The sequence below is a fragment of the Cryptomeria japonica genome, chromosome 5, assembly GCF_030272615.1.
Source record: "Cryptomeria japonica chromosome 5, Sugi_1.0, whole genome shotgun sequence".
NCBI classification, from domain to species: Eukaryota; Viridiplantae; Streptophyta; class Pinopsida; order Cupressales; family Cupressaceae; genus Cryptomeria; species Cryptomeria japonica.
The window spans coordinates 721207287-721279375 of NC_081409.1; the positions used below are offsets into that span (position 1 = coordinate 721207287).

Consider the following 72089-nt stretch of genomic DNA (forward strand, 5'->3'; position numbering starts at 1 on the left):
ACTAAAGAGGCTCAGAAGATGGCACCTAATCAAAAGATGTTCTTGGATGCTTTGAAGTTAGTAAATAGAGAAAATGTAGAGATTTTACCTACCTATGGTGGTAGCATGGATGGAGAAGAGGTTCTTGAATGGATAAAAGCACTCAAGAACCACTTTGAGTACAAATAAATTCCTAAGAAGAAGAGAGTGAATTTGACAAAATCTAGACTCAAGGGGTTTGCCTTGTTGTGGTGGATGGTATTACAAGAAGAAAGGGTGAATGAAGGGAAGAAGAAGATATCCTCTTGGGAGAGGATGAACAAAGATCAAGAGCCAATTCCTACCAATAGGCTGTGAGGTGTAAATGTACAAGAAGCTCCAAAATCTAAGATAGAGAGAGTTAGATGTGAGTGCATATACTGAAGAATTCCACAAGCTAAGCCTTAGATCAAGGAAGCATGAAGAGGAGGTAGAGAAGGTGGCTAGATACCTGAATGGGATTAGGAAAAACACTCAAGATGAGAGAAGAATCTTGGGTTTGGACACTATACACAAGTGTTTTCAATTGGCATTGAGAGTGGAAGATGAGATAAGGAGGAGAGGAGAGCAAAACAATAGAGGAAGATGAGGCTGAAATTTCAGAGGTAGAAGTGGCTATGGTGGAAGGAACACTCCTAACAAAAATGGTGTGTCTAGTCAACAAGATCCTAATGGACAATCCAATAAGAGAAATGGAGGTTTTAGAGGAGGAAGTAGAAGTTTTAGCAGGGGTAGACAACGAAGTCAAGGAAGAGGTCTAAGTTTTTTCACTCAAAAGTGCTACAATTGCAACCAAGTGGGCCATACGACGAATAGATACCCTGAGAAAGCTTCTACTTCACATGGACCTGAAAGAAGGAACCAACTTGTGAAAGAGGATGATAGTCAAAGTGTCAATTCTCCCATGGAAAATGCAAGTCCTAGCTTGAGTGGAGATGGTCTCATGCTAAGAAGGATATTATATAATGTACCCTAGCACAAGGACCCTCCACAAAGGAAGTCACTCTTCATGACCACTTGTAAGTCTCACAATAAGGTTTGTAAGGTAATTGTTGATTCTAGATCCACATATAATATTGTTACTTCTGAAATTGTAGAGAAATTATAATTGAAAAGGTTACCACATGTGAGTCCTTATAGGGTGTCTTGGCTTAGCAAGGGGCATGATGTAGTGGTAGATGAACAAACAAGTAGATTTTGAAATGGGATATTATAAGGATAGGATCTTGTGCGATATCCTACCTATGGATTCTTGTCACCTATTGTTAGGCCACCCTTGGAAATATGATTTCAAAGAACATCATGATGGGGAGAAGAATGTGTACATCATTACTAAGAATGGTAGACAATTTAGGATGGATCCTTTTCTTGAGCAAGGGGAAGAGAAGATAGTTAGTCCAAATGTTATGTTTCTTACTAGTAAGGAGTTTTCAGAGATCCTCAAGCAAGAGGGGAACCAAGGTTATGCTTTAGTTTTGCACCTAAGGGATGAACCTAAACCAGGAAATGGTGAAAAGAAGGAGATTCCTAGTGAAGTACAAGTCATGATGGATAGATACAAGGCACTTATGTCCAAATACATGCCTGATAAATTGCCGCCAATCAGAAAAATCAGTCTTCAAATTGATATATCTTTGGTGTAACCTTGACTAACAAAGCTGCCTACAAGATGACTCCTAGTCAGAATGAAGAGATAGCAAGACAAGTGCAAGAACTTCTAGATAAGGGGTTGATTAGGAAGATTTTGAGCCCATGTGTTGTACCTACTATGTTGGCACCCAAAACAGATGGAACATGGAGGATGTGCACCAATTTTAGAGCCATCAACAAGATCACAATTAGTTACCGGTTTCTTGTGCCTAGGATTGAAGACCTAATGGACTATCTTGGAGGATCATGTTGTTTTTTCAGAGATTGATCTGAAATCAAGCTATCATCATATCAAAATCAGACCTAGTGATGAGTGGAAAACAACCTTTAAAACAAATGAGGGCTTATATAAGTGGATGGTGATGCCATTTGGGCTCACAAATGCACCAAGTGCCTTTCTGCACCTCATGAATGAGGTATTGGTAAAATTTATTAACAAATTTATTATTGTTTATCTTGATGACATCTTGGTGCTTAGCAAGTCCAAGGAAGAACATTTGAATCATTTGGATCATTTTTTGAGGAATCTTCATGAGGAGAAATTGGTAATCAATCTAGAGAAGTATGAATTCATGAAAACTGAATTGGTGTATCTAGGATTTGTGGTTTCTAGTGGATGTTTAAAAATGGATCCTTCAAAGTTTGATGCTATTATCAATTGGTCTACACCTAGGACAGTAGGTGATGTTAGGAGCTTTCAAGGATTGACTTCTTTTTATAAAAAAATCATCAAAGGTTTTAGTCATGTTTGTGCTCCTTTTCTTCATACTATAAAAGGAGGAATCAAATGTAGGTTTGAATTGACAGAGAAGGAATCCCAAAGATTTGAGATTTTGAAGAAGAAGGTTGCAGAACTTCCCACATTGAGACTCCCTAACTTTGATCAACTTTTTACAGTTGAATGTAATGCAAGCAAGCAAGCAATAAGTGCAGTCCTTAGCCAAGAAGGACATCTGGTGGCATTCCTTTCAGAGAAGTTGAATGAGGCTAAGAAAAGGTATTCAACCTATGATTTGGAGCTCTATGAAATGGTGCAAGCACTCAAAAACTGGTGCTATTACCTTCTTCCAAAGGAGTTCATTGTTTATATTGATAACCATGCATTGAGTTTTATTAATGGACGGGATAAGTTGAATCAAAGGCACATCAAGTGGGTTGAACAACTCCAACCTTACACCTTCACCATCAAACATAAGAAGGGTGTGTCTAACAAGGTTGCAGATGCTTTTAGCAAAAGAACCCTCACTCTCCAAGAAATTAAGTTGCAAACCATTGGTGTTGATTCTCTTAAAGCCATGTACAAGGAGGATAAATATTTTAACAATGCATATGATATATGTACTAAGTTTGCTGACTCTTTTCATGTTGAATCTCCTAATTTCATGTTGCTAGATGGATTTCTCTTCAAGAGGCATCGACAATGCATTTCTCAATTTTCTATGAGGGAGAATATCATTGGGGAGAAGCACAATGGCAGCCTTGGAGGTCATTTTGGTTTGGATAAGACCTTGAAGCAGGTATGAAGGTTTTACTTTTGGCCTAAGATGCAAGTATAAGTAAGAAGATTTGTTGAGCATTGTCCTATTTGTCAAAGGGAAGAAGATTTATTGAGCATTGACCTATTTGTCAAAGGGAAAAAGGTGTTTCAACTAATTCTAGATTATATAAGCCTTTACCGATTCCTACTAGGCCTTGGGAAAACCTTAGTATGGATTTGGTACTTGGTTTGTCCAAAACTCCTAGGGGGTTTGATAGTGTCTTTGTAATTGTTGATAGGTTTAGTAAGATGGCACATTTTATGTCATGTCAATGCACAAATGATGCATCCCATATTGCAAGTCTATTTTTTAAAGAGGTTGTAAGGATACATGGTTTGCCTCTCAATATTGTCACTGATAAAGACTCCAAGTTTGTAGGTCATTTTTGGATGACTCTCTTGAATAAATTGGGTACAAATCTATCATTTTATTCTGCATACCACCCTTAGATTGATGGACAAACTGAGGTGGTTAATATATCTCTTAGAAATATCCTTAGATTCCTTACCAAGAAGCATGGACAAGGTTGGGACTTGGTGATTGGACAAGCTAAATATGCATACAATGATTCAGTCAATAGAAGTACATGGAGGAGTCCATTTGAGGTTGCGTATGACTTACATCCTAGAGGGATACTTGAAATTAGAGATCTTGGAGGCATGGACAAAAAGAGTGCTAAAGGAGATGACTTTGTCATCACTATGAAAGAGATTCATGATCAAGTAAAATCTTCAGTTAAACAAAGTGTTGAAAAGTACAAACTTAGAGTAGATGTTAAGACAAGAGATGTTTACTCCAAAGTAGGGGATTTGGTGATGGCCTACCTAAGGAAAGAGAGACTACCCAAGGGCCAACCCTCCAAACTACTCATGAAGAAAATAGGTCCTCTCCAGGAGGTTTACAAATTTGGAAACAATGCATATGAAGTTGAACTTCCATCAGATTTGGGAATATCTCCCATCTTCAATGTGAGTGATCTAACATATTTCAAGGGGTCTTTAACTGATACAGCACTTGATTCATCTCTTGTTGAAGAGGATGTAGATTGGGTGAAGGATCTTCCCCCTAGCAAGCCATTGGAATTGGAGTGCATTCTTGACTCCAAGGTGATCAAACAAACCATAAAAAGGAGTGTACAAGGACTACTTGGTCAAATGGAAGGGGCTTCTTGAATCTGAAGGTACATGGATGTCTAAAGGTGATATAATCAATAATGGAACCACAATCACCCGGTTAGCAACTCAAGGGACTTGAGTTTTCCTATTTCGAGGAGTATGGTGCAGGGGCACTATGATACATGTTTGCATCATTAGGATGTGTGTTATTCCATGGTGACATTTTGTGGTAGGATGTGTGTTGATCCATGTTGATCCATGGTGATTTCCATGATGGTCCTAACATAATGTAAAAATCCATAAGGCTCCCAAATATGTAAATTTGGTCCAAAGCCTTATATGGGTATTTTATTTTCATTTTTATTTTTGTTTTCAAGAGTCTTAGATATGTTTTTTGTTCATTCTTGTCATTTTAGTGTGAATGCAAGAGCCAAATTGTCATAATGGTCAAAAGATGCAATGTTGTTATGAGCAACTTTGTCAAGTTTTGCATTTTTGGTTAGCCAACAGTTAATTAGTTGAATGTACATGTTGGGGATGGTTGGAGGAGTTCCTTGGCATCATATAAGCTTGAAAAATTATGCCAATAGGTTATGAAAAGTTTGTGATGAAATTCTTGCTCCCAAATCAAATTAAAACTACAATTTACTCTATTTTCCTTGTATTTTTGGCACTTTGTATGGATTTGTACAGATGATTTGCAAGAAAAAATGGGGATATGAACAATATTTCTTTTCAAGTTTGTGTGAGGTCTTGAAACTCTTTGGTTTGAAATTTAGAGCATTTTCTTTATCGCTAACCTGATAAACCCTTAAAACCAGGGTTTTGATGCAAAAAGGGTCACAATTCAACATTCCACTATGGGAATGGCCTGGAACCTTTGAGAATGTTGAATTGGCTTGTTTATTAAGTGTTACAAGTGGTTTGGGAGGAAGGAAGTGTCATTTTCTATTTTTAATATGATTCCCTAGGCTTGACATCTCCTATGTGGCAAGCCTTTGCAACAAAAGAAGTGGATGAAACCCTTCGACAACAAATTGAGAGGTGAGTGAACTTGCCATGAGAGGGACCCTTAAACATGTACAAACCTCTGACAAGTTCCAATCTTCCTTCTAATAGGACTGGTGAATACTTTTAGTGCCAAACCTCCAATACCAGTTAGAGAGGCCTAAATAGGGGAAAAGTGGACAAACCTCTTAAACACAAAACCCAGATGCCAAAGCATGAAGTTTCTAAGGGAATACAAAAGGGTATCCAAATATATGATTTATTCTAGGGTTTGTTAAGAGACATTGGAAGAGATTGAGAAAAAACCCAAATAGGAGGTCTAATTCCTTATAGCCCTTACTAGGTCTCTAAGGGTAAATGATATTGGGGATCTTGCAAAACCTGATCAAGAGGTCCAAGTAAATGCAAATTCATTTTCTCACATGATGTTTCATCCACAAATGTCATACTTCACTATTTGAGCAAAAGATCCTATTTTCTAAGGGTTTGGGGTTGTTAGGTGTTCTTGGTTGGAGGGGTTGAGTTAGTAGGAGTAGAAGACTCCTTGTCACTTGTGAGTTGTTTTTTTTGAGAGAGATCCTTGGGAGAAATACCAAGCCTTGGGAAGGCTAAAGATATTACACCATTGGATGGTGTCTATCATGCCCAAACTTTTGGGCTAAAAATGGAACAAATTTTTTATTTTTAAAACACCTAAACTCTCAAAACAAACTACATTTAAAATTGAATCAAATAAGCTTAACTAGAATGTAAATAGAATTGTTTTCTAAGGTTGGTTTAGTTTTTGATTAAGGAAAAAGAAGGTTTTGAAGGGGCCCCGAAACCCTTTACAATCATAATTTAAACAGCAAAGCTACGAGAAATAGAAAAGAACAAAACCACAAGAAAATTAGCAGAAAACCGAAGAAAACCCAAAAAAGCCCCAAAAAGCCAGTAGACCTTCCTGTAATTAGATTTTTTCCAGGGCTTTAGCCAAGGTGTTGCTGATTTCATACAGCTCTTTGATGTTGTCTTTGAGGTTGGGAAGATCCTTTGCTAAAGCAGCCACAACTTTCTTGATACTGGCCTTGGTTCTCTTCGTTGTGCCGCCCACCAGAGTAGCATCCCCGCTTCCAACCTAGGTAGTCTCTTCTTCTAGGTCAAGATCCACAACTGGTTTATGGTCAAAACCTTGGTGATGTCCTCCGGGTTTTTAGTGACAGTAGAGAGGATACTTGGGATAACTCCCATCAGATTTTTCATCGCTTCTTTTCCCTCTTCCAGCAATTTTACCTTATTCTCCATTTCCTGCTTCCAATTAATCTACTCTCTATTTTCATCCTCCTTATTTTCATCCATTTTAATCCCTTTCTTATCTAGGTTTTTCAGGGTCTCATAGGTCCATCTATCGAATTCCATTCTAGCCTCAGAGAACTTCTTGAGGTTATCCAGGATAAGCCCTTTACCAGCACTTTCCTTGTCCTCGCTATCCCTATCCTCAGTCAGGTCCTTCTCAGAGTCTTTGCTCATTTCCTTCTCAAAATTCACTCTAGTTTCCTCATTATCCTTGGGTTTCACTTCTTCCATCAGATGGTTGTTGTCCTTATCAGGGCCTTCACTGAGGGTAGGGCTTTCTTAACCAGGCTCATTATCACCACTTTCTTCCTCATTACCTAGCTCCTCTTCTTTCCAACTATCTTCACCATTGGAGTCATCCATATACATTCCATTGCTTTCCTTAACAACATCCTCTGTTTCCAACCTAGGGACACTTTTCCTTTTTTTGCTGGAGGACGCCTTCTCCTTGCTGGTTTCTCCCTCTACCATCTTTCTCTTGCCCGGCGAGGTAGACAACCACTTATTTTCCAGTAGGGTGAGGGTTTTGCAATGCTCATAGATGAGCAGCAGAAACTCACAGTGGAGAATCGGGCTAGAAGGGTTAGTCTTATGTTTGTTGAGGGACCTGGAAAGGGACCGAAAAAGGTAGTAGGGCAGAGATACCTTTTTGTCATGTCTGAAATGGTTTAAGAGCATGAAGTGGTAGGTGTGGGCCCTAGAGAGATGCCCTTCAACCATGATGTACTCCATGATTGCGTTCAGAACCCAGCCCCACAACTTCTTAATGTTTACAACTTCGTAGTAGTGCCAAATAGCCTTGCCAATTTTGGCCCTCTCTTTCTCTTTTCGCAGGAATAGGTTAACCACATTATTGGAGACTTTTAGGTCTTAAAAGAAATTAAACCCAGTATGGGGCATTCTAGTCACATTGGAAATGAGCCCAGCGTTGAGCTTAAACTTAATGCTGTAAAGTTTAAAAGAGCCATTAGACCAATTTTCAAAAATCTTGGAAATGGCTAAATTAACCCTACCTTTGTCATAGTCCTCAAGTTTCTCCATGAAGCTGGTGAGAGAACCCTTCTCCAGTTTCACCCAAACTTTTGGCATCGCTTTCTAGGTAGTCATGTTGTCTAGTTCTTCCCACCTAAGGTCTCCTCCCATCTTCGGATGCAAGCTATCAACTTCGTTTCTCTACAAATTATTCTCTTCTTTCCCAAAGCTGCTCAAGTTTTCAAACCAAGAAACCCATAAAATGTGTGGTGATATATTAGAGATAATAGGAGATCTGTTGCGGCACCAAGTAATGATGGCCTTTCCAGCAAGGCATAAATGATGCTTTTTACTTGTCATGATTAAATTGTCCTTCTCTCCCCATGTAATGGTCCTTTATAATGAACTCTTTGATATTTAAATTGAGATCCTCCTCATGCCAAATCATTTGGGAGTCAAAGTTAACTCCTGTATTCGCTAAACAATCAGCTACGGTATTTTGCTCTCTGAAGGCATGTTGAATAATAATTTCTTTGAAACTGGCAACGATCTCCCTAGCTTTCATGATGATATTTTCAATAGACTAGGAAGGCTCTGATTCCCCCTTTAAGAACTTTATAATATTAAGTGAATCTCCCTCGAGCCATATTTTATCATAGTTTAGATTTTTGGCTATGATTAAAGTATTCAAGGTGACAGAGGCTTCAACAAAATGTCTAGTTTGATTCCCCAGAGGACCAGCCACTGCCTTAAGACAACTTCCAGCAAAATTCCTGACAATGCCCCCATATCCAACTTTCCCAGGTTCCCTTTAGAGGCCCCATCAAAGTTAGCCTTAATCCATCCTTGTAGGGGAAAACACTAGACAAGACCTTCTCTTCTAGTCTCCTTGCTGGTAGTAGTAGTAGAGAGGTTCCACCTGTCTTTAAAGTCATCTTTAGCAGTAGGTCCCTGATCAGTGTAATAAAGGCATTCAAAAATACTCCTGAAGATTTTATCTGCAACCACTTCAGGAATAGCCCTTTTATCCCTAAAAATTCTGTTGTTGCGCTCTTTTTAGATATTCTAGATAACAATTGGCAAAGTAAGTTTCCAAGTCTCCACAATTTTAGGATTAGAATTAGGGAAATTCCATTGAAGCCAGGTGTCACCAAGAGAGTTTGGGAAGACCCAGCTCAGGTTCCACCTGGAAAGGATGATTTTCCAGATATCCTAGCTAAAAGTACATTGATTGAGGATATGGCATGTTGTCTCATCTTCCCTATAGCAAAGAGAACATATGTTAGGAAAAATAATACCTCTTTTATGAAGATTGTCCAGGGTTAATATCTTGTTTTGGATGAAAAACTAGAAGAAGATATTGACCTTAGGAACTAACTTCTTGTTCCAGACTTTGGCCCAAATAGGAGTTTCCTCCACTGGGACATTGTGAATAGCCACAGCAAATGAAACAAAGAATTTCCCATCCAGAGTTTCCCTCCATATCCATCTGTCATCTTTGTTATCTCTAGGGATTTTAGCAGAGAGAGCAATTTGAAGGAACTTGAGGCCCAGACACAACTTGCTTAAATCAATCCATTTCCCATTTCTTGAGTAATCTCTTACCATTTCACCATACCTACTTTTGAATCTGTCTTTCCAATCTTTAAGGATTGGAATTTCCTCTAGAGGTTTATCCTAGATCCATCTATCTTCCCAAAATCTTATTCTTCTCCCATCTCAAAGATTCCAGGTTCTGCCAGCTGCAACCCAACTTTTAGTTGATTGCACAACATTCCATATGGTTGATCCTTCAACATTAAAAGAGTTGTCAAAGAATTCTTCCTTAGAAGGTTGCATGTAGAGGCATTTATTTTTCCATATAGAGTTCCATTCTCTTTCCTCCCCTTTGAGTCTCCATATTTGTTTGGCTAATAAAGCTTTATTCATAGAACCAATATTCCTTAAGCCCAACCCACCTGAGGCCTTAGGGGAACAAATTTTATCCCAAGCAATGAGGGAAATTCTATTTTTAACTTCCACTCCCGACCAAAGGAACTTTTTTTGGATTTTTTCAATGGCTTCTACAAACTTAGAAGGGATTTTGAACAAGCTAAGAGCATACATAGGAAGATTTTGGAGAGTGGCTTTGAGCAGAGTGATTTTACCTACTTGACTTAGGACAGCCCCTTTCCAGCCAACAAGTTTCAAGTTAATTCTATCAATTAGCTTGTTCCAGAAGGAATCCTAAGGCTTGAGACACAGAGGAAGCCCTAGATAGGTGGAGGGAATCTCAGAGATGTTACAACCAAGAATCCTAGCAATCCTTAGTTGCCTTTGGACTAGGGTATTGATGAAATACAAAGAGCTTTTATCCCAGTTGATTTTTTGGCCAAAAGCAGATTCATAGGTATTTAGAATAATCTTCATATTTTTGGCTTTCGAGATGGTGGCTTCCCCCATAGTAATGGAGTCATCAATGAATTTTTCATGAGAGAAAACAACATTGGAAGAAGAGGGTTTTAGACCCTTAAGATTGCCAATTTCCACATTTTTAATGATGAATCTACCTAGACATTCAGCAAGAATGGTGAACAGGATAGGGGATATGGGGTCCCCCTGTTTGAGACCTCTAGAGATTTTGAAGAAACTGGATGGGGAGCCATTGACAATAATAGTAGAGGTGGAGGTTTCCATGAGTTGAGAGAAGAGCTGGATAACTTTATCACCAAAACCAAATGCTTTCATGATTCTAAGGAGAAACTGTTAGTTCACTCTATCAAAAGCTTTAGCCATGTCTAGATTTAGGAAGAAACCTTGGTTATTCGCCACTTTTAGGGAGTGGATATTTTCATGAACGAAAATAATGGAGTCCAAAATCTGTCTTTCGGGGACAAAGCCATTCTGCTGGACAAATATAATCCTAGGAAGAATTTTCAATAACCTGGAAGTCGGAACCTTGGATAAGATCTTGTAGACAGAGTTACACAAGCTGATGGGTCTAAACTTGTTAAGAGAATCAGCTCTAGGGATCTTTGGGATAACAATAATGAAGGTGGCATTCAATTCCTTAAGAAGTCTTCTAGAAACAAAGAATTCCTAAACACCATTGCATATGTCAGCCTCCACAATGTGCCAAAAATTTTGGAAGAAAAACATAGGGAAGTCATTTTGACCAGGGGATTTATCACCCTGAAAGGAGAACACTGCCTTTCTAATTTCCAGATTAGAGGGAATACAGGATAAAAGGTGGTTGTTAGCAACTAAAAGGATAGGAGTGATAGCTTGTAAAAGGGAGTTTTTCTTGTTGAAATCCAGGATATCCACCTCACCCAACAGGGTGCTAAAATGCTCAAAAGCTTCCTTCCTAATATCATAGTCCTCAGTTAAGATGCCTTTATTGCAACTTAGTCTAGATATTCTATTGGCTGCCCTATGCTTAAGAGCAGTTAAGTGAAAGAAGCGGGTATTTTTATCACCTTCCTTCAGAAACAAGGCTCTGGATCTTTGTCTCTAGAAAGTCTCTTCATTGGAAATGATGGAGTGGTATTTGGATAAGAGATCATTTTCAGCGAACCTAAGATCTTCTGTCAACCCCACCTCTTGTATTCTATCTTGAACATACTTTATATCTACTTTGACTTGAATTTTGTTCTTAAATATGTCCCCAAAAAACTCTTTATTCTAGGTTTTGATTTTGTCTTTTATGATAATGAGCTTTTTGGAAATTCTAAAAAGAGCCTTACCCTCCGCTTCTGAGTTGCAGCATTCAGCAATGCAAGCTTCCAGAGAAGGATGGTAGAGCCAAGCTTTTTCAAATCTGAAAGGGAAGTTTCTCTTTGCCGAAAAGGAGTTGGCAGTAAAGGAGATTGGGTAATGGTCTAAACCAATTCTGATAATAGAAGCAAAGGAACAACTAAACTTAGAAAGCCAATTAGGAGAAATTATAGATCTATCAAGCTTAACTTGGATCAGATCAGCTTTGGTTCTTCTATTGGTCCAGGTGAAATTGATGCCCTAGAGATCCACATCAATAAGAGCTTGGTCATTGATGAAGTCCATGAGGTCTTGTTTTCCATCAAGTTGTAAAGGGATACCTCCCATCTTCTCTTCATCTTTGAGCGGGGTATTGAAGTCTCCCATAATAATCCAGCTTTGATCAGCAAACTATAGTTTGTCAGCTACGAGGATTTTCCAATATTTAGCTCTCCTGGATTTAGTATTAGGCATATAGACATTAGATAACACCCAGACAAAGCTATCCTTAAGATGCTCAAGCTAAACAAAGATCCTATTAGAAGTAGAGATGATTTCCTTTCCAGAAATGGTTTTTTGGTTCCAAAGAATCATAGTTCCTCCAGAAGCTCCCTCTGAGTTTGACCCTATGATGCCATTTTCTTTGAAAATTCTTATCTTTTCAACTTTTTCTTTAGACATCTTGGTTTCTTGAACAAGGACCACATCCGGTTTATGATCTCTAATGATGTTCCACAACACATCCTGCTTATGAGGGGTGTTCAACCCTCTAATATTCCAGTTAATTATCTTCATACTTTAACTAGGGATAGGGCTGACTCAATGGAACACTGTGTTCCATCAGCGCGGTTCTTCTAGCTTTCCTATTCCCTTTGATTTTTTAGGAATGGCCTTCCCTACTTTTTGTTCTGACCTCCGACATCTGCCTTTTTCTTGATCTTGCTTCTAGTTGAGATTCCTCCATTGAATTCCTCTTTGTTCGATTTTCCTTCTTTCGATCTGATTATCCGGATATTCCCATCCAGCAAATCCACACATTGAGAAGGTGTTTTATAGAGGAGAGGCATTGGTCTTCTATTGGTTAAAAGTAGTAGAGGCTCAGTATCAGAGGGGTCTTGAGCTTCATTAAAGTTACCTCAACCAGATTTGAGAGATAGAGGGCTAGAATGGTCTCTTCCATCTTTTGGCTCGCTGATCCAGCCTCCTGGTCTAGGATGGAATCTTCCTTCTCCTAACTAACAGATCCAGTCTCTTGGTCCTCTAGGTTTGTTTTATTGTTCAACTCAGTTCCTTGCTTTGCTTCTTTAGATCTCTCTAGTTGGTCATTGGAGCAAACACAATCTTGATGGTCATTACTACTATCCCCATTCCTCTTGGCTTCATACTTGAGAACCGTTATATCCTTATTTTGGTTACTCTTAGTGGATGATGAGTCTCCTTCTTTATTTATCATTTTCTAGGTCTTTTTGTTCTTGTTGTTGCTATCGGTCTTGTTTTCCTTGTTTTTCTTAAGTGGACATGATTTAGCCAAATGCCCCAATTTTTTGTAGAGGAAACAAGAAAATGGTAGAGATTCATATTCAATAGCTTGGGTCCATTTTCCAAGTTTAGAAATAATGTCTATGGATTGGGGCATATCTGTCATTTGATTAACATTTACGCAAATGCGAGCAAAGACTAACCTTGATTTAGCTGCCGTCATTAGGTTGATCGACAAGAGTTCTCCAAAGGATTTCGCAATACCCTTGAAAACTTCCTCATTCCAATGTTCCAACAGAAGACCTGGGAGGCGTGTCTAGACAAGCACAGAAACAAAGAAGGATTCATCGAGGATGAGATTCGGGGCCCATTTCTGAAGAGCAAGGGATGACTTGCCAAACATCCAAGGGCCTTCACAAAGAGCTTTGTTCATATCTTCTTCAGAATTGAAAGTGAAGGTAAAAAACCCTCTAGGCAATGCTACCACTTCCACTTATCCTTTGACAAGCCATTTTCTCCTTATGAAATTCCTAACATCATCAATGTTAGGCCTAAAACTAGAGAATCATCCAACTAATATCATAGAAAGGCTAGCAACAGCCATATCAACCACTTTGTCTAGAACAGATATAGCAAACTGTCCTGATGCAGGGTTTGAAATGTTTGTTACTTCTAGGAACCCAGATTTAACCAGCAGTTTCACTCCAAAGAGTGAACACCATTTTTTACCTTTACCTCTGTCGTGTGGGTCCCTGGGGTTTGAATCTTTATCCTCTCCCAGTTTTGCTTTTTCCTTTCCCTCTTCTAACTCGTGAGGTGCCTAACCCCTTGCTTGTTTGCCAGTACCGATCCCAAAAGAACTGCAATCTCTAGGAAATCCATTGTTCCTAGGGATTCTGCCATTTCCCAATTTGAAATTTGGGATTCTCACTCCTTTTCGCTTTGCTCCCATTCCCGCAAGGTTGGTTTAGTTAACCAACTCATATAAGTGATATTAATTAATGGAAATTAATTAATCCCAAGAGGGTTGTCACAATTTAGTTAGCTAATTTAATTATCTTAAGTAAATTGCTGCTAATTAAAATTGAGGGATAATTAGATATCTCAAATGCATTTAAATCATTCCCAACCAAACAATGATAATGTTATCTTAAATTTAAAATTAACTAATTGAACGCATGCAAATTGATTATTTAAATCTAACTGATAAGGGTTCAAATTCCACAATGTCATTTGCCAAATAAATCCAATTTTATGCTATAGTCAATTTTAATTTTCCCCTAAACCTTTAAATTTGATGATATAATTAATTTGGCCAACATTGGTCTCAAAGGCTAAAAATTCATAAAAATAATTAATAATTTTCAATTATAATAATTTTTTTTCCTAATTTAAAATATAATTTAATGTCCATATTTAATCGAATATATCAAATAACTATATAGTTTCCTTAGTTGAATAATTTAAATTAGCTATGCGATTAATGTATCCATATAACATTAATTCTCCATTTTAAATTATATAAAATAACTATTTTAAAATTAATCTTCCCCCAATTCGGATAAGGAGTTTTAAACTACTAACACACGTGGCTAGAATTATATGAGGGGAATCATTTTCAAAATTTGGAAAGTATTTCCCCCTCTTCTTATTTTAATTTATTATTATTATTTTTTTAAAATCTCAAACCTTAACTAGGGTTGAGTAATTTGCTTATATTTTATTTAAATCCACTTAATAATCCCTTTCTTTTATTTTTTATATTATTAGATAACCCTAATATTCTTTTGTCTTTTATTTGTATGCAAACCCTAATTCGGATCTGGATTAGGGTTGCATATTTTACTCAAAAACAAATCCTAAACTTAATGTATTTCCTTTACCCTAACTCGAATTGGGTTAGCGTTTATCTTTTTTTTGTGTATGTTGTTTGTGTGTGTGTGCTATGCAAGGCCGAACTAGGGCAAGGCAACAACTGAGATAGGGCAAGGAAAGGCGGCTGAGTTTGGGTGGAGGCCGAAGGGAGGTTTGGTTGCATAGCATGGGGCTCCCTCGGATGCCACTATGCGTACACATAGTGGCGGCCGCACCATTCACTATGTGTACCCACAGTGGTGGCTAGTGTTGTCCACTGTGCGTACACACAGTGGCAGTCAGTGCCATCCATTATGTGTAAGCAAAGTGGCAGCTGGGTCATCCACTATGTCTACACACAATGGCAGCACATCTCGCGCCGCCCACTATGTGTAAACACAGTGGCTCAGCTCATGAGCCGTCCACTATGTTTACGCACAGTGGTTCGGCCCTAAGTAAATGCCCTTTTTTTTGTTTATTATTATTTTTTATTTATTTAAAATATATATATATATATATATTAAATATATATACATATAATCAGGTTTAAACATATTAGAATGTTTTCATTTATGTGCATTTTAAAATGTATATATATATATATATATATATATATATAAATGCATATTAGGTTCTTAGGGTTAGGATTTTTTTTGAATAAATTTATACATTAGCATGCAGTTCTTTTTTTTTTACAGCAATATATATTTTTTGACAGTTATACTAACAGCAAGCTAAAGATTATAAATAGGTTTTATTTTTATTTCTTTTATTTATAGGTTAATTTTCTGCTATGTATAAACAGAAGTAAAAATGACAAAAATAAAATAGGAGTGTAAGGGCATTTTTAACTTTAGTTAGATATCTTATAGGACAAGTAGATTTACATGGTTCTAAAAGCTTTCTACTTTCATTTTTTTGTTCTAAGTAAAATAAAATGACAGTAAGCAATTCAACATGTAATATTGCAGGAAAATACATAAATACATACTACATGTCTTTTCTGCATCCTTCATTTCTTTACAAAAATTGCAGAGATAAATAACAACAAATTCATAAATACACACTGCATTTATTTTTTGCATATTTCATTTCTTTACAAAAATTGCAGAGATAAATAAAAACAAATTCCATTTTAAGATAGAATTAAATAAGATTAACAACAACATTATATATTACAGAATTTAAATAAAATGCTTTTCTAATAAAAAAATGTGTGACTCAAGTTGTCAACTTTTACAAATGGGGAAAGATACCCAATTAGTCTCTCATCCCTAATCGATGAGGACTTAAATAAAATAATAAGTTTCCTTATACAGAAATAAAAACAACATAGAGCTCCTTATTTACATTTCTGCTACTAAAACATAATATTACATTTACTATTCCTTTTCTGCAACTAAAGTAAAATTTGCATCTCCTAGCTTTCCTTTCCAAGTTACCTGCATTTAAAAAATTGAAGGTTGTGACCATGGGGTGCTCACCTCCCAACCTAGGCTTACTAGAAGCCACCTCCGAGCTTGGAGAACCAAGTCCTAGATGGGTTACACTCAAGAAAACACAAACAAACAATGGGGAAAACATAACAAATAGATTCCCATTCCCACACTGAAACTTCATCACATAATGTAATGTTTTACTAGGGTGGAAGTGGACCAAGTACCCTAGAGGAGATCTGCTAGATAGTAACTCACAGCCAACTCAGGGCATCCAAGAAACACAACAAAACTCATCTTAACCGCCATATCCTTATGACCCCCAAAGACATACCTTCCATATTTGTTCCCCTTATGACCCCCGAATGCATAAACAGAACTATGCAGCAAGGGTCACATGGACAAACCCTTGAGATCGCTCTCATGATGAGAGCCTCTCACTCTAAGGCTATCAAACTCCTTCGACCCCCAAGACCATTTTTCCCTCCCAAGGGTAAGATAGTCTTGGATACTCCCAAACACAACAAAATGCATAAACAGAAATAGGAAAAGATTCACATAAAGCTTTCACCAATACAATGCAAGGAAGGATACCACATATACATTCGAGTATCCTATATAGATTTTCAAATAAACAAGTAAGAAAACACCAACCTTAATTTTTCCAAGGGTATTGTAGGGAAAGCTTGGAGAAGAGCAGCCCAATCCACAAAACGTTTCTGCAACACTTAGCCAAAACCCCATTCCAAACTAGTTTTTCCTTCAAATTTTGCAAGATCTCCAAAAATGGAGAGTGGGTGATTAGCTCACTAAGCTTCAATCTCTAGCCTAAGAAGGCTTCTCTCACTCCTTCCAACCTCTTGGATAGAGTGAGGGACTCTCATTGGTTGGTCTTCCCTAGGTCTTACACACTCCCTAACCAATGCACGTCAAGAAGAGGAATGAAATGGGGAAAAAGAATAACACCTATCAAGAAGGTTATCTAACCAAGGATGGCACTCCTATAGATGGAATTCGTCCATCTTGGGAAAACCACTTTTTTGGGTGGTTAAACAAGCCCTAGGGAAAGGACACATGGCCAAATTTGGCCTTCACCCATAGGTACCCCATGAGTCCTAATAAAAATGCTCTAAAACTGACTCTAGGAGTTGATTTAACCCTTAGAAAGTCCACCTAAAGTTAACCTATGGGTCAACTCTGAGTTGACTCTCCTTGTGGCTCACTATCCTAGATTTATTGGTTCCTTCAAGGATAATAAGTTAATATAACAAATAAACAAAAATAAATCTATCCAAAAAGGTGACATGACAATTTCCAACACCACATACAACATAGGTGTCAAGTGACACTACAAAATAATTCCACATCACAAATACACACATGACAATTGTCCCTTGAACAATTTAAACAATTTAATAAATACAATTTACACTCATGCAAACATTTTACATTTACGAATAAAATACAATACATACAGGGTGTTGTCTCTCCAAATAGACAACCCCTGGTTTTACGAACACACATAGGCCTAGGCTTGATCCTCCATAATATTTCCATGGTCACATGGAGAATTTCCTGCCCATCTCAATTTAAACATTAATACTTTCCAATATCCTCATATAATATTAAACATGAAATCAAGAATACAATTTAATCACTCTGCATAGAATTGACATTATACAATACAATTTACCACATATCAAAGCAATTCACATAAGCAATTCATCATAACCCTCATAATTTAATCCATTCATAAGATATGCAAACATATTTCTAGCATCATAATAAAGTCCTGCAAATCAAATAATGACATACATCATCTCAATGTTACCCTATTCTAGGATTATATAAAATTCTATATCCACAAAGCATAGAAATGAAGATCAATATATCAATGTTATCAAATTCGTGGGATCATATAAAGTTCTATATCGAGAATGCATAAAAATAAAGCATCCATAATAGTTTCAACATGAAAATCATTGAAAAGCTAGGATGGGTTGGGGTAGGGCCTCACAGTGTCTAATGAAGACCCTTTGAAGGGATAAAATCAATCAAGTTGTGCACAACACTAGAACCCTATGCATCATAAATGTATGATGGATAGTGGTGAGATGGGCATGAGGCCTATGTCACATGAGATAGCTAGATGGATACTAATATTTCAGGTGATATGTGAGTATGCATGGAAGAGATAGTTACACACCTATACATATCACATTCAAAATGATACGTATGAATAATTGATTCATTATTCTTTATATATGATCCAATTCTAATCTAACTTTTTTGAGTTCTCATTTGAATTATTATAGTCTTTATATGAACATTTCTACATTGAAGTATCGAACATTGAAATGGTTTTATTATAAGGTAGTGATCCTTGTGAATGAGCTAAATATAGTTCAAGTGTTTATAGATATAAGGACATGGAAGGAGCATTGTTAAAGAGTACCTTTCCACTTTGACATAGACATTGAGATACAAATGTATGGTAAGTGCAGGTATCTGTAATTAAAGAATTAAAATATTATTGGATAAGTACAAACTTATTGAAAAATCTATATTTTGATTTGAAAATTCTAGATACTAATGAGGAGTGATGTGCGAATGTTGTTTTCAATAGTATCACACTTATGTTGATACACCAAAAAAACTAAGAAAGAGAACACTATTGGAGAGAGGTGTCCTAGTTTCATGAAACTAAATCGTAGTGATGGAATTCACACTCACTTAGAAATTGTCATTGAAAATGATTAATTGATAGATTTGGGTGCTTGAATATCTTGATTTTTTGCCAAATGAAAGTTAGAATGCTTATAGTTAATGAAAATACTAATCATATATAGTATGAATCTTGTTGGCATTATTTTGGTATGATGATAGAATTCGATTGATGCATCATGACAATGTATGTCTCTAGGGGGCAAGGATGTCAAAACCCAAAATATACTCTCTATTATCTTAGCATTTTTATTTATTTTAAATTAAAAGATTCACCTAGGGGTAAAATCACATTAATTATTCTCACTTTTACCCATGAAAGAAATTTGCGGGTGTCAGAATTTTTTTTTTAGTCTAGTTAGAATGAACTACACATGTTCACTTGAACTATACCTATAGGTTTGAGAAAAATTTCTGATGGAGGATGGTTTCACAGAACCCTAATTCAAACATGGGTTCACTTGAACCAAATAAAATATTAATTTTTAGGGGGTTCACTCAAACCCCACTTTTGAGTAAACCCCTAATAGCCATTTTTTTTAACTATGTATATAAACCAAAAATGATAGTTAAATTGTCATTTTCAATATGTCATCTAGGCTCCACTAAGGTGGTCAGAGTGAACCCTACATGGAGATTTTTTTAGCGAGTCCCGTCAGCACCAGTTAGTGCTCCTCAACACTTGTCATTTGAACTACGTTGTTCCAAGTGCACAAAATTACCCTTTTTCTTGTTTAATAATATTTTTTTGTATTTTTGTATTTTTTATTAATTTTATTTTTAAAAAATATTAAAAAAATAGTTTTCATTTATTAATTTGTTTTCTTAATTAAATAACCGTATATTTATTATTTTTCTCAGCATTTTAGAAAACCATTAGGAAAAAACATAGATAATAAATTAAAACTCAAAAAAATGTTTGAAAACTTTGATAATAAAATAAAATGTTAGAAAACTTAAATAATAAATTAAAACTTAGAAAAACATTAAAAAAAATAGATAATAAATTAAAACAATAGAAAAATTAGAACCTATATGACCACTTTTAACATCCTAGTACACAACATGACCCTTTTGGACAACATATGAACCTTTAGGACAATATGATGTCTATAAGGGGTCATACGGTATTCTAACACCATGTATGAACCTTTAGGACCCCATATGACCCCTAACGACACCATATGACCCCTTAGGACACTATATGAACCATTAGGACCATATGATGTCTCAATAGTTTACATGGTGTCCTAAAGGGTCGTACGGTGTTCTAATACCATGTGTGACCCCTTAAGACTTCATATGACCCCTAACGACACCATATGACCCCTTAGGACACTACATGAAACTTCACAACCATACAGTGACCAAATGGTTGATATGGTGTTCTAAGGGGTCATGCGGTGTTCTAACACCATGTCTGACCCCTTATAACATCATATGACCCCTAACGACCCAATATTACCTCTTATGACACCGTACGAGCCATTAGCACCAGATGATGTCCTAATGGTTCATATGGTGTCCTAAGGGGTCATATAGTGTTCTAACACCACGTGTAACCCCTCAAGAACCCATAGGACCTATACTGACACCATATGACCCCTTAGGACACTATATGAACCATTAGAACAATATGATGTCCTTATTGTTCATATCATGTCCTATGGGGTCATACGGTGTTTTAACACCTTGTGTGACCCCTTAGGACCCGATATGACCCCTAAAGATATAATATGATCTCTTAAAACACTATGTGAACAACTAGGAACATATGATGTCCTAGTCATTCATCTAGTGTCCTAAGGGGTCATACATGGTGTTCTAACACCATGTGTGACCCCTTAGGACCCCATATGACCTCTAACGACAGTGTATGATCCCTTAGGAAACTATATGAATCATTAGAACCATATGATGTCCTAATGGTTTATATGGTGTCCTAAGGGGTCAATGGTGCTTTAACACCATGTGTGACCCATTAGAACCCCATATGACCCTTAACAAGACCATATGATCCCTTAGGACACTATATGAACCATTAGAACCATATGATTTTGTAATAGTTCATATGGTGTCATAAGGGGTCATACGTTGTTCTAACACCATTTGTGACCCCTAAGGACCCCATATTGCCCCTAACGATGCCATATGACCCTTTAGGACACTATTTGAATGATTAGGACCATATGATATCATAATGGTTCATATGATCTCATAAGGGGTCATACAATGTTCTAACACCATGTGTTACCCCTTAAGACCCCATATGACCCCTAAAAACACCATATGACCCCTTATTACACCATATGAACCATTAGGACCATATGATGTCCTATTGGCTCATATGGTGTCCTAAGTGGTCATACAGTGTTCTATCACCATGTGTTACCCCTTAGGACCCCATATGACCCCTAACGACACTATATGACCCCTTAGGACACTATTTGAACCATTACGACCATATGATGTCCTAACGGGCCATACGGTATTCTAACACCATATGTAACCCCTTTGTACCCCATATGACTCCTAATGACACCATATGACCCATTAGGACACTATATGAACCATTGGGACCATATGATATCCAACCCTAATGGTTCATATGGTGTCTTAAGAGATAATACGATGTTTCAAAACCATGTGTGACCCCTTAAGAGCCCATATGTCCCCTAGCGACACCATATGACCCCTTAGGACACTATATGGACCATTATGACCATATGATGTCCTAATGGTTCATATAGTTTCCTAAGGGATCATAAGGTGTTCTAACAACATCGTATAACCCCTTAGTACCCCAAACAATACCATATGACCTCATTGGACACTATATGAACCATTAGGACCATATGATGTCCTAATGATTCATATGGTTTCCTAAAGGGTCATACAGTGTTCTAACACCATGTGTGACCCCTTAAGATCACATATGGCCCCTAACAACATCATATGACCCTTGGGGACACTATATTAAATATTAGGATGATATGATGTCCTAATGGTTCATATGGTGTCCTAAGGTGTCATACAGTATTCTAACACCATTTGTGACCCCTTAGGACCCCATATGACCCCTTAGGGAACTATATGAACCATATGATGTCCTCATGGTTCATATGGTGTCCTAAGGGGTCATACATTGTTCTAACACCATGTGTGACCCCTTAGGACCCCATATGGCCCATAACGATACCATATGACCCCTTAGGACACTATATAAACCATTAGGACCATATGATGTTTTAATGGTTCATATGCTGTCAAAAGTGGTCATACAGTGTTCTAATACTATGTGTAGCTCTTAAGGATCCCATATGACCCCTAACGACATCATATGTCCCCTTAGGACACTATATGAACCATTAGGACCATATGATGCCATAATGGTTCATATGGTGCCATACGTTGTTTTAACACCATGTGTGACCCCTTAGGACCTCATATGACCCCTAACAACACCATATGACCCCTTAGGATAGTATATGCACCATTAGGACAATATGATGTCCTTATAGTTCATATGGTGTCCTAAGGGGTCATATGGTGTTCTAACACCATGTGCAATCCCATATGACCCCTTAATACATGTTTGTACTATAAATATATTGTTTGAATTAGTATATGATCTAGTCCTTCTCTCTCTTCCCTTGATTTGAATGCTCTTCATGTGTTTTAATTTAATGTTATAATTTAGTGATCTTTAATGGTCTCTCCCTCTCTTGAATAACATTTTAATTTGAATTATGTGAGTTGCATGTTTTAATTTAATGCTTAAGATTAATGATCTCTCTCTCTTTTTCTCTCTCTCTAGATCTCTCTCTCTCTTGAATGTTACATAATTAAGATATAATAGAAATTCAATAATTTTATTTTAATGTTTTAATTTATATGCTCTTCATGTGTGTGTGTGTGTGCTCATGTACACTTACATAAATTTACTAACTTTATGGTCCACCTAGATAGATGGAGGATCAGGGTCCTCATGCACAACCTGCACCACAGGAACATGTGCCAGATATGGGTACCCTATTCCGTCATAGTGATGATGAGTTGCAAAAATTGAGATCTATTTTAGATGATCCATAGATGGATGGTGTGTACAAGTGTACATGCCAATCCATTTACAAAAATTTGCAAACATTGAGGGATAGCCTAGGGAGCCACCCAAGATGCAATGGAAGGAGAGGGGAGAGGATACTTTTGTTATCACTTTGGGTTCTAAAATAAATAGAATGTACCAAAGGCACAAGACACAACAAGAAAGTTAATTACCCTCAAGAAAATAAAGAAAATGTCAATGAAATCATGTGAGCTGAAATGGAAACACACACATTATTTCAAATTAAAACAAGATTATTTTTAATCCAGCCATTTCCAATTTATGAACTTGTTACTCTAGATATGGAGCTCATCATTTAAAGACATCCTAGAAAAAGAGAGGGTGTAAAGAGAAAGAGAGGAGTTATAAAAGGATTTAAGTAGAGCATCATAAACTAGTTTCATTTTTTATTATTTTTAATTCATTTATTCAAAATGTCACATAATTTAAAAAAGCACAAACACACTTAACAACGTTTAATAAAAAAAACTTAATTTAGAAATAATTAAGATAGAATTATTTTAAAAATCATTAATTAAATTAAATTAAATTTATTTAAAATAATTTTCATAAAATTATTCCATAAAAAACATTTAACTTTAGAATCAAACAAACACAATTTTTAGTATGTAATACATGTAAAATTAATTAGAAATTAAGAAAAGATACATACTTGCATAATATATTTTCATTATCACATTGTGAGTTTATTATGATCTTGGTTTTTTAAATTTTATGAAATATTGTTTTTTCAACGAACAAGAATAGAATTGAAGTTTATACATTTCTGCAGTCTTAAAAAATATTGTTTGTTGTAAAAAACTACTTTTCAAAGATGGAAAAATAAAAAACAATTTTCTTCAAAAACAAATTGAAAAAAATATATTTACAATAGACAAATGTTACAATTCACTAATTTACATCACCCGTAGACATGACATCAAATTTTTATATTACCTATCATTATATATAGTTTAAATCCATTAATAGAGTAGAATAGTTATTATTTTGATATCTATTTGTATGTAGTAGATTTTTGTTTGAATTTAGATATTCATTATTATTTAGTTAGATATAAATTTTCATTACTATTGATTATCATCTTTGTGGTTATCAATCTATAATTATCTAGACTTATCTTGGTTACATCTTTATTAGTTTGTTATCATCTACATGTTAGAGCTAAAAATTGTAGGTTACCAAACCCTAAAGGTATGCCAAGCCTTATGCTCAGGTTCAACAATCAATTCTAGCCTATGAATGGAATGGACCAATATGGTTACTATTCCTTGCACTTCTGGCTCTGCTAGACCAAGGCAGGTGTGCTTTATCTATGAAAACCCTACTCCTATTCCTACAACATGAAAATGAAAATTGAAGGTATTTTAATTGTTTTGAAATGATATATGATCAATTCCTTCCATCCATCGGGCATCTAGTCAAACCTCTACTCCTTACTGATTTTGTACCCCTCTATTAGACAATTTTACATCCACACCATGCATGAATAAAATTATCATCCAAAGATACTAAAAGCTCTTTAATCAATTTGAAATACTCTTGATAATAAAATTGATATAATAGAAAAAATATGACATATATGATTTCTCAGACAACCTTGGCTAGTTTAGCTGATATAACAGATGAAACCAAATTAGAGAACATTGAATTGTACTCTTTGCATAATATCAGGAAGTTCTACACTTGGGTCTTTATTGAAAAATGTTATGTTACAATTAATTCCCTCTTATTGATCTTCTAGTTCTAAATCTTGTTTTTTCCTTTATTTTGTCTTATTTTCCTTTTATAAGTTTAAGGAGCGCTTAGACCATTACACCTTTTGAATATAAAACTATTCATTTATTTCTCAAAAACCAAAGGATAAGATAATTAATCGTCCATTAATAAATCTTTAGGTCTTCAACTTGTAAATATTTTCCCATTTTATTCCCCCTCTTACTATCTTGTAAATGATAATTTTACATATGATAAAGTAATTATCATAATTTAATTGCCCTCATGAAAAAGTACTTATTGTTTAGATAAAACATTTTGTGTTGTATTATTTTACCCCTTTGAAAATTTTCAATTTTCATGATTTGCATTTTCCAAAACTTTGTGAAAAATAAATTCAATAAATTGCATACTTCTTTGTGGGTGAAAATAATCAGCTATTATATTGTCTTGTCACTTATACTTATAATTCTCATTGTCTTGTAAAAGTCCTTTCATTGTCTTTCACTTATAATTCTTAAAAATTTTTACTTCAGATTGCATTTCTATGAATATGTCTCATGGCTAATTCATGTATAGATTTTCTCCTTATTATCAAACTTTTCACATGTCATTTATTTTCAAATTCACCTTATTAATTTTCATGTGAAATCTTTCACCTTCAAGTAAAAATATAATCAACATTATGCTTTATCCTTTAATTTGTATGGCCCTCTTTTCAAAATTACCCAAGCACAATTCATATTTTTCTTTTAATATTATTTAATTAGCACTTGTTGGAAGACTACTCAAAGGTGAAATAACTAAATCTTTTCTCACATTTACTTGACTTCCTAAGCATTTGATTGATTTAGGGCATTATATCTTGCTTTAATTTTTATAGTTTGTTGTATCACTTTCTCCAGTGACTTCTCATGAAAAATATTTCACTTTTAAAAAGAAAATAAGTTACTCTTTTGACCAAAAGAAAATACTTAACCTTAATTTGGCTTTTATTTTGCAATTAACTTCATAGTTAATTTCCCATCTCTTAGTGAAATTGCTAGCATTTGACGGAAAATAGCATATGCAATGCCTCAAAATATTTTTCTCCTAAACCATTTAGATTTTTTTAGATATTTTTACCAATGCTTCACCCATGCCCTTTTATTTACCCATTTTTCATATTTTATAAACATTTTCACTTAGAGATTAAAGAAATCACAATTCTATTTTGTATTTTCACCATACTCTTAATATACAAATCTTTAAATAAAAATCTAAATTTGCTTTCTCCCATGAAATAATTTTCTTTCAAAATGTCTCTTAGATGAAACTTATCTAAGAGACTTCACTTGTCTAAGATACTCTAAAATGCTCTCTTAGATATGCCATGTCTCCTAGATATCTAGAGACTTAAAAAATGTCTCTTAGATAAAGTTCTTTTAGTTCTTTATAGAAATTTTTTGTTAGTGTTTTGTGAGTCCTAGAGCCATAAAATTTGAGTTTCTCATATTTGAGGTCACATAATGGATTGGGTTGCTCTTAGAATTTTGAAATTCAAAACTTTTTTGTCAAAATTTAGCTTTGTAGCATCTAAAATTGACTTTGAAGGAAAAATTGAAGCTCTAAAAACATATCAAATGAACTCCATGGTCACGAAAGTTTCTGATAATGTATATAAAGGTGACATCAATGCGTTTGTTTTGCATGATGACCAATAGGAGTGGAGAACTAAATAAGTCACATAATGTTTTAATTTTGAAAAGCTATCAAATGAATTGCCAAGACTCTAGAAAATTGCATAGTTGTTCATTGAGATATAGACAATTGCATGGACCAATTGCTTTGGCTTGAAAGTCATATGGATCTAAAATATTGATCTCCACAGAAGGCTACTTTACTGGATACGATGAACATCAATGGCAAAATATTGAAAATTGCATTTGGTTTGGGTGTTGAAAAATTATCAAAAGGAGGTTTTGGGATCATGAAAATGGGTAGAGGTGTAATTTATGACAAGGAAAATGGCATTGAACAATTGGTTTAATGAGAGAGGTTTTAGGTAGTGAAAATATGACTCTATTGCATACCCTAAGACTTGCCACTTGATAAACATATTAGATTTGACTGATAAACATATTAGATCTGACTGTCGGGGGCTAACGATGATCACACATACTTATTTATAAGAGATGGACATGATTTTAAGGTAAATTCATTTATCAGTTTGAGTATTTATAATGGCACCTTTTAGGATTTTGACTGATTTTTTTTCATTTAGGAAACTTTAAATTTTGGAAAAATTTAAGATTTCAATACTAGATAGCATATTTAATTGTCTTCTTATTAATTTCAAACTAATATACTTATATATATATATATATATATATAATTTGCTTTCATCAAATTGTTTGATTATCATATTTAAGATAAATGTAATATAGAAATTAAAATGCATTCTTGCAAGTACATATAATCATCAATTTTGTGAGCATTCTATAATGATGGCATTTGTTAGACCATATTTCTTTTGAGGAATTCTGTTAAACCATTCATATGACTCGTCTATGCCTCCACATTTTTTCGTAGCATGACCCTTCCTAAAAATCTTGCCTCAGATGAATTTGGTGAGGGAGCAAAGTGAGGAAAACATGGAGTTACGGAGAGGATTGACTACCATCTTTTTCACTCACACTTTTAGTTCCTTGGAAGATTATAACTGTAAGTTAGGCTTTTGAATCGTTTATAAAGGGAGCACTCCCTTCACCATAGGGGCAGGAAGCTATGTTATCTTCCGTTTCCTTGGTGAAAAGGGGGGATTCATGAAATCATTTGATGTAAACTTAGAAAAAAAATAAAATTTGAAAACAGGGGATAGCGTGAACCAAAAGGATGGGAACTCCCTAATATATTTTGGTTTTAAGGACAAAGAGGTGCAGAATGATCAGAAGAGGTGAAGAGAGGATTTTCCCCGAGGCTGTAGAGAGTACTTTTGGTTAAAGGTTGGTCCAGGCAAAGATCATCCATTGAGTTGTTGAATCTAATTAGGGAGTAGCGCGATCAGGTATGCAAGTACCCCCATTCTCATTCTCATAAACACATATATGCTCATCTCCAAAACTTTCCTTCTCTTAAAGCATTAGGCACATCTAAACAAGTCAAACCCATATTTTTTGCTTGTTTACGATATAACCTGCTCTTGTGTCATCTCAGCACAGTAATTTCCAGCTACGACAGATATCATGTGTTGTGGAATTGATCTCTCTCCTACACAAAAATATTATGGTATCGGTTCATATCTCTGAATGTTCTTGCAACATTTTTCCTTTGACAGATCCACCTTCAATATGTTTTGGTACATGTCTATACCCTGTTCCTTGGCTCCCATTGTAGTCACAAACAGGGAACGCTGACAAAGGTTGTGAAAATTGGCTTTTCACCTGTGGTTTGTAATTACTTGAAAGCTTCTAAAGCCTCTAAATAAATACATTTTTCCTTTGCAAATTATGCAATCAGAGTATACAATGAGATCTCATCTCCTTGAGGCATTGTCTTAAACAATTTCTATGCTTCAACCAAAGCATTTTAAACTACAATATCTCTGAAATATTTTCCCAATTTGTTCACGTTCAATGGATTTCCCTTCATCTAAAATAATGCATATTAATGCAGTGAATGCCTACTTTTCAGATCATATCACTTTGAAATTCCAAAACAACATTCCCTAAGAATATTTCCTCTGGCAGCGCACATAATTGTAGCGCATGCCCATGTTCAGATTCTTTCATTTAGTTTTATCAGCTACCCCTTTCATTATTACTGGATATCTAAAGTAGTTCACATTATTGTAGTGCAAGCCTAATTTACAGATGTATTTTCTTAGCATTGTAATCTCCACAAGATCTTGTCGGTGTAAAAGACTGACATGTAACTGGTTCACGTCTCTGAGAATTATTTCTCATAGTTCAATCTAAAAAAAATATTTAAGTCACAACCATTCCTTTCCTTTAAGAAGACCATAAAAATCTTGCCTCAAGCTCAAGAATCTGAAAGCTCTAAAATTTCTATGTTTATTTATATAATTTTTTATTACAAGAGAAAAGATTGAAGCACCAGCTGTAGGAAATCCATTTTGTTCCATCGCCCATTGCCCTGAACTAGATTTACCTGTTGAACAAGCAAGTCAAGATTTATTTGTGACGTTTGTTCTATCGCAGCCAGCTTTATAATAGTTTACTCAACAGATACCGAGCTAAAAAATAAATTACTCTACCGATTATTTCAAATAGATGCCTTGGCTTAATGATTAAGGCACCTTTTCCTCATACCAGAGGATAAGAGTTCCAATCTCATCCTCTTTGCATTTGATGGCATTTTACTAAATAAGAGATATGTGTTATGTAAATAAATTAATAGGGAGTAACTAATTTAGTAAAGTAACTAATTTAGTAACATTTTACTAAATAAGAGATGTGTGTTATGTAAATAAATTAATAGAGAGTAAATAATTTAGTAAGATGTGCGTCATGTAAATAAATTAATAGAAAGTAAATAAATTTGTTAATTTGTTTATATAAAAGGTAAAATTTATTGTTCAAAAGAGATAGGGGGTAAATAAGTTAATAATTTAATGATGCAAATCAATTGTTTAATTCTTTGAGAGGAAATCAATTCCAAAGTAATTTGACTTATTAAGTAAAGTAAGTTATCATTTAGTATAAACTTTTTATATATTATAGAGAGGTGTTAAATAAGTAAATTTCCCTCTTGTTAATACCATTTGGTGGAATATAATAGTTCTCTCCTTCTTAATTAGTAAATAATTAGTAAAAATTGGTGTAGAATATGTATGTATGTAATCATAATCTCATAATAGAATAAGTGTGAGGTAACTATGTGAGTAAGTATAAATGGTTAGATCCTTGATTATTCAAAGGTGTGACTTTCAATGTCCATATTTAGAAAGTATTGAACGTATCAATTCTAGTGAGTGGAATGATGTTCTTATATCCTTTAGCATGTTCACATGTTAAATTATTATTTGATACACTCTTTGAACAAGAGTGGAAACACATTTATTATTGTGATTAGTTATTTATGTAACATAATGAATGAATTTTTTGTCACATGTGAACCTTAGTATCAAATGTCAATGCATATGTAAGCTTTTATGCACTTGTGTATGACTTGTATTCTCTTGTATATTAGTGTTTGACCATGTATACTCATGTATGTTGTTGCAAGCTTATGTATACAATGCTTGTTTTCAATATGTTTTTGTGTGTATTTGACAGGGGTCAAATATGGATCAAAATAAAAGGGTGAGGTTCCAAAGAGGTTTAAGTCTCTGCTTTAAATCATCTACTAGTAGTTGACCCTAAAAGATCTTTGGTCAAAGTTCTACTGATTACTTAGTATATACTTCCTAAGAGAATAATTATATTTTCACTCTCTTCCATATCTTAGTGTTATTACAATAGCACCATATATTGTGGATACACTAAGCTGCACCATAATCCATCCGCTACAAGTTTCGAGTCGGTAGCCTTCTTCAAGCAGGATCGATAGTTCTTCGTGTTAGGAAGAACTTTGGGGAAGTGTAAATACTTCACGATTGGGTGGTAAAGAACTCTAACGATGTTATCACCCATGATGTAAGCATGGGACATAAATTTTGGGAGTCCCTGTTAGGATGATATTAAGTTTTGTATGGTATATTCATTGTAATTCGATCTTAAGGTTTTTAATAAACAAGGTAATTCTTTATGATTTGTAATACTCTTGGCTTAGCAAATTGAATTTTGTGTTTAATTGTAACTTATTGTATCTTTTAAGTGTAATTGAATAAATTATTCTTTAATTAATGACTAATTATGTGTAAGTTGTGTATTTTGTTATGTTAATAATATGAAGGTCTTTACATTTGATATAGCATCTACTTCCAAAAACTTTGAAATACTTTACTGAAAGAATCCTTCCATGCCATAACTTATATGATATCTTCCCATATTTATTCTTCAATAGAACTCTGTTGAGGGTATAAATTGTAGTATGTAATTTTTCTCTCCAATAAATTTTTAGTAGGTTTGCTTCTTTGATCATAGTCCTTTCTCCCTCTTGTGTAGTTCTATTAATTCCTTCCACTACACCACTCTACTGAGGTATCCTAGGAGCACATAAATGTCTTCTAATTCTATATTTCTTATAGAAAGTATCATAATCATCAGAAATAAAATCACCTCCTTTATCAGATCTCAAGCATTTAATCCTTTTATCAATTTCATTCTCAACTCTAGCTTTGAATATCTTAATTTTTTCTAAAGCTTCTAACTTCTCTTTTAAAAATTCAACCCAAGTCATTATAAAATGGTCCTCAATTAAGAGAGTGAAATATCACTCACCTTATAGACTCCTTGTCCTGGTAGGACCACATAGGTGTTTGTGTACCAAAACCAATAATCTGGCAAAAGATTGGTGTTTTTCTCCAAATGTTCCCTTTTTTTTTTCTTTCCCACTTGATATTCTTTACAAATATTGTTATCTATTTTAGTCAATCTTGGTAAATCTCTTGCAACTCTTCTCATGTTAATCTTCACCAAATTGTCAAAGTTGATGTGACACATCCTCTGGCACCATATCCAACTTTCATTGATTTGAGATAATAGGCAATGTCTTGTAGTAGCTTCCAATTGATACATGTTTCCACTTGTCCTTTTCTATGCAACAATAATTGTTTAGGATCTCTTATAGATCTCACAACCACCATCCTTAAAGACAATATTGTAACCATTTTTGTACATCTATCCAATGCTCAAGAGATTATGATGGAATCCTTTCACATAGTAAACATTGTCAGTCTTATGCTTTCCATCAAAAGTAATAGAACAAATTCCAACAATCTGAGCAGTCTATTTATTCCAAATCTAACAGAACCACCATCATACTTTTCAAGATTTACAAACTTACTTTTGTCACTGATCATATGATTTGATCATCCACTATCAATAAAACATTCACTTCTATCTCTCTTAACATGTAATGCTAAAGAAATGGTTTCTAAAATCTTAGAATTATTGCTAGGTTTGGGTCCATCTTTTTCTACCCAAAACATACAATCACCATCCTCATAATCAAACTCATCATCTAAAACACATGCATCATCTCTAACATAGTAGGATTTCTTATTGAACCTTACTTTTCTTTCCTTGAGATTTTGTTTTGATCCTCTTTATAGACATCTAGATGCATAATGACCAGTATTTTCACACTTGAAACATTTAAGAGGTAACATACCTTTATACTTGTTTGTTTCACTCTTCAGTTTTATTTCAAAGTTTGCTTCCATTTCAGCTAGGCTCTCATCATCATTTGAGTCTTCATATGTAGCTTTTGATTCTTTAAAGTTTGTATCATCTTTTTCTTTATCTTTGCCAAAATTCCTCATCTCAAATGTAGTCAGGGTGCTATACAATTATTCTCTAGTTTTATATGAATCATAGGTTTCATCAATAGCTGAAATCTTGTCACTAGAATATTTTGATAAAGTCCTCACAATATTTTTTATCACATCCTTGTCATCCAAGGTTCTACTAAGATCTTTTAAAAATAGCTTGTTATATCTTCACCTTCTTCCATCCTTATGTTCTCATATCTGGGTTTAATAGTCTGCATCTTAGATAGTTCTACTATGTCATTTTCTTCATAAATGTTCTTCAATTTTTCTCAAACTCAATAAGCAATATCTAATGCAACAACCTTTACCAATTCAACTTTGGATAAGGCACTAAAGGTAGCATACCTTGCTCATTTATTTTCTTCATAGGCATATATCTCATCCGAGGTAGTAGGTCCATTTGTCGAGTACACATAGTTATTCTCCACAACTTTCCAAGTCTTGTACCTTAGAGAGATCAAATATCCTCACATCTTCATTCTCTAGAAGCTATAGTCAAATCCTTCAAAATTAGGAATAGTCAATTTATTTGCCATTGGATCTCCTCAAGAGATTAGTCTCACTTTCGAAGAACCAAAGCTTTGATACCAATTTTTGAATATCTCGAACAACTAAGACGGGATGTGAGTCAGTTGTTAACTAAAACTATTTTACTTAGCTTATAGTAACATATCTAGTAAGCTAATCTTAGATTAATCAATTATAAATAGATATAAACATGAGATAGCATACACTCATGAAACACTAGATATGATGTGGAAAACCCAAGAAGGGAAAAACCATGAAGAATGTTAGTTGTCAAATATGAAACACTTATTGGTGTGACACTGATTAAGATGATTTTTATAAAGGGTGGCTTATTGCTAGAATGCTCACTATAGGTGGGCTCATTGCCCAACTAGAACTACTAGAAAAATAAGGTGGGTTCACTACCCCAAAAAAGAAGAAAGAATCCACCATTGGGGCATAACTACCACACAGCTACAATTTCAGAAGAAACCTTAGGCTCACTTTCGCCAGTACCAAATAGGATCATCTAACAACCATACTGATCAACCACTTTGCATCAATAAAGATCTATAGATATTCTTTCCAATCGAATTCCTTCTATATAATTTTATTTATAAACATCCTTTATTTATATTAATCTTTGAAATTGAATTTTTCAAGTCAGCCAAAGAGATAGTGAAACACAATTTGAAATAGGCCATCACTAAACATTCCTGCAGTGGAGAGGAATGAGAAGTGGAGCACACCACAAACACATTATTGATAAACAACAACATATTATCTAAATGTCACAATTAGCGGAGTAAGAGATATAACATCTATGGTTAACCAGACCCAGAATGAACATATCTCAAACCATGAATCTAGAGCACACCATCATGTGCCCAATTAGAATAACAAAGATAAATACATGAATAAAATAAATCCAAAATCTCATTGATGGAAATTAGAAATGTAGAGAAATGTGGAGCTCTGTAAACTCTATGAGAAAACACCATCATCATTGCATATACTTTCAAAGAACATCTTCTGGACCATTGAAACCCAAGAATAACATCTCAAAGCAATATCCAATGATATTCCAATTCTTCATGAACACAATTGCAATATATCAAAAATGCAAAGAAAAACCAATCACTAAAACACAAAATCAGGAAATTGACATCAATGGTAATCATACTAATATATCAAAATCTTTACATTTTCAACACTTAATCCATAAATTTAGAGTCAAACCTATGGTTAACACAAAAAAATAGGTGTTTGATAAAAATAAATCATGTGTATCATGAATGAAATTTTGGAGAAGTTGGGAAATGAAGTATCAAAGGCTATAGTTCAAGCACGCGGGCTTCACTCAGTGAACCTGGGTTATAGCATGTGCATTCATGGCATACTAAAGAATCCCCCTATTTAAAAAAAATATCACCATAAAATTGTCACCCTCTCCCAATACATAGGTTGAATATAAAGCCCCCCTATTTTTGCCAAATATTGCATTTTTTCATAGCCTAAATTAAAAACCCCACTATTTTCACCAATATATTGCACCCTCATTTTATAGATATTAAAACCCCCAATATGAATGAACATGATATAATATTACCTAGACAATGAAACCCTCATGGGTTCAAGGCCTTATAGATGAATAGGCACTCAATATCACCAATTCATTACAATTAGCAACCAAAATAGAGGGCGCTCTAGATAATCAACCTAGGTCTTTCCCTTTTCACTCTCTAGAATCTTTTGTTATCATGCTAATATTTCAATCTAAGAAATAAGATGTGATTCGACCCCTCATCATACCAAAGGCAAGAAGAGTAAGAAAACCAAATGTTATTAAACATAGGAGGAAGTTTCTATAGGGATCCAATCTATTATTCAAGATAATCTTTTGTCATCATGCTAATATTTTAATCTAAGAAATAAGATGTGAGTTGACCCCTCATCATACCAAAGGCAAGAAGAGTGAGAAAACTAAAGGTTATTAACCATAGAAGGAAGTTTCTATAAGGACCCAATCTACTAATGAATAAACATGATGACTAGAGGATTTTGTATCTCGATTGAAGAGAAATGGAGATTCTATCATGGAATTCTAGGGGCCTCAACACCCATAACAATAGGCACTTAATCAAGTGTCAAATTGTCATTCTCAATCATGATGTTGTCTTACTTAAAGAAACGAAGTTCGTAGCTAATGTGGTTTCTTCTTTACTTTAGAGATGAGTGAAATGAAAATTATGTAAATTTTGCAAAGAGAACAAAAAAGAATTTGTATAACAAAACACCATACGAATCTAATGAATAGAACCATATTATAGTCATATTAGAAGTATATTATTCTAATCATAATTATTTGTTTTTATCTTTTTTCACAAAGTCTATCTATGTTTGTTAAACAAATAATGTTAAAAAACAAAACACTTGTAGTTTGACTATAAACTTCAAAGAAAAATATATATTTTAGTTTTGTACACCAACTAATAGAATATTTACAATTAGTTTATTTTGATAGAAATTAAGAAAAAAGATATTCAATTATTTATCTATTTCTATTGCTAAAGTAACTTTATCAAGGCAAGTAAAATTATCACCATAAAATACAAAATTTCATTGCACACATTTTCCAAAGAAAAACAAAATTATTAAATGTGTAAAATAATTTAAAAATTACTTTACATATCTCTAAAAGTTCAGATGTTGATAAATAAAATAAACTAATTATATATTTATATGTATAAATGTCTATCTAAAATTAGTTGAAAGATAATATTTGAAATATATATTTAAACAAAAAAAACAATAAAGTGATTAACACATAAAAATATACAAAGTTTATAAAAATAGAATAGTAGATATACTAATATAAAAAAATCATTCTCTTCCCATCTTTGACATAACATTTTTCATAATAATTATATTAATATTATTTTATTATTATTTTTTATTTTTTTTAATTAATAACTCTCAAAGATTATATATTATCACAAATAAAACAGTATTAATAATTATCATAAACCAATTAAATAACTCTAATAAAAAATGTATTACACTAAGCTCTATTTTTTTTTTTGGTGACTATCCATTAACAAGAAGAGGTACTCAAATTCCTCTCATGAAGAACATTCCCAAAGATGAAAGCATTATAATATGCAACCCAGAAGAGAAGATTTTGTCCGACTTCCCAAGCGGAAACTCAACAAAGACAATTCTGTGGAAGGGCTACCAATATCAAGGAATAGCCATAGAGGTTTATGATTTTTCATAGCAATCATGGGTTGTCCTACAACAGCTGCCCACACAGAAAATCTGGGATATAATTTCCTTTGAGAATTTGTTTTCTCTCTATTGTGAAAAGCTTCGGTGTTGACAGTGAATGGGGTATCGTGGTTATCAGCATTGAAGAAGATTGCACATGCCTCATGGTGCATCTTCTTACACCCATACCAAATACTTCTTCTTTGACGATGCCTCCTCACCCGCTTTCATGTGGCTCATCACTTGTTCTCGTAAAACAGTTATGTATGTAGGAGTTGGAGTATGAAATAATTTAGACATAACTTCAAACTTATCTGGTAAAGAGTTTGCTTTTCAATTTTTTATAGTAGCTTATTTGGCAACTCCCCTGCTTATAACTAACATTTCAAGAACACATCATCAAGTATGGTGCCACCTCAACATGCTTTTTGCCAAGGTGTCCAAAACAGTCAAAAAAAAAGTGAGACCAATAGCCATGCAAAAGAGGCCTCAATACTTGTGCAACTGATGTGGCATCAAATGATTGGTTACTTTTCTCAACTATTGGTACATTTCCTAACAATAACAACATTAAAGTCACAACTATTGATGGATAAACACTACTTTTCTCAACTATTGATACATTTCCTAACAATAACAACTTTAAAGTCACAATTATTGATGGATAAACACACAAAAATTATTATTTTAGGTTTCAAACAATAGTTTTTATTTGTACTATTATTGAAGAAAAAAGTATCAACCCTCACAACAATTGATACATGCTCAACTATTAGTGCTCTTCCCCTATATCATTTTATTAATTTTCAATTATGTTAAAAGAAAATTATTATTATTGTTTATTTGTCAATAATATCCAATACTTTTTGAATTTTTTTATTTTAGAAAATAAATTTTATAAGTTAAAAAAATATATTCAAAATTTAATTGTATAATTCTAAGCACTTATTGATTTGTAAGATACAAAATGTTCATCTTTCTTGACATTGCAAACCAGAAAATACTGTGAGCACTAAGAGGATAGACGGTTCTAATAAGCATTAATACAAGGTGTTTATTATGAGTTTTTTTATTAATTTTACTTTATTATGAATTTTGTATCTTGTATTATGTGTATTTTGACTTAATTAAATTCTTCTTCATTATATTTTCTAGTATTTTTTTTAAGTCACTTGCTCTCCCAGCTGAACAATCATGATGATGTGGGGATTATTGACAATCTTAAGAGTAATTACTCTAGCCCTGAAAATGGGCAAAGCCGATAGTCTTGGGTTGTTAGTTGTAAATAAGCAGAAAAAAACATAATGAATGAAACTAAAGCAACACACACAGCTACTTATATAAACTATTCACTAAATGATATCAATTCACAGTACATCATGTATGGGCTGCACATAACTACTTATATAAACATATCAGATATGAAATGAAGTCTGGGGAAGACAAACACTCATGTGACCATTGGGCTTCATATACCCAACAATCTCCCCCATGAAGGCCAACTGGCAGAGCCATGCATTGGCATCCCTGCTTCCATTTTCGAAATTCACATTACAACCAGCTTGCTAGATTTTAGCTTTGCAACCTTCTTCTTGCATACATTTCGGATTAATCTTCTCCAAAACATGTCAGTCTGAATGAAATTACGATTAACTCCTACTGTTTTTATATCCAAAACATTGAAAAGATCTTTAACTGGTTCTAAAATGAACCCTTCATCCTGAAGTGAATCCTTAAGATCATCGGTGCTCCCCTATGCTTCGTCGGCCTTCTCCTTCTGCTAAGTGAGGCATTCTGATTCACCACAAACTTTCCTACCCTCTCAAGGTGTATCATAACCAAACCCTGGTACCCAGGTAGGACATCCACGAAAACTTGCAACCGAAAAATGTCACTGCAAATGCTCAACTGGCTAACTGTGAAAGGCATGTATCTCCCATAATTGACACATACACTTGCTAGAGAAACCGAATACCCAGCTGCATTTGTAACAAACCATCCACAACACTCTCGGTAAACATTCAGTAACGCCTCTAGATGCTCCAGGCACATCATCTCCACGTGTTCCCCCTCACCAGTGCCATCTCTATCCACCTTGGCTAGCTTTACGTCTCCAACAATAATAAATTGTCCAGACCGTGCAAGTCAATTAACAAATCCAGTCAAGGGAATATCATGCACAACTTCAAGACTTTTACAGTTTTTCTCAATAGCCCAGTTATTTTCGGCACCAGACTTATCACCAGAATGTTCTTCTAGGGTGTTACCCAACCACCAAAAACCGTTCCAAACAGGAAAGCCAGTTCAACCATCGGCGAGCAATAACGTTGCAAAAATTCCACAGATAGCGGTGCCAATGGCCACATCAACGTATTCTGCTATGAGAGCATTTGCATTCCCGCTCTTCCACTGTAACACCTCCTCCAAAAACACCAGATTCTTCCCCACCTAAAAACCGCACATGCTGGCCAAAAATAGGAGTGTGGTTATTGGCCTCCTGCTCAACGACTATCGCAATTTTGGGCTTTAGGCTCCACACAAACTTAAGCACATCAAAGAGGGACGATCCAGAAGGGTCATAGTACAGTAAACAATCAAACTGGAAAATGGAATTGACGGCAATAACTTCTCCGGCCCTGAGCTGTAGCATCCAAGGTTTCGCATCGTCCAGCTTATCGGCCATTACGCTTCTGAAATCGAACTCAACATTGACTGATTCGGCTAACAGAGAAAGCTTCATACCCGATTTCTCATTTGTGAATTTGTCACACTCTTCTAATTGAGACGTAATATCTTCGATCTGAACCTCGGATTTATCGTCACCCCGCCTGGTGTTCTTCAATCCTTCGATCTCTCGCTGCAACTCTTCACTCTTCATTCTGTCTAGCTATAACCTCAAAGCTTGTTCCATGCTGTCCAACACGCTTCTTTTAAACTCCTCTTTTATCTTCTTAGCTTCCGCTTTAGCCTTCTCTCTCTGTAAGTGTTCTTCCAACAATCTTTTCTCTTCCTCAATCTTCAGCTGCTTCCTTGACCTGGGCCTTCAATGGTAATCATGTGGTCCCAATAATGAGCGCTAGTAGTCATAACCTCGTTCCTAAGATAGCCCTTCATGACGCTCGCTCCTCGCATCAGGACTTCCCCCATCTGCAATCCATCTCTGGCCACAGTGGCGGTTTCTGCAAGGTCGTAGCCCTGCGTAATGGAGAAGCCGAGCTCTTCCATTTTTCATAAGACCGCAACAGGTGAGGGAATGTCGACCGTGAGGATCTTGACCCTTTGAACCACAGGTTTTTCCACAGGCATCTCACCGGTCTTTACATTGCATATAGTAAACATGTCATTTGATTCATGTTCTATCGCCGGATCTTCTTCCCTTTCGTATGCCATATATAGAGAAAGTCTCAATGGCTCTAGTTTAAGGACATCTTTCAGACTATATTCCAGAATTTTATTTGTCGCCACGGGCAACTCAGCATTACACGCCTTGCACTCGTCCAGTGGCATTGCCTCCATACTCTACTCTACTTGCCCATCAAAACAAGGAAACTCCTTAATATCTTTGTGTTTCACAGTGACCTGCACGACCAGATTTGGCTCTTCAGTTTCTACTGCTGCCATAGGCACTTCAGGAGCATGGGGAATCTCTATCTTGGTTTTATTTTCAACCTGTGATTTCAGTTGCTTCTACACGTAGCTCCGCTCAACCTCAGGCTGCTCATCATCCACATCCATCAAATCAGATTGGTGAACCTTATCTCCTTTCTCTCCTCCTGATGCCTGAAATCGTTTGGAGTGATTCCCATTATCCTCAGCTCCCGTTAATGGTCGCTTTTGCTTCAATCCAGAAAACACTCTTTTATCTTACACTTCTTCATATAAGTCCATAGGCTCATAGGCTTCTATGAAATTATCTGTGCAAAGGTTGTCTTCAGCATCATGGGAGTGCCTCTTATTTTTGCCAAGGCCATGCCATCTGTAGAGCTCTCCGAAGCTACAATTTCTGCCAAGCTTCCTTGCCCTGCTACCTCACTCCAATCTACACCCTCCTCATCCTGGGAGTCAACAACCGATTCAACTTGGGTCTCTGATGGCATACACTCTTTCTTCCACATTCTCTTGAGTTCATCCTTTTCAACAACCACCTCTTTTCCAGCATCTTTCTATTCAAAAAATCTACCGTCTATACAGGGACTATCTTCAATTCCAACCGAGGTATCATGACATTCAACCTTCACCACACGAATACCAACAACTTCCCAGCCATTAACAATTTGGTCAATAAGTGCCAAAGCTGGCTCAAGAGGAGAACAAATGAGAATCCCAACATCCTTCTCTTTCGCTGGATTCTCCTCTTCAACCGAGTTCCCCTCTTTCTTCCAGCCATCCTACCAATGTACACGATGCTTGAAGCATAGTTTTACATGGAACATAAAACTGTCATAGAAGTTATAAATTTTACCTTCTCCTTCTTCCTCCGTCTCTTTTCAAACCAACATGGCTTTGATACCAATTGTTAGTTGTAAATAAGTAAAGAAAAACATAATGAATGAAACTAAAGCAAATATAAATAGATAACAATGCATAACACGAGCTTAACATGGTTCACCACTAAGTGGCTACATCCACCAGAAACGTTGGGAAAGTATTCATTAAACAATATCAATTCAAAGTCCATTATGTATGGCCTGCACACAGCCACTTGTATATACATATCAGATATGAAATGAAGTGTCTCGCCAAGACAAACAGTCATGTGATCACTGGGCTTCATATACCCAACATGGATAACCTATACATTGGACTCTTCAGGATTTTATAATCTATGTAGACTTCACCACGGCAAAACATTGTAACTCTTTGTTCATTGAGATATTGTACCTTTGATTGGGTATGCTAATTTGATCGGTTTCAAGATTTAAACTTAGGTCTTTCCGACATACTCGATTGATTCACTACTTGAGTCTATCTCACTTGCTCTCTGAGCCGAACAATCATGATGATGTGGGGATTAGAGACAATCTCAAGACGAATTACTCCAGCCCTGTAAATGGGCAAATCCAATAGTCTCAACTCTGATAGGCTGCCCCAACTTCATTGGGCATTGGTTTCAAGTTATTAAGAAAAATTGGGTTCCTTAGTGATAATATCCATAAATTACGGCTTCTACGGGTATGGAAAAAAATTAGAACAAGGACATTTAGTTATACTCCACGTCTCCATTCATAGCGTTGATCTCATATTGAGGATTTCAAAGATGGCATGTTGCACACTGTAAATTCAACTTGAATAAAACAAAACACATCACACTGAACAGTACTTAAAATACTACTCATATAAATTATGAGATTAATCATTAAGCAGAGCAACTCGGGCATCGCCTGCCTTAATCCAAATACACAGGGCCATGGCCAGTGCTCAACATACACCTCACATTTTGATCTCTCTTATAAATTTGTCAACATAAGGAGTCCTGAAGAAAATGCAATAATATCCCATTTACTGTCAGAAAAGGTGTACGCATGTCTCAGCAACCCTCGGAGGAGTTAGGGTTATCAAACCCACATTCAATTTTCTTTCGAACAAATCCCTAGATGCAGTGCATTACAGTTAGCATCATAATTGATCATATTGGAGATTATCTTATTCAAATCTCCAGAAACAACAATAATATCTGTAGAGGCAATATAATGCCCAAAATCATACAATATCCTGTGTGATAATTACACCGAGAAATGCATCTTGTATTACATAAGTGAACAAAGCAATATATCATAATGGGAGCAGATATACAAGGGCAGCCTTCTTCCACAGAAATCTCTAAAAGCTAATATTTTCCCATGTACCTGTAGTGATAGAGACTCACAATATTCACTTCTTTCTTGAAATGTACTCATCTCCCTTGAACTGTCAATGGAAGATTCCTCATTTAAAATGGACAGCAACATGAATTTCCAAGAAATCCAACAACAGCTAAACTGAATTGAATGCCAAATAAGTTTGTAACCATCCATACTCATTTAAGGTCCCCAGCACTCATTAAGTAATTGATTTCAGCTTCAAGCCATGCCCAAAGTGTCTTGAAAGATGGGTTATATGGACATGTTGCACAGTGTTATGCATCCAGTTATGTTGTACTAACAAGATTACATCGAGTTGCAAAGATTCAATTTGTCAAAGCTTTAAGATCAGATTGTGATCTCAGCATCAAAGGGGAGTTTTTTTTCCCAAGTGATGCTGTAGTCTCCCAGCAGTTCAACCGAAGTTCATTACCACGCATATAATTATTCTACTGAAGTTCATTACCACGCATCTAATTAACCACTATGTTGGAGTTCGTTGACCACAATGCTTATGTCTAATTGTAGACTGTTAGTTTAGGTTTTATTTGCATTGATTTGTTTTTAGATCTGCTAGTTAAAAGTGTGGTGGAAGTAATCCATCAAATGCATGAACTAAGATAATATGAATGGTTGTAGAGGCTGCAATTTGTATAGAAACTGCCTAATTGTAAAGTTTAATATCGATTGCGATATGTAATTGATCTTCTAATAAAGAGCTTTGTTTTATTTGTGTTTATTCTTTGTGTCTGTAGCATTGTGTGTTTCTTTGTTTTTTCCTCAGCCTTCACAATTTACAACCATAACACTAATTTTGAAGCCTTGTCTTGGCCACTAAGTCTTTTAGAAGCATTAAACACCCAAAATCTTTATTCTTAAAGAAGAATGTTTTGCAAATGGACTGACAACTGCGTAATAGTGATTTTCGAGTTCCTTACAACTATTTTAACAGAATAGAAAGATCAGCTTTGTCCCTCACTAATTCATGGAGTATATTTCTCACGCAATCAGATACAGCCCTTTTTATAACAATATAATATTTATCATTTTCCAGGTTTGCCTCTTATTTATTGGCAGTATATTGTATACTAACATCTATGACTCTCAATCGTTAACATGAATGGTCCTAAATACCTACAACACTTGCTGATACTCACTTAGGTTGTATTTCCAAACCTGTCCTCTTCACAGTTCTAATCAACTTGTCACCACTAAATGTAAACCTATTCAAAGCATGAACATTGAAGGGTCACAAAAGGGCAACCTAATCACTATACACCAGACATGGATTTCTGACTTGCCCAACTTTAACAATGCTGGCTTACTCCAGTTATGGCCTTGCAATTAGTAGAAAATCAATTTGTGCACTAGACTAGAAAGCAACAACTTTATGGTGCAACGTAAATGCTAAATGCAGTTTCTGAAAATACCCCAGAAAATATATGAAGCAATCAAGTAAACATACATGAGATATATATCTAGTAAAGGAGCAAATAAGTAAAATCTACATGATCCAATAGAAGCATCAATGCATTTACATGAAATATCAACATATCATAAAATATACAAAGAATCATGAAGTTTGGAATCAGACTACTCAACCATATATAGTGAGATCACAATCACCCATGAGATATCCAAACTGTGATGTAAAATTGAAGAGAAAGTTATCATAGGTACTACCAATGATGTTAGGAACATACTCTTGTTTCATGAATGTTCTCAACATTATCAATATCATTGGTTTTTATTTTTATTCTAAGATTCATGGTTAAAAAATATTTATAGAGACTTTTTTCCCCTTCGCGATCTTACATACATATTTTTATGGACACATAAAAGTGTGTTTTCTGATTATGTTGTATTAATATGTAATTTCCATTCATTTTAATTATAGATTGTCTTAACCTTTCTTTATCTTGACTTTATTTAATATATAAGAGAATGGGTATGAGATTCCATTCCAATCTAACTTAAATTCTTCACATCTTGCAACTTCATATTTAAAATAATAACATCAGAAACCAGATCTTATCAAGGCACACACAAGGCAACTTATTCACTCTACCACTTCCTATTATTATCCATGTTGCCACATAACACAATACACTCATAAATAAAAATCATTAAATTTTAATATAATAATTCATACTTTCCAAATGGAAGAAATAAAACTTTAAACTAATCAGCAATAACATCATAATTAAAATTCATATAATACGGAGTTTACGGATAATTCATCCTCTCTACAAATATCAGAAGAAACGATAAACTTGCTTATTCATAAATAAAATCTATTGCCTTACTCTGCATAATTATTAGAATTAAAGTCTTGCTTTCACTTCGAAAACAAACCATTGAGAAGTAACTGACTGTGAGGAATCCTAAAGCGGTGTCATTAAAACTTCTGTTTGTATGGAAGGCCCACCCAATGACCATTCATAAATAGATGCAATGTCTTGCTTACTCTATCAAATTATTTAGACTTAAAGCCCACATATTTAAGTAAGAGCTTTCACTATCAAACAAACTAGTGAGAGCAAACTGACCATGACGAATCCTAGAGCAGTGGCGATAAATTTTTTGTTTGTATGGAAGGCGCGCCCACTGACCTTTGCAGCCACTGTCAAAGCAACGGAAACCACGATACATCCCACCAAAACCATGGTAAAAGCATTAAATGTCCATTCATCGACATCATCCTTCAATCCTCTTGTCAAGGTGAACAAGAAGAGGATCATTACTGTAGTCGACATGAAGTTGAATACATCCAGCTCTTTGCGGGCCTTATTCACCTCTGCTTCAATCCGCTGCACTCGAAGCTCTTCTTCGCCCATTTCAACCGCTCGCCCGTTCTTCCTAGGGTTTCCTTCGCCACCCACATTGATCAACGATGCCATCTCCTTTGTAAGGGCGAAAGCATTGTGAGCACCTTTGGAATTGTTGATTTGAATTGAATATGCTTAAACGATTTAGTATCTTTAAATATGATTTCAATTGTTGATTTTTAATGGCTAATGGGGCCTGCTTAGGAGAATGACTTCAATGGTTGATATTTGATGGTAATGAGAATGGCTAAAGGGGTTCGTTGATTTTCAATGAGGATGAGTATAATTAGGGTTAGGTTTAGAATTCAATTTTCATTGAATTTTAATTGTGGTTAGGATTAGGTTTGGGTTATGGTTAAATTTTGAGTTTAGTTATTAGAGTAAGAGTTCAATTAAGAGTTAGAGTTACAAATAGATTTTTTTTATTTTTTATATTTTATTTTGAGTTTTATGTGAAATCAAAATTTTTTTTTTATAACTTATTTATATCAAGAGCACAAAATTAAAGTAATACATTTTTCATTAAGAGTCAAGAATTAAGATATACCTATCTATTTTGCATAAGTCATATGAATAATAATCTTGACCTTATGTCTTGATATCTTAGGTGGATTTTAAAATCAACAAGATATTTTATTGATTTGAATTAAATATGATCAAATGATTGAGTATCATTAAATGTGATTCTGAATTGTTGATCTTTGATTGTAATGGTAATGGCTAATGGGGGTTTCTTAGGGGAGTGACAATTAGCTATAGGACTTGTTTAGGAGAATGGGATTTGGCTAATGAGACCTATAATGTGTGTGTGTAAGAGAGAGAAATTGTACAATATCTTCAGTTAATTCCAAAAAAAAAAAATCATTTATCAATGAAGTCATTATAAAAAATCAGCCTCTTCAAATAACTCTATAATTATTAATTTGAAAGGAAAGGTCTAGCCTCAATCTTTAGGTTACTCAAATGATTTCAATAGCCCTATTATCAATAAACACTATGAATTGAAGATTTTATATCCCTACTAAAAAATAATGAAATTCTATCATGAAATGTTAGAAGCCTTAATATACCTTAAAAAAACACTTAATCAAATGTCAAATTCCTATACTCAATCACGATTTCTCCTACTTCAAGGAATAGAGCCTCCAACTGATTTTGTTTCAACTTTCTTTTAAAACGAGACTGATTTTGTTTCTTCTTTCTTTTAAAACGAGATAAAATACAAATTTATTTTTGCTGGAGCAAAAAGACCTTAAATAAATTCTCCCCTAAGACTAATTTGGTTGCCTCTAGATAGAATTGAATAATTTAAACTATGGAATATCTAAAATCTTCAAGCTCCTTTCTGGTTATCCAATTTTTATGGTATGACTAGTATTACCCAAATTCAAGCTCCTTTCTCGTTATCCAATTTTTTATGGCATTAGTATAGCCCAAAATAAATAGCTATCCTATAGTAGTTGTGTAATGTTTAATGATGCTGGGATGATTTTAAAGACGTATGAGGATTTTAATGTTGTATTGCATGAATGTGAAAAATGTGAATCTATAATTCTCCAATCAAAGGATATTGAGGATTTTAATCATTTTGTGATTTTGAATAATCTTTATGATTTTATTCCAAAGAATTGTAATTTTACATGGACAATAACATAAAAAACTTTTTATAGATTTTTGAATGAATAGATAATGATATCAGATTTCCACAATTCATAATAATAAACTTAAAATAATTACATATATTCTCATAATCACATTGATGACTCAATTCCTAACCATGAATTTTCCTTTTCCATCCTAACTACAGCTCAAATAATTTTCCAATTTTATTATGTTAATATGACACCATACTGCCAGTGAAAATTCCATTCATATTGGAATCCTTGTGGTTTACGGATACCACTTTCGTTCCTTTCGTAAAATACTAGTGGAATAATGCCCTCTTCATTAAAGGTTAAAATATATTATAAATTTCTGATAAGTTGAAATTCCTTAAGGAATGACTAAAACCTTGAATGCTGTACATTTAAAGAAAATCTTTGAAAAAAATGAAGTTGAGAAGAAGTTAGCTTGTTTAAATGAAAAATTCATTACAGAGGATATGGATATACAGTCTTTTGAATTAGAAAAGTTGTTGAAAAATACTTATTTTGAACTGCTTTCTCAAGAGGAAGTCTATTGCAAGCAAAAATCCAGAGTTGTGGTTAGAAGATAGTGAGTCGTTAGAAGATGGTGATTGAGGCACAAAGTTTTTCTTTGCATCTATTAAAATTAGGAGGCAATTTAATTATCTTTTTTAGAAGAAATTTATAGATGATAAACTAACTTCGTCTAGATTCTATGAGAAACAGGAAAATGTCAGTAGACAGACAAAAAAAGAAAAAGAAAAAGATCCAACACAAACACGGGCAGTTCCGGAAATAATTTCTTTTATCATGGCTTTCTAATGCAAGAACATCCTGCGTGCTCATCTTAGAATGGGAGTATCAAAACAGAGTATGGACATCCATCGAATGGTAATTTGAAACTGAAAAATGAAGTTATATTTCTGATTAATGAGTATAAATATATGTGCATTATTATTAAAGGAAGAGCCCAAATGTATAATGACATGGTGCACAGGGAGAGATGAAGTGTAATGTACTGCGTGGTGGGTAAGGAGGGGTTAAGAAGTAGTTTTTGACAAGAAAAACAATAAAATGAATTAGAAGAATGTCGATCTAAGTTGGAAAGAAAAACCTACAAATAGGAAGAAAAGAGAGAGTTGGCAAAGAGAAGAGAGGGGCAGAGTGGGTATGCGAAATGGAAGGGCATCAGTTATTTTTGGAATCATCCAAATTGGCATATCCCTAATAAAGGGAACGGAGATAAAGTGACTGGGTGGTGGTTTAAAAGAATTGAAGAAGAGGGTGTGACTGTGTAGACAGGAAGGAGGTGGCTGTATGTAGCAGTGGGAAGAGAAGAAAAAAAATCTGCATGTGTGAGAAAATAACGAAAGGGAGAGAACAGCATAAGAAAAGGAGAGTTTGAAACACATGAAGGAGATTCCTAGAAAAGGCTGCAGTTAGTGAAAAAGAGAACAAGGAAAAGGTAGTGGATAGAGTGTGAAGTTTGCACGGGAGTGTAAGGTTTAGAGAAGGCGTATGGAGTAGGAAATCTCAAAGAGAATGAAGTTAGGGTGCAGACTAAAGGGAATTCTCTGCAGTGATGAAAATAGAGTATGTGAGTTCCAGAGCATATAGAGTAATGGAGAAGCCAATGAGGAGGCTATTAATATAATGTTTTTCTTTTGCTTTGAGATCATTTGGGTTGCAACCATATCTGGGGTGTGTATTCAATTTGCAAGCAGGTTATTAATATAATGTTTTTATTTTTCTTTAAGAAACTAATAAAATCAGTTGGGTTGCAATCTTATCTGGGGTGTGTATTGAATTTGTGAACAGATAGAATCTATATGTTTGTGTGCTATTTATTCTTGGGGTTTGCAATCAAGGGAGATATGGACAGAGTCAAGAGATTTATATTAATAATAAGAAGTTGCATTTTACAAAATTTAAACAAAAAAGGTCCTTGCTGACTTGGATGATGGCCAAACTACAAAAAATAAAACAATTTTTGTCACCATGAGCAAACTGATTTGGATCTCTAATCTTATCCTCATCATTACACATTTTTCAGATCAACATGAATTGAATTGCTATAGATAAAATGATATAGAAAACTCAAAATCCTCGAACAGAGTTTGAGCCAAAACTGGCTTGATCCAACTTGGAAAAAAAAGGGCAAGGGTCTAGTCAGCTATCTAGCCAAAGCTGAAGCCATCCCCAAAAAAATTTCAATTCTAGATTTGGGCTAGAAAGAGTCTCCTTTGGGGCCTCTCTTTGTTTCTATCTTGTAACTTCCTGCCATTCTCCCTCTTGGGAGGGAGCCTCTTGTGTTGAGCAAAGGGAGACCCTTGAAAGTCCTATGCTCAACACACCATCCTTGATGGTATCATCACTCCTGCTCGAAGAACATGTCCCAGTCCTAGCCTTTGGGCTCAATACTTCTTCGTAATTTGTTACTACTAGCCTTCCAGGGTTTGGAGGTGAGGAGTTTGAAAACTATTTATCCTTTCTGCCTTTGCCAATCTCCTGTTCAAGGCATTTAAATATGATTTCTCCTACCCATCCACAACAGATTCATTGTCTATGATCACTTTTTGGATGTTTTGTACATCCTTCTCCACCGAATAGTGATGATGGGTGACATCTCTCTAACAAGAGGCCCTCCTATTGTTATTTTGCTTCACACATTTGGCTGACATATGCCCAGTTTTGAAGCATTTCCTGCATCTAAAAAGAATACCTTTGTAATCTATTAACTACACCCAAGTCCCATTTACAAATTTTAAAATGAGTTCTGTAGGTGGGATCTTGGATGAATCCATTTCCACTAAGATACATGCATAAGTGGTACCAAGATAATCAAGGAGCCCTTATAAACCTCTAATATTTCCCCCAAAGAATCACCTACTGCTTTAAAGCAATATTCAAGCCAAAAATGAAGTGGTAGATTAGGAAGTCTTACCCAAATTGAAATCTGATCAAAGGATTTGGTGACTAAGAAGAGTATGTTTCTCCTCCCAACTCCAAAGTGATGTGCAGAAGATTTTATTCCTATCTTCCACCTTGTCAATGATAACCACAAAGAAGGCTTGAGCTCCTAGATAGATTTGCACATTACCCACCATAACATGGCCCCAAGTCTCTAAGATCCACTTGTGAAGATCCCCAAGACTTGGCAAAAATACTTGAAACCTCCTTATTAAACCCCTTTCAGCAAAATATTGTTCATTTTCAAAAACCTCCTTGGTTGTATCTGCATCCAAATTTACTATTGCCCTAGCAGCAACAACCTCTTGCCCACACCCACAAGCGTCCCTATTGTGGGCACCCCAATACTAAAGGCCAATTGATTAGCCCTCTGTTCTTTTTTCCCACTTCTCAAGGGCAATGCCAATGACCTTTGATCCGTCTTCTCCATCTTCGATAATGCATCATTTTCTGTTTGCAAAAGCCCGCCTTTGTAGAGCCACCGCTCTGCCCCACTCCAACGGTCACATTATGTCGTCACCCTGACGGGACAGCAGAGCCAAAGGGCCACCGCCATCCTTGGCATGGGAAGAAGAGGGAACATTCAAACTCGACGAGTTGGGAAAGTCGTTGAGGAGAGCCATTCGGATTTTTTTTTGAGATTTGCTTCCTATTAGCATTTACTAACTTGAAGAAATGAGTTTTGTATATTTGTGATCATTCTCTTTAATTTTTTATTACTTGATTGTTTGGTGGTGGGCTTTATTGTATAAACATCATTTTACAATCTTTTTGAGGTACAATTTTACTAGGACTTCTGGAAAAAGCATTTTATGTGAATTTTTTGAAAGGTATTATTCAATTGTTGGCTCCCTCCCAAAACTCAAGTCATAAATTCAATCTATTGTGAATATCTAGTGAAATATTAATTAATTTGAGAATTTCTTTTTTTCACCATTTTGAATCAAAGTATGAGAAGATAATTTAATTCTTCTATACAACTATTAATTATCAAGAATTCTTGTCTCATTCTAAATTATGAAAAACAAATTTTTTAAAATTAATTTTTTTGAAATTTTGTTTCTTGATTAAAAGGTTTATTATATATCCTTATGGATTGTGTTTTATTTGGACTATCTCTAATTAATTCATATGTATGTTATTATAATGTATATTCAGCTTTGTATATTTGTGATGGCTTTACTTAAGTTTTTATTCCTTGATTGTTTGGTGGTAGGCTCTATTGCATAAGCATCATTTTGCAATCCTTTTCAGGCACATTTTTATTAGGACTTCTAGAAAAAGCATTGAATGTGAATATTTTGAAAGATGTCATTCAATTTTTTTTTGGCTTCTTCCTTAAGCTCAAGACATAAATTTAATCTTTTGCCAATATCATGTGAACTAATAATCAGTCTGAGAATTAGCTTTTTACCCCACTTTGAATCAAAGTATGAGAAAATAGTTTTAATTTTCCTAAAAAAAATTAATTATCAATAATTCTTGTCTAATTTTGAGATTTTGAGAAATTAGATTTTTTCAAGTTTAAATTTTTTGAATTTTTGTTTCTTAATTGAAAGGTTTCTTGTATGTCCCTGTAGAATGTGTTTTCTTAGGACTATCTCAAACTAATTCATATCTATGTTATTATAATTACATAATTTGAATGAATAATTTATTTTAGAATTTTTCCATTTAGTACTGCAAATAATGAAAATAGTACATGATCATTTCAAGTTTTAATGTTAGCATATATTCAATCTCTTTGATTTTAAAAGACGAGAATAAATTTAGAGGCAACCTATATCTTGATCCTCATGATAGAAGATGCTTTACCTTGTCTTGAATGTCTTTGTTCATTGAAATAATGTACCTCAAATTGGGTGTGGTAATTTAATCAATTCGACACTGAACATTTCTAACAAAGATTTAAACTTAGATCTTTACTAGATAAGTCCTATTGATTCACTACTTGAGTCTATCTCTCCTGCTATCTGAGCAGGACCATCCAGATGATATTGGGATTACACACAATCTCAAGAGAAATTACTCCAGCCCTGCAAATGGCCAAAGTCAATAGTCTCAACTCTTAATATCCAACATGGTATGGTGCCCCCAGTTAATTGGGACTGGGCTTCAAGTTATTAAGAAGATTTGGTGGTCTTATTAAGAATATCCACAGGTTTAAAAAACAACTTAAAACAACGACATTTAGTGAAGCTCCACGTTTCTATACACAGCACTGATATCATTTAGAGGATTTCAAGGATGGCATGTAATAACCCACAGAAGAGCCGCTTGCTGATATCATATAGAAGATTTCAAGGATGGCATGCAATAACCCACAGAAGAGCCGCTTACTGTAAATTTAACTTGAATAGAAAAAAACATCACACTGAACAATACTCGAAATGCTACTCGATATAAAAATCATGGAATTAATCATCAAGCAGAGTAACTCAGGCATCCCCTGCCTTGACACAAATACACAGGGCCATGGCCAATGCTCAACATACACCTCTCATTTTGACGTCTCTCTTACAAATTTGTCAATATAAGGAGTTCTTAAACAGATGCAATTATATCCCATTTACTGTCAAAAAGGCATATGCATGCACGATCATTCACACAATCTCAGCAACCCTCACATGAGTTGGGCTTATCATGCCCACAATCATTTTTCTCTAATTGAATGATGTAAGAAGATGGAGTGACCCAGTGCAATAGCTAGGTCTCAAGTTCGCATCATAATTGATCATATTACAGATAATCTCATGCAAATTGCCAGACACAACAATCATATCTCTAGAGGCAATATACTGCCCAAAATCATACAATATCCTGTGCGATAACGCCTAGAAATGCATTTTGTATTACATAAGTGAACAAAGCAATATGTCTATATAAGAGCAGGTATACAAGGGAATCTCTTCCTTAGAAATCTACAAAAGTTACTATTTTCCCCTGTTCTTAAAGAGGCAAAGACTCGCAATATCCAATTCTTGCTAAAAAGCCCTCAACTCCCTTAGACTGTCAATAGAAGGATCTTCATTAGAAAATGACAGCAACATGAATTTCCATTAAATCCAACCGTCACTAAATCATTTATGGTCTACAGCAGTGAATAAGGAATCAAAATCAGCTTCAAGCCATGTGCAAAGAGTCTTCACAGATGGGTGTTTCAAACATGATCAATCATTTCAACTCTACCGAATCCTGCAAGCAGCATCCATAACACTGAGTTTTTTAAGCCTTATCGTGGGCACTAAGCCTTATAGGAGCATTAACACCCCAAATCTTTATTCTTAAAGAAAGAGTGTTTCCCAAAAGGACTTAACAACTGGCAACTGCTTAACAGTGCCTTCAGGATTCCTTACAACTATTTTTAACAGCGTAGAAAGATCAGCTTTGCAGCCGACTAATTCATGAAGTGTATTTCTCACACAATCAGATGCAGCTTACTTTACGGCCAAGTTTGCCTCTAATTTATTGGTAGTATACGGTATAATTATTCAAAAATACAAATGATAGCAACATTGGTATTGGGTAGAGATAGTTTGGGCAGCGTTCAGTTTTTCTTTTTCTATTTATAAAGGCTGTGACATCTCGCCATTTTAGTTTTTGTGGAGCGTTCTTGTACTCTTGGTTGGAGTAGGTTCTTTTTTGAATCTGATTCTCAGGTGGTGATGTGGATAAGGGTCAATTACCTCTTGATTTGTCTCATCAGTTAGATCACTTAATGGATCTTGACAAGGCCGTTTGATGCCCTTGCTTTGAATAAATTTTAACCCCTCCTTTATTTCAAAACAGAATGTACATACTAACAACTATGACTCTCAATCGTTGGCATGAATGATCATAACTGTAATACCTGCCACACTTGATGATACTCAAAGTTCTATTTCCAAATTTATGTTCTTCACAGTTCTATTCATCAACTTGTTTCCACTAAACGTAAACCTATTCAAAGCTTGGAAGGGGATAGGGTCACAAAAGAGCAATCTAATCACTATGCAACACACATAGATTTGTGACTGCCCAACTTTAACATTGCTGCCTTTCTCCAGTTATGGCCTTGGAATTAGTAAACAGTCAGATTAAGCACTGATATGGAAGTTTATAATTACTATTGCCACCGTTCAAAAATATCCTTAAACTAGCTAAGTTAAACTTTAGAATCTAATAAATAATTTTCAATCCATACAGTTTCTATTGAATGCCCAATACTTAAGAATTATATCTCAAACTTCAAATTCTAACCAAAAATTCACATTCAGATTTAAAAACATAAGTCTAGTTTTTGATGGACATCCATCTTTAATATTTGAGGTCAGTTAAGGAAAAGCATTTGTATTTAGCATCCAATCAATAACTATTATTCATGTAAAATCCAAATACGTGTCCAGTCTTCCTCAAGATCATGATTCAAACTTTAGATTCGAATTTATAACATGAATTTTATATTTGAGTGTCCAAAAAATATATAGTAACAAGAAAAATCTAAGCAATGTCCAAGCTCCTTGACAAGCCTACAGTATAGAATTTGTAATTTGCAAATTTGCAGAAAAAGAAAGTCAAAGGTAACAAGCTTAATTTTTCTTTTTTATAAATGGGGAATATCTTCCTTGTTTCACCTTATTTGTGTAAAGTCAATGTGATGTCATAGGAGGAGGACTAATGCATATGCTGAAATATCAACACATCATGTAAGATACAAAGAATCATGATGTTGGGAATCACATTGGTCAATCATAAGTAATGAGATCATGATCATTTTGACATATGTAAATTAAGATGCAAAATTGAAGAGAGATAATTATAGATACTGGTAATGAAGTGTCATTATGGGTATCAATCAAATGAAATTTAAAGAGCACACTCTTGTCTCATGGAGGTCTTTAACAACATCAATATTAAGTATTATTTAGTCCATGCTAAGATTCATAATTTTGAAAATGCTAATGATTTTTTTTCTTTCATGATCTTTTTTACATATCTTTATGGGCATATAAAAGTGCCTAATGTAGCTATATTGTATTAAGAAGTAAGCTCCATTCATTTTGATTGTGAGTTGTCTTAATATCTTTTTTACCTTAACCTTATTAAACATACAAAAAGATGGGTGTGAGAATCCATTCCAATCTAACTTAGATTCCTCACCTCTTGCAATTCCTTATTAAAATAACAACATTAACAGATCTAAACAAAACATGCCCAGACAACTCATTACTTCAACCACTTTTATAATTATCGATGTCCACATAAGACATTACACCCATAACTGAAACATTAAAATATTGTGTTTCAACACATACAGACTGTCATAAACCTCCAGATTTTAATAAATTTTGAAACATCAAAACTAAATAGGGCTATTTTTTATCCCTCTAGAAACCGCTAATTCTTTAATATAACCACGTGATACTTCAACAAAATATATAAAATTATAAAATAATCAGCAATTACATCATAATTAGAATTCATATAATACGGAGTTTACGGATAATTCAACCTCTCTGCAAATGTCAAATGAAACATTCATCCATTGACTTGCTTATTCATAAATAAATCCAAAATATCTTGCTAACTCTACCAAATTATTTAAAATTAAAGCCTACATAGTTCAAACCAGCTTTCACTAACAAACAAACTGCTGAGAGGTAACAGACCATGAGGACTCCTGCAGCGGCGGTCGAAAAAATTCTCTTTCCACGGAAGGCCAGCCCACTGAACATTGCAGCCGCTTTCAAAAAAATGAAAGTCTGAATACCTACAATGAAAACGATGCTAAAAGCATTAAATGTCCAGTGTTTGTTGGAAACGTTCGATCCTGTGGTGGCGACGAATAAGAACATCATCAATATTGTAGTAAAAAAAAAGTTTTGTCCGTCCAGGTATTGGCGGGCCTTATTCAACTCTGCTTCAATCTGTTGCAGTCGAAGCTCTCCTTCGCCCACTTCAGCCGCTTCAATGTTCTTAGGGTTTCCTTCGCAACCCACATCGACCAGCGATGCCATCTCCCTAGTAAACACAGAAGAATTGCCACAAGCTTACTAATTGTTGATTTGAACTGAATATGATCAAACGATTAAGTATATCATTAAATATGATTTCAATTGTTGATATTAAATGGCTAATGGGGCCTGCTTAGGAGAATGACTTAATTGTAATGAAAATGGTTAATGGGTCCATTGATCTTCAATGACGATTAGTATAATTAGGTTTAAGGTTATGATTAGAATTCAATTCTAATTGATTTTTCATTTTGTTTAGGGTTACAGTTAGTTATGATTAATTCTTGAGTTAAATATAAATTTTATATATTTTATTATTGTTTTATGTGAAAACAAAAATATTTTTTATAGCTAAAACATTTTTTAACTGAGATCAAGAATTAAAGGATGCCTATCAATTTTGTTTAATTCATAAGAATCATACTCTTGTCTTTTGTCTTATATGACATTTTAGGTAGATTGAACAACTCATTGATTTGAATTGAATATGATCAAATGATTGGGTATCATTAAATATGATTTGAATAGTTGATCTTTGATAATAATGGTAATGTTTGATGGAGTCTATTTAGGATAGTGGGAATTGGCTAATGCAACATGTTTACTATAATGGGAATTGATTAATGGGGTTTATTTTATTAAAAAAATTTATTTATTTTTAATCAAGAGAAAAGCATATTTTAAGGACTTGAAACTCTATACAACATTTTTTAAATAGACTTGAAATCCTATTTTTTTTTGCAAGGAACGATAACTCACGATCAAGACACTCCACCAAGATGAAACAAAAGAAACTAGAAGCCAACTTCCAACCAACCACTGCAAATAAAAAGCATTAAAGAATTGATTGTAAGAAAAAAAGGCCAAAACTATAATACTAAGTTAAGCATAACCTACAATCAAGATGCTAAACCAAGATGAAACAAAGGTAACTAGAAGCCAACCTCCAACCAACCACTACAAATAAACAGATTACAAAACTAGCTATAACAGAAAGAAGGCCAAAGCCATCATACAAAGCTACCCAAACAATCATGGACAAAAGATTTTTAATAAATATTAAATATTAATTAATTAAATAATAATTTAAATATATCAAATATAGTTTAAATAATATATTAAAAATATATAATAATAATGATATTATCATATACTGTTTCTTATTGATTTTTGTAATGTTCATTATTTTTAAATGCATTAATTTATACTTTATAAGTAGCTTTACATACAAAAATATTTTTATTTAAAATGTTCATTTTCTTTAATATGGGTATGGATATCATCAATGTATATCATGAAGTGTTTATTTTGAAATATTAACAAAAGATGACTAATTAATATAGTTTTTTCAATGCCCTTTCTCTATGATAGACTAAACTTCAAGATTGACAACTAATATTGGATCCTCCCACTAGGAATCTTAACAACATCACAATCTAGGGAAGGAGATCTATAGGCTATATGCACGAGGACCTCATTTTTTAAATTAATTTACATTGGTGGAGCTCCCCCAATAACCTCATTTTTAAAATTAATTTGCATTGGTGGAGTTCCCCCAATAACATACCACTTGGTGGAAGTAGGGTTGGTTGTGGCACTCCAAGTCAATTTACAACAAACAATAGTACAACTTCTAATTTGGTAGATTCATCATTTGGTCCCATTTTTACCAATTCTATTGACTGACCACTTTGTATACATCTCTACGAGGTTGGAAAACACAAGTTTAAAAATGTACAACCTAATCCTTGCTAAAGACAAAAGTTACCTGATGAAACTAGTAGTCAAGTTAATAATTTCAATCCTGGACAAGATAAACATTTGAAGAATGGTCAATTCCCTCATTTTAAAAATTGAAACGGGTGGGTTCAAGATAATAAAGTTGGTCAAGATAAACAGTTTAATTGTTCAGTGAATGGTAATGGTTTTACTAAATCATATGGAGGACCTTTTTATCATCAAACCCAAAAAAAAAATCAAGACGGAGGACCATTTGAAGATAGCTGTCAAAATATTCCTCTAAAAAGGGCAAGATCTTAGTTTCGTACCTAAAAAGGAATTCAATACCAGAGATTCTTGATGTCCCTAACTAAAACGCTACATCCCAGATCTTGGAGCTTTAGTTGAAGTTTATTTTATTTAGATGTGGATTTTAGATTTTTCCTTTCAGATTAGGTTATTCATCAATGAAAGGAGGTTTTTGAAATCACGATGATCTCAATAAGTTTCTTATTGATTATTTTTGACAATGAGGTGATCAAGAATGAAATTGTTAATTCTATTTCTCTCTTCATATCAAATTCCATTTTTCCTTGTCACTTCTTGGTCCCCTATTTTTTTCATGCTTTGTCTTTGATTCTATCTCTTAGGTCTAAATTGGCATTCCGAACATACCCTTTAAGTATAGAGGTCATTTTATTAGAGAAATCAGGGAATATCTTTGATCAATTTTAGAAAATGATAATTATATTTTTGGATGATGTCATTATAACTAGAATTTATTTTCTTAGTAGAACATTGGCTTCTTTTCATAACTTTATGTCTTTAACTTAGAAGCAAGGGTATGGAACAAATTTCTAAGTCATTTAAGGGTTGCACTAGCTCAATTATCCTTAATAACCCCTTCATCTTGAAGACAATAAATGGAATTCAAATGTAATACCTCTCTTTTAAGCTCACATCTATTGAAGGATATCAATAATCAATATTATTTTCTTGAGAAAATTAATGGCAAAGGTCCTTCCATGGTACCTAACTAAAAAAATTTAGAGGAGTCAAACCTAATGATTAGCACAAAAACGTAAGTGTCTAATCATTAAATCATGGATATTACAAATGAAAACTTGGATATAGTAGGAAATGAAGTATTCATCTAGTTCAAGACCTTATAGATTAATAGGTAGTAAATATCTCTATCTATCATAATTAGTCAATAAAACATAGGGTGTTTAGGATAATCAATATAGTCTTTGCCTTCTCTTTTGTTATTGTGTCAATCTTCTAAACTAAGGAAAACGCACCAAATGCAAGAAGAGGGGGAAAATAAATGTTGTTAAAAAATAGGAGGAGGTTCCTACGAGGATCCAATCTACCATTGAATAAATGCTAAGACAAGAGAAAGTTTGTAGCTCTACTAAAAAGAAATGAAGATTCTATCATATCATGAAATGTTAGAGGGATCAATTTCCCTAACAAAACGCAATTAATGAAGCATCAAATTGTCATGCTCAATCTTGATGTTGTCATAATTCAAGAAAAAATATTTCTATATATTTGGTTTCTTGTTTCTTTTAAAGGTAGCCGAAATGGAATTTTATATATGTTGGAGCCAAAGCAGCTTTTGGAGGGTTGGCTATTATTTAGAATAATTTTTTTTGCAAAGATTAACTTGGTTACTACCTCTAGTGAAAATTGGATAATGTAACTATGGAATGTCTAAAATATTCACTCTCTTTTTACCTATTCAATGTTTATGGTCTAATTAATACAACCCAAAAGAGACAACTAAGGAACTTATTTAACCTTCTCCTACAATAATTTTTTAATGTTTTGGTGATCTTGGGGGTTATTTTAATATTATATTGCATCAATCTAAAACTTGTGGAGGTATAATTCCCCTACCGAAGATTGTTGAAGATTTTAAGCATTTTGTGAGCTCAAACGATCTTTATTATTGTGTTTTAAAGAATTATTAAGTTATATGAATGATCAAAAGAAAAGGATTTATACTAATTTATGAAAGATTAGATAGATTCATGATATCACATCAATGTCTCACCTCCAACCATGATTTTCCCCTTCCATCCTAAGCTCCCCTAGCTCAGACCATTTTCAAATTCTCTTTATATAACATTAGACCACTAGAGAAAATTACATTCAAATGTAATACATGTGGTTTGTGGATACCAATTTTATTATTTTGGTAAATAAATGGTGGAATAATGCCCCCTTCATCAAAGCTTCACATAAGTTGCAATTTTATAGTAAGTTCAAATTCCTCAATGGACAGATTAAAACATTTTAAGAACATCTTTCCTGAAAAACTTGAGAAATTGATTTGTAATCTTTCAAAATAGAATGTTCCTTTAAAAGTACACATCAAGAATTACTTTCTTATGGAGGAAGTCTATTGGAGATCAAAGTCTAGGGAGTTATGGCTAAAAGACGCTAATGGAAACATAAACTTTTTCTTTACATCTACTAAAACCATGAGGTAATTCAACTATTTTCCTTTGATTAGATATATGAGTGGTAAACCTCTTTTATGTATATTAGATGTAGAATAAGAACTAGTGTTATTTTTTAAAGGTCTTTTATCTAAGATGCTAGGCATTCAACTGGATCATAATTTTATTTTTTTGTATTGAATTTCTTATCTTGTTAGTATGGAATATAATAACATGTCTATGGAAGAATTTACAATTATGAAATTAAAATTAGTATTTTTTACAATGTCCTCTTGTTAAAGGAAAGGCCCAAATGATTACACAAACACTTTCTTTCAAAAAGTGTTAAGATATTGTTTTCTACTACCTACTATTAGCTTTGGTAGAGGCCAAGAGAAATCAAAGCATACTTAAGGAGATGAATGCTACCCTTAATGCACACTAATACCTAAAATTCAATCTCCTCATAAACTTGCATATTTTAGGCCAATATCCCTTTGAAATACTGTGTACAAAATATTTACTAAAGCTATTTCTATAATAGTGTTTCTCCTCATCCCAAACATAATCTCATATGAACAAGGAGGCTTTGTATTGTGAAGAGAAAATTTTGATGGCAATATTCTCAAAAAATATGTTATTCTATTTAGGAAGGAAAACAATCAACCATTATTCTAAAATCATATATACTTAAAGAATAAGATATTGTTAATTAGGATTTATTTATGTTGATTCTTAATAAATTGGGTTTTGGTTGGACATGGTCTAAGTGGTTCTTCTCTTGTTTACATGAGGTTGAAATTTGAGTTCTTCTAGGTGATCATGTGGGTTCATTTCTTCTTACTCTTGATGAATTAGAAAATGTGATCCTTTATCTCTTTCATTGCTCATCTTGATGGCTAAATATTTGATTAGGGATATTTTTTATGCTAGGGTTCATGGTGATTGGAAAGGAATTTATATCGAGAATTGTTCTAAGTCATTTTATCATTCTCTATTTGTTGATAATGCCCTTTTTTTTGGACAAAAAAATAATGAAGAGAGTCAAGGGTGATAAAAGCTATCATTTCTAGCTATCATAAACTTTCAAATCAAGTGGTAAATTACACTGACATGAAAATATTTTTCTCAATATTCCTATTCATATTGACAACAAATTAGTTTCCTTTTGGAGTTATTATATAGTTGACCCTCCTTGCAAATATCTTGGAATCCTACTCTTCTTAGGTGGAAATAAACCAAAGCTTTGGGAAAACATAGTGACCTCTACTACAAATAGAATTTACTCTTGGAAGGTCAAACAATTGATGTTAGCTAAGAAATTAAATTGAATTGAAGTAGTGTTTTCTTCCATTCTTATATATATAATGTTAGTCCTAAACTACCCAAAAAATCATCAAATAATTACAATCAATAATGAGATATTTTTTTTGGGCAGACAACATAACCAATTATAATTTGTTTTCCTTAATTGACATAGGAAAAAGTTTGTTCTTCTAAGCATATAGGACGAGATAGAATCTACAATATTTAAGCTCATAATAAGGTCCTAGGAGATAAGTATGAATGGAGAATTTATATTAATCCCAAAGCTAAATGGTTTAATTTAGTGAGACAAAATCATGTTGACTCTTCAAATCTAGAGAAATAAATTTTACTTAAAAAACTCTTGCAAAGAGATTTAAAATATGGAATTTTGTAAAATCCTCATGTGAGTTCTTTCTTCCTTATATTATTGGAGTTATATAAATAGTGGAGAAATTTTTTTATTCTAGCAAGAGTCATGGAAGAAGTATATTCCACTTTTTCAAATAATGGACTAGGCCTAGATCCTGAATATTCTAAAAATTTTGTTTGGCACAAAGGTGAGATTAATTTCAACATGACCATTTAGTTTTCCCACTGAAAATTGTTGGGAAATATATAGAAGTTTTTCCTTTTTAAGATGTTAAAAAATGTTTTTTGCTTTTAAATTATAGAAGAGACGTATTTTCTTTTATGATAAAATTGATGAGGTCATTTAGATCAAATCAAAATTAGGTTGCTACTCAGTTAAGAAGGAATATGCAAGTTTGATAAATTTCTTTCCAAATCATTATTGGCCAACAAGATTGAACACTAGTACCCTCCACTTCTTGAATCGTCGACCTTTACTTGGTTAGTGTTTCATGAACATATGTTGACCTATATAAGGTCAGATAGATAGATTTACTTTTTTATGTATAGTTAATAGTGCTTCATATTTGGATTTAATCACTTAATTTTAAATTGTCCAATAAATTCACATTATTGGTCTTGGTTATGATACAAATTATGTTGGTATGGGCTGAGACCAATTTTTTTTTTTTTTGATCACTTCCCAAAGTTGGCCTATCTTGCTTAAAGAATCTACTTTTATATGTCTTTGGCTTTTGATCCCTTTGATTCTCATTTTCCATTTATGGCTTGAAAGGAATAATAGGGTCTTCTAGGAAAAAATGATTTAGTAGATATGTTTATTATGAAGATTAAAATTGTGACTTCTAAAGTGGTTATGCCTTATCTATCTTGATCTATCCCTTCTTGTAGGATGTTACTATTGAGGGCTATCTTAATATTGATTAATTGGTCCATGTTAAAATTTACTCCCACTAATAGTGCCCTTTAAAAGGTGGTGATAAGAATAAGATAATATCCTGCATATAGTTACCTCCTCTACCTAATATACACATGAAATTTGACAAGACCTCGTGTGGAAAGTTGGGTGCATGAAGGGCTAGGTAGTGATGAGGAATAACAAGTGGGGGGTTTTGTTTTCCACTTCAATTTCTTTACTATTGTGTTTCGACAAATTTATACAAATAACAACTTCAAAAGTTTGGTCTTCCAGTGGCTCTCAATAGATTTTTCAATTAAACTTAAATTAAAAGGAACTTTATAGCTATCATTATAATTATAGCTAACAAAACTATGCATCTAATTGTCTCCCCAAATATGATTTTAAAAATATTAAGTAGGTTTTGAATAATTTACAGTATATGAGATTATGCACTATTTTTGTGAGGTGAATTTTGAATTAAATGTCTTGGCTAGTTGAGCTATTGATGTTAATTTACCTTTTCTATAAGATCTTTGAAAAATATTAGTAATACTTTTTATATTTTTTATCTTCACTTCGTTCTTATTATTTGGATTCACTCAGCCTCTCATTTATATTTCCCTAAAACAGTAATCACACATTGATTTGTATATCCCAATTGCATAGGGCTTATTTAAAAAAATTCATAGTGATTGGAAAACCATGAGTCAACTTGAGTTGATCACAACATCTTATGAAATAGATAAAGTGCTCAAGTGGCAAATACGACTCCTCTTTTTTAATATTTGTTTTATGAGTTGACTGAGTGACCGTCAATATAGTTCTCACATGTATAATAGTTTGTATTTACTTTTAATTATTTCATACATTTTCATCCATATCACACAAAGAATTTTTGTATGAATTTAATCTTAAAAATAACAATTTTTAATTCAACAATATATATCTATGATGGTTGATTGTTGATTTTACCTTCTCACAAATACCCTCAAATATACAAATGGATCTCACTGTTTTCTATGGTTATCATACATCTTTCTCACACAAATTTATGTTTTAATACCTTTCTCTTATTCATTTAATGATTCATAGTTCTTCCCCTCAAATAATTTTATTTTTGGAACTCGACTTTGTCATTATTGGTGATTGGGTTGTTATCTATAAGTTCTATGAAAGTTTGTATTTGATCAAACATATAAAACATATCACATACAAGGCCCTATCAACAATAAGGGAAACTAAAGTTTCACTCCTTAGAAGATAAAGAAGGAAAACTTATCTACATTATTAAGTGTGAACCCTTGTACCAAAGACAAGGTATGCCTCAAGAACCCCTATCTTATAATGATTCTTTTCTTGGGGTGAATGAAAACTCTCCTAATTGGAATAGTCCACCTTGGAAAACCATGCCTAACCAACCATGGCCAAATACTCCTCCATCTAATTGGATGAAATAATAAGGGATGTGGTAACAATAGCCATCGAAATTGCCCAACTATAAGTCATAGTGACAATCCCCTCAAAATCCATGGTTCCAACAATTGTAGCAAAACTAATAGTGGCAAAGCTGAAATGTGACTTACCTACAACAATGAAAACCTTTGCAACAATAGATAAATAGTTTCCCTAATCCAACTATGCCTATCCTTGCACAAAATACAACACCTTAATTGTTTACATCAAAGGTAGAGGTTCTTCCTAGGATAGACCTAAATCCTGGAGGGTACTAAACCCCCAAAATTGCATCCCTCTAGAAATAAAACTTGTGGTCTATGTCACCATTCTAGTATCCCTGAAAGAGTCTATGAAGGTACAAAATATTCAGGCAGCCATTGCATTGACTAACGTCATCATTTAGAATGTAACAACATTATCACATTCTCTTATCCTGGATATTGATGCAACAGCTAAACTATTTGACCCTTGTTAGCCCATTTCACATGTGTGTCCCAAATATTTAGGTATATGCTTTGGATAGATACTATTGCCCATGCAGATGGTTCCATGTCCCATGTGTGTACATGTTACAAGGGATGTCAGGCTAGCACAAGAGAGGATATGACACTGATAGACGATTTGATGGATATGGTGTTTGGTGGTTGGACACAAACACAGGTATGTTGATTTGAATTGATAACATTTTATTTATTAATCATTTAAAACTTGTAAATGTAAATAAATTTTCATTTATAGATTGATTTAAATTGGTATGAATAATATTCATTTCAGGATGCAATAGCTGGTGTTAATACACCTGTAGACACCTAAAATTGTCTTGTCTAATTAAATAAATATTCTTATTTATTTAATTACTTTAGCCTAATTCTTCTATTAATTAAATAAATCCTTATTTATTTAATTAATTCAATTTATCCTCTTCTAAGCCTTTCCTCATTTAAATAAATACTTTTATTTATTTAAATTATTCATTTTCCTAATTAAATAAATATTTTATTTATTTAATTGATCCCATTTCCTCTATTAATTAAATAAATAGTTATTTATTTAATTAATTCATTTATCTTTGCTACCTACAACACATGTCATTCATCTCTTAATTCCTACACTACCTACCCTTTAGTCCTAGCCGACCATTTATCCTTTACACCTCTTAATCTTATCCCTTCATTTATTACAATGTCTTCTATATAAGAGGATACTCTCCTTCATTAACAACCCTATATTTTTCCTAATGCATCTAGTCAAGGTGTCTAATCTCTTATGCTATCAAGCCTGCATATAGTCAAGCCTACTTGCAACCACATTCCACTCTTTGTTGAGCTCTTGTGCACACATAAAATATGAGAGAAAAATCATCAAGCAAGATCAATGGAGATAGGAAAAATGGAGATTCAAACCCTAGTGGACATGTGATGGTATAATCTTTGTTTTTTTGTTTATTTACATTGTCTTAGGTAATCTTCATTGTGTATGGTGGATCTTTGTTATTGTTAGGCTAGCGCTTTTTGGTTGAATCTATTTTAGTCTTTCAATATTGTTGTTCCATTTTTCTACTTTTCACCACACACATTTTGGCACACCTAGTGGGACTCTTGTCATTTTGTATTTAACAACTTTTGTTGCCAAGTTTGTGTTTTTGAAGTGCAGATCTGACACTTTCTTACGACATTTGGATCTTTCGTGTCTGTGTCTTTTGCAATCAAGGTTTTGTTTTTCTACTACATCTGTGCATTCGAGAATTGCGTCTATGTTCTTGACAACATTTTCCTTTTTCCAAATTGCATTTTTTAATTTTAGTTATGTTTGTGACATATTAAATCGTGTCCGAGTAATATAATCACGTTTGTGATCCTTTTAACCATGTTTGTGTTTTGCATGATTTTCTATTTTATATTTTTTTTTCAAAAACATGTCTGTGTTCCAGAACAACATCTGTGGTTGATAGAATAACATCTATGTTTGGTTTGCATTTTTTTAATTTTCCATTTCTTCATTAAGGGTTTTCGTTTCATCATTTAGAGTTTCAGATCTAGTTTATTTGAGCTAATATCTTGTGATCCAACTAAAGTGGTGTAGCTTGTCTTTGGAATAAAATCGTGTGTTGAAGGCCATTATTTTCACAAAGTGTTTTGGGATTTGTAAAATAAACCTAACTTGTTTTCTTGCAGGAAGGGGTAACCATTTGAAACAACCCAAACTACTAATAAATCTTTATTGTAGGACCTTGGCAAGGGTTTTATTTTTATTTTTATTGTGTTCTTTATTTTTCATAGATTAGAAAACACTTCAATTGGTGCACTAAAATTGAACCAGTGTCTTTGTGTTTTGAGAAATAGGCTCTTTGTGTTTATCTTTAGAGGGCCTGCCTCCCTGTGTGGTCACTAGGACTACTAGTGAGGAGGAAACGACCCAAGTGGTAGCGAGGAAATACCCCCCTCTTCTGAACCACTATAAATAACTATATCCATGGTGAAAACTATGGGTAACATGTGCTGATTAGTCCATACCGACACTATGTCTCCCCATAAATCTATTTGATCAATAGTAGGGTGTAACCCCTACCAACTGGGAGCCTTCTGTAACTACATAGCTGAAAGTGTTGCATATATGGCCACACAAGAAGATGCCCTTACTAGCACATTTTTTTTTTAGAAAGCCAAAAATCCTTCTATTTGTTGAGGCAAGAGGTTGGACCTCTGGAGCGGCCCACACACATACGGTTCTTAGTAGAGATACAAAGTTCACCACCAGAAGTTTTCATGGGAACTGGTTCTTGGTTGCCCCAAGAAGTGAGTGTCGAGGGTGGAGACATTGGGGTCAAGCACCTTAGTATCCACTTTGAATAGCATAGCCTTAGGAGAAACCCTATGTGGGATCAACAACTATTGTCTTGGCCAACCATAGCAATTGTGCTTGTCTTCTTTTAAACATTATGGACCACACATCAAAACATTGTGTCTTTTGTGTATTCAAGTGTATACAAAACATTTTTACATCAAACAACACACTTACTTTTGAGTCATTTTGAGTCCAGACACTAGAAAACATAAAGTCCTCATCAACATTGTGTCCTCTTGTCACAAAAAAAATAGTCAAAAAAAAAAACCAGATTTCGTCACAACAACAACTACACAAATTGAAAAACATTTCACTTGGGTTTTTCTTTTAAATATGTCTGTGTCTAACAGAAACACGTCTGTGTAATATAACCATGTTTGTGAAGGGTAGATTCCCATCTATGTTATCACTAAACATTGCACATTGACAAGATCCCTAGAAACATGTTTGTGAAGTATATAAACATGTATGTGTTCGATAACTGTGTCTGTGAAGGATACAAACATGTTTGTGTTTAGTATTGGGAAAACTTACAAGAGAAATCAGTTTCAGAATTCTTGAGCTTCCCAGGTTATTTCACTAGATTTTCATCTAGCATTCAGCCTATTCTTGGGTCTCACATAGTTCGTCATTGCTTTACACCCTACATTACATTCACATTTGTCTAAACTTGAGTCAAAAGGCCACATTCTTGTCCTCATCTTACTTTGTCAACACAATACATACAACAACAGTTGGCTAAGTGGTCCCTCATCAAGGTCTGTCACCTTTGGGTCTCATTTGGTCTTACTTGGAGTCAAGGTCAACTTACCTCATCAAGAGACCCATCATCTCTTTGGAAGCCACACCTTAACCTTAAACATACATACTTAGAGTCAAGGTCAACTTACCTCATCAAGATATTCATCATCTCTTTGGAAGCCACACCTTACTCTCTTACTTTGGTCTTACGTTTTGGACATTGCAACTATACCTCAGATTCATTTACATTCCATCCAACTCTTGGTTTTCCATACTCTTTCCATTTTCATCTAGTGTTTCACATCTTGGTCAAGACCTAGTTCATGGTTGAAACCCGTTCCCAAAAATATAGGAGGGAAGCTAAAGAAGCTCAAGAGTCCGTAAACATGAGTGACTATGAGTATGACAATAATATTTTTTTCAATTCTAAGCGTACCACATTACCTGACATGCACAACTATAAACACTTTAAGAATATCAAGAACATAGACAATACAAAGAACAATGATGCACAAGATGACAATGTTGACAAAATTTCAGTACACTCAATAGAGGTCGAAGATGCAATCATGGATCCTCCTTTCAAAAAAATGATACAATAAATCATGAAAAGAGAGACAATATTTCCTACAAGTGATGGCACAAAGTGGAGCTAAGATACCTCATGATTTTGACATCTCTCAAATAAGAGAAAATCAACCTAATCAAGGAAATCAAGTCAACATGGATCAAAGGAGACCCAATAGTGGAGGTACTAGAAGAACACGTCTTGTGCTTGAGTCACCATCATCCTTGAAGTTATCAATGAATAAATCAAGTCCACATTGGATAAGTATTTGATGAAGCTTGGATTCAATAAAGTTATTGCTGATAGTAATTTGTTTTTCAAGATTGATTAGGATAATATTTTTTATTATTGAAGTTTGTGTTGATGACATTATATTTGGAGGAAATGATAGTTTGTGCAAGAAGTTTGCTGATGATATGTAGAATGAATTTGAGATGTCTATGATTGATTGATGAGATGAAATTATATTTAGGATTGCAAATTACTCAGTTGGAAAAAGGTATTTTCATTTCTCAGTGCAAGTATGTGAAGGCATTGTTGAAGAAATTTGGTTTAGATGATTCAAAGCTTGTTGGTACACCTATGGTGAGCGGATGCAATTTGTCAAAGGATGATGATTCTCCAAAATAAAATCAAACTAGATATAGATCAATGATTGGTGAATTATTATGTTTGACTCAGACCAAACCTGGTATTATGAATGTTGTATGTCATGTTGCTAGATTTCAAGATGATCTTAAGGAATCTCATGTTACTGTTGTGAAAAGAATATTCAAATATTTGAAAGGGACTACTAACGTTGGTTTATGGTATCTTAAAAATGATGATTTTAACTTGAGTGCTTTTACAGATGTTGATTGGGCAGGTGATGTTGATGACTAGAAAAGTACTAGTGGTGATGCATGTTTCTAAGGTAAGAAGTTGGTTTCATGGACAAGTAAGAAATGTGATGCTATATCTTTATCTACTATAGAGGCAAAATACATTGTTGCTACTAGGAATTGTACATAGGTAGTATGGATGAAGCAGATGCCAAAGGATATTGGGGTTATTTATAATGATCCTATTGCTATATAATGTGATAATTCAAGTACTATTAACATTTTTAATAATCTGGTGTTTCATTCCAAGACTAAGCATATATCTATTAATTTTTATTTTTTGAGAGAGAAGGTTGGTGAGAAAGAGATCAAACTGGACTATGTGTCTACAAAGGAACACATTGCATATATCTTCGCAAAGACTTTTCCTAAAGATACTTTTGAGTATCTTAGAGATAAGTTAGGGATGATTTCCCCTCCTGATAAGAAATAAGATGCATGGATTTGCATCAATCTAGTGAATTTCATAGAGATATTTTATGACCTAGATTGATGATTGTGAGTTCTATGCAGGGGGAGTAGTCAGTGTGGTGGTTCAAATGTTCAGCTTTGTGAGCCAATTCAAAGGGGGAGAGAATCCTAATTTTTATACCTTTTTCATTGATGTCAAAGGGGGAGAGAAGTATGTCAAAAATCTTGAAGCAATTTAGGGGGAGAGTTGTAGAGATTTGAGTTGTTTGTCATGGGCGAGTTGATCCTTTGCATTGATTAGTTTTCACATTAATATGTTTCCATCAATGGCAAAGGGGGATATTGTTAGAGAATTTTGGATTTTATGGAGAATTTTGTTGAGTGATGTGGTGTCATTGATATCAACATATTCATCTATGTATTTTAGTGTTTCATTCAAATTGTGTGAGTTGGTTTGGCTAGTGTGTTGTAGTTTAGCTAATATGGATTAACGATTTTTGAGATACTTATCTCTAGTTGATTAAGTTGTAGTTTTAGAGGTCCACATATAAAATTGATTGAGTTATGAGATCCAGTATTATGGTTTTTTATTTGGTTGTTTAGTGTTGGAAGTATTCCATAAATCCATGTGTATTGCTCCAATATTGTAATATCTTTTATTATGGATTTGCAGGATGTATTTTGGACATTAATGTGTGTCCTTAGTTTGAGTGGTTCATGATTTGGATGTACACAAGTGAATCTTTCAGTTTGTAAGTCAATTTGGTTGATGTTCTTGAGCTTTGGTAGAGAGATGATGATAATTATAGTAATTTGAGTTGATGTGGTTGTTGTGGTGTGAATCACATTTCTAGTGGATGTTTCTAGATTGTGTTCTATGCACATTGGTAGTCTGCATTCATCAGTGAGTGGTGTTATGGATTATTTTCTTAACCAGTGGTGTTCTTCATGCTCTTGGCTGACATGATGATTGTGGCATGTTGCAAATGATTAAGGCATAATTATTGGAGGTCTTTCATGTTTGAGGTGGTTATTTTAGGTCTAGACCGTGTCTTACTCAATATTGTTTTGGTCTTCATGCATTATTCTAGTGTGTGTGGTTATATTTAATAATTTATAATTTGTGTGGTGAGTTGACCTTGAAATATAGGTTGACGATGTGTATAAATAAATATTGTAATCATTGTTAGAGGTATGGATGTGTGAATAATTATGTGATCATTTGGCCAAAGTGTGAAGAAGTGCAAAATTGTAGAGTTTTTGTTCTGAGCTTAACTAGAACTATAACCAAGCATGAGGAGATGCTAATGTTTTTGTAAGTCTGTGAGACTTCCTGTAAGGCATTGAGCCTTCCTTAAGGGTTGTAGCCTTTCTTGTTTTGTGATTTGAGTAGTGAGCTCTAGGAAGTCTTCTTGAATGCATGTTCATTCCCCATTGTAATATTTCACTTACTCCTAACAGGGTATTATCTCACTGTGGGTAGGTTCCCACCATGGTTTTCCCTTAAGTAGGTTTTCCACATCAAAAATCTTGATGTTATGTGTGATCTTGATGTAGTATTGATTTATGATTTCTGTATTATATATCATATCTGAATTTGTGTTTTTCTTGAGTTGAGTTTTGGAGAAAACTGATTCACTCCCCCCCCCTTAGTTCGCTACATTGTTTCAAATAGTCTAACCCCCGTACAACCTTTAAATATTGTAGAATTTTTTACATTGTGTAATGCACTTGTTGGAAATCTATTTTTTTTAACATTCAATAAATTTGTTTTCTAAAATAATATCTTCTTTCCAGCTTGTGCATTCAAGTTTTCTTTAGACAAAAATTTGGACTATATTAGTGGTGAAATAGTAAAACAGACATGCCCTTCCTTAATACTATATGCATTCGAATAAAATTTGAAACTATTGGCCTTCAAATATGTCAAAAATTATTAAAAGTAATATTTAAATTCAACATACATATAAAGAACTTTTGCGAATGCTTTAATTTATTAGAGTAGTAAAAGTTGTGAATGAATAAATTAAAACATATATAGAAATAGAATATATAAATAAGTCTCACTCTAACACTAAACCAAATAAAAATGAAACCTAATCCTCATTAAATTACATAGTTACAAATTAATCCCAACCCTAACTATACCTAACACTAACAAAAAAAACCCCTAACTCTAAACTAACTTATACTCTAATTCTTACACTAAGTCTAATTGAACACTAACTCTAAACATAACACTTAAGAAAGATGAACCCTAATCCTTATTACATTACAACTATTATTTTAATTCCAACCCTCACTATAATCCTATATTTAATCTTTACCCTAACACTAAACTAAATTGAACCCTAACTATAACCCTAAACCAACCAATTTTATCCCTTATCATAACCCAAATCCAACCCCACCCCTTAAACAAATTTTTAATCCTAATTGTAACACAAAACCAAATTTAACCCTAAGCTTAAAGTAAACCAATAATATTAAGAGTTAAACCATATCGAGATTTAACCCTAAACTATGTAGAGCATTAATCCTTAAATTAAAGAAAATTCAGCCTTAACTCTTAACCAACTTTGAATTCTAACCTCGACTCACATTCTATATATTCTAATCCAAACCCAACCCTTAAATCCTAATTATAAAACAAAACCAAATTGATCTTCACCATTAAAAAATTGAACCCTAACCATATAAATAAACTTTTCCTTAACACCTAGAAACCATATTGAACAATAACCCTAAACTATATAGAGACTTAATCCTAACACTAAAGAAAATTGAGCCTTAACTGTTAACCATCCTTGAATTCCAACCCTAAGTCACATTCTATATTGTTTTGACCTGATAATTACGCTAAATAAACCTTAACCATAAATTTAATTTAACTCTAATCCTAAGACTAAACCAAAACCCAAATTAAACCCTAACCTTCATAAAATTCTATTGCAAATTGAATCTTGATTCTGTTTCAACCATAACCCAAATTGACCATGATCTAAGTACTAAGATAGACTAAGCCTTAACCTCAATCCATAACCAAATTGAACCCAATGCCAAACACTAAACCAAATTAAACCCCAACCTTAAAATAAATTGAACCCTAACAATAAGCTAAATTGAACCATAGACATAAAACTAAAATAAATGTAACCTTAACCCTAAACCTAATTAAAAATTAAACTAAATTGAACCCTAACCCATTCACACTAAAGAAAATTAAACTTTAACCCTAGACCAAGTTATACATTACCTCTAACTGTAAACTTAATTG

At 33.9% G+C, this 72089-nt stretch overlaps 1 long non-coding RNA gene across 2 annotated transcripts; it reads left to right on the top strand.

The window, feature by feature from the left end:
- Positions 1-27461: 27461 nt before the first annotated feature.
- LOC131055927 (uncharacterized) lies at positions 27462-30461 on the top strand. 2 transcript variants are annotated; one of them, XR_009372454.1, is made up of 2 exons: positions 27462-27749; positions 29980-30461. It is a non-coding gene; the product is annotated as an uncharacterized LOC131055927 (long non-coding RNA). The 2 variants fall into 2 exon arrangements; XR_009108560.2 differs by lacking the exon at positions 29980-30461 and adding an exon at positions 27899-28190 and having other exon boundaries at positions 27478-27749.
- The last annotated feature ends 41628 nt before the right edge of the window (positions 30462-72089 follow it).